This window comes from Oryza sativa, chromosome 3 (assembly GCF_034140825.1).
Source record: "Oryza sativa Japonica Group chromosome 3, ASM3414082v1".
Classification (NCBI taxonomy): domain Eukaryota; kingdom Viridiplantae; phylum Streptophyta; class Magnoliopsida; order Poales; family Poaceae; genus Oryza; species Oryza sativa.
Window position 1 is genome coordinate 27955175 of NC_089037.1, and position 63156 is coordinate 28018330.

Below are 63156 nucleotides of genomic sequence, written 5' to 3' on the forward strand. Positions count from 1 at the left end.
CGACAGAGTTGCCGCTCTCCCCGTCGTGCCGCTCTCCTCGAAGGCGGCCGCAGCGCCGCCGGAGTACGAGATGTCGTCGATGAAGGAGTGGCTCTTCTCCCGTGTGCTCGCGCTTGACTTCCTCCGACCCCGCCGGTGAGCTCGAGGCCGTCGAGCTCCCCTCCTCCCTCGAGGTGCTCCAGGAGCGGCTCGACTTCGTCCTCCTCCTCGGCCTCTCCACCAACGACCTCTCCTCCTACTGCTCCTCCTCGCCTGCTCCCTCCGCAAGAACGCCTCCGTCGCCGTCGACCTCGCCCCCATTGATTGATCTCCATGGAGGGCGAACGCGGTGGCGGCGGCTGCTGTTGGCGCTCCGTCGCTGCCCAACTCCAGCGGCACCCGCCCCCTACTCAGCTTCGCGCCGCCGCCCGTCTTAGGCCTGTCGCCTACCCGCTGAGAATGGAAAGAAAAAAGAGAAGAATAGGAGATGACGTGGATACTATGGCATGTGGGGCCCACGTGGGTCCCACGCTGACTCAGCCGCCACGTCGGATAAAACCAGGTCAAAACCACTAAAGGGTCTCAAGCGAACGGTTTTGTTATAGTTGAGGGACGCCCGGTATCTGGTTTTGCGGTTAGGGGATGATTTTGTAACTCGATGACAAGTTGAGGGACCTTCAGTGTACTTTTTCCGCAGTGGGTTGGTAGAGGAATAAGTTCATCTGAGGTCCCTTAATTTTACGCCGAATCCGATTTTCGTCCTCGAACCCAAAAACCAGATACAACCGGTCCCTGAATTGTTAAATACGGTGTAAATGAGGTCCCTCGGCGGTTTTAAAGGTGTTTTTAGCTGACGTGGCACCTACGTAGCTAGTTTGACTAGGTCTCCGTCATACGTGGCATTGACGCTTACGTGGCAATTATATCGCGAAAAAATAATAAAAACCATAGCCCCACATGTCAGCTGCACACAAAAAAATTAAAAATGGTGGGGCCCACGTGGCCCCACATGTCAGCCTCACTCCTCCCTTCTCTCTTCTTCATCCTCACTCTCTCTTCTTCCCTCTCCCCCCCCCCCCCCCCCCCCCCCGGATTCACCTTGGGTGACTTTGTGTTGGCATGTCACAACGTGACATTGTGAGGATCTCTACCATCAAAAACACATCCAACGGCTTGTTTGGTTGAGGCCGCCTGCAGGTCGGAAAATTCACCCCGCGTTGCTCCGTTACCTGCCCGAGCGTGCTGCTCGCGAATCCCCCAGAACCACCGCCGCCGCCGCTTGGGAGGGGGCCGGTGCCGCCGCTTGGAAGGGGGCCGGTGCCGTTGCTCAGAAGGGGGCTGTCGCCGCGGGACTCCGGTGGGGCTGCCGCCGTGGGCCGCCGCGCGCGTGCGTCGAGATGGCCGCAGTGGCCCTGCCGGCGCGAGCAGCGGTCGGCCACCAGGCCTGCCCTCATGCGGTGGCGGCACTGCCGCCGATCCATCCGTCCCGCGGGAGACGGCGCCCGCCGATCCAACCCATCCCGTTTCACCTTGCTCGGGTCCGGCCGTCGCCGTCGCCGCGAGTGGGGAGGGGACTGGGCAGCTGCTGCGCGAGGCCGGGGTCGGGGCCCTGCCCTTCCGCCACGACCGAGGAGAGACGCCAAGCCGCCGCGCGAGGCCAACTCCGCGCGATGGCTCTCCAATAGTTGCAAATGAATTGTGTGTCGTGAGATAGGCATACTTGTTGAATGGCAGCGAGTTGTTCTGAAGAACAAATCAAAAGCAAACCCCAGTCAGGATGCAGCAAACATAAGTTGTTTGATGTCCATAGGTCGATGCTTGTGCAGGTAGCCGGCAAGGGCAGCGTGGCCTCCAGGACGTCCCCTCCTCCACGCGCCGAGCTGCAGATCACAGAAGAAAAATGAGGCCGGTCCGGTACGGCTGCAGATCACCACGACTGCCTGGACTGGCTCGGCGGCCTCCACCGCAGCCGCCACCGCACGAGGGCAGGCCTAGTGGCCGGCCGCTGCTCGCCTCAGCTCGCGCCGGCATGGCCAATATGGCCATCTTGACGCGCGCGCGCGGCGGCCCACGGCGGCGGCCCCACCGGAGTCCCACGGCGACAGCCCCCTTCCGAGCGGCGGTATCGGCCCCCTTCCAAGCGGCGGCGGTGGTGGTTCTGGGGGATTCACGAGCAGCGCGCTCGGGCAGGAAACGGAGCAACGCGGGGTGAAATTTCTGACCTGCAGGCGGGCCCAACCAAACGAGCCGTTGGATGTGTTTTTGTTGGCAGAGATCCTCACAATGTCACATTGTGACATGCCAACACAAAGTCACCCAACCTGAATCCCCCTCTCTCTCTCTTCTCTTCTTCCTGAGCAGCGGACGAGCGGGTGGGCAGCAGAGCAGTCTGAGCTCTGGTGGCAGCGGCGGCTCGGCGTGCGCCGCGTCGGGGATGAGGGACTCGGGGACGGGGGAAGGAGGCAAGCCTCGACCGGGGAGAGGAGGCCTGCGGTGGGGTGGTGGGCGCGGCGGCGGGGGTGGTCGGCGTAGCGGCGGGTGCGGACGTCTTCTTGGAGGAGACTAGCGGCGTGGTGGGGGGGAGATTTCAGGCTCGCAGAAGCAGTCGCCTCGCTGCCGCCCGTCGACTGCGACCTTCCCGTCCGCACCCTCCGCGATGGCCGCCGCCTGAAAGCCCGACCCCGCGTCGCCGCCAGAGGCGCCGTCGGCGAAGAAGGGGGTTTTCATGCGCCGCATCTTCCCGTTCCTCCTCGCATGATTCGGCAAACACTCAATGTTCTCACTTTCGGAGCCTTTGCTTCCAAGCGAAATTGCCCGAAACAATGGCTACAAATACCCGGGCTATGCACGCATGCATTCTCCATTCAAGCTACAGATTAATCAAACATCAACAGTGTTTTCAGTTAAAGAAAAGGAAAGGAGGAAAATTTAGACTTGGAGACGAAGCTGGTCGTGGGAATCGTCCTACTGCTGTGCGGCGCCGCGTGACAGTGTTAGGCTTGTCGGGGTCGTCGTCGTCGAGCCGGAGCGAGATCACACGGCGGAGATGGTGTAGACGGCCGTGATGACGAGGCCGGCGAGGATCGATCCCCATCGTCGAGACACGGAGCGACCCCCGTGCCTGGATCGACCTTCCTACCTCCCGTGTGGTAGCCATGACAGGGTAGATGCGACACCATTGCCACTGCGGCGAAAGGTGAGGGTGCCGCTGCAGCGGGGCGGCGGGCGGCGGTACGGTGGTGGCTGCTCTCGCTCGCCGCGACGGGCGCCACCATCACCGCCCCGGGCACGCTGCTCGCCGTCGCCCTCCACGTCTCCTCCTCCTCCGCCTCCGGCCCCGCTTCCTCCTCCGGCGTGCCCTACCGCCACTCCAAGGTAATGTGTGCTGCATCAATGTGCCCTTCTCCGTGCCACGGCCGCTTAGATTGAACTCTCGGGGTGTGCTACTAACTGACGGGTTGCCTCCTCCTCGTCGCCGACGCCGCAGCAGCCGCGGAAGGCCGAGGAGCTGCGGTGGGAGCGCCGCCGCAACTCGCTTCGCCCCAGCCGGCTGCTGGAGGCGACCGCTGCAACATGGCCCCACCTTTTTTATTATTTTGTGTGTAATTGACACGTGGGTCCCACAGTTTTCTGTTATTTTTGGGATCAATTGCCACGTCAATGCCACGTAGGATAAGGACCTAGTCAAACCAACCACGTAGATGCCACGTCATTCAAAACCGGGTACAATACTGCCGAGGGATCTCGTCTGCACGGATTTGGTAAGTTGGGGGATGCGTTGTATCTGGTTTTGTGGACTGAGGACGAAAATCGGGCGACAAATTAAGGGACCTAAAGTGAACTTATTCCGTTGGTAGATGAAGAGAAAAAAAGGAGGATTATGTTGTTTGTGTATTTTATTTTTACTCCTTTTAGTTTTGAAAATAGTAATCGACCGATATGGTCAAACATATATTCGCATGAGTAGATCTACTTTTAACTCCAAAATACCTTTGTCAGATCATGATGGCTGCTTTAGTTCCTTATCAAATTAAATTAGAAACTTTGCTTATTATGCAGGCTAAATCATTTTTTACATTCAAGTTGTTGTTTCAGCCAATGATCAACCTCCAACTAATCACAAAATTAACCACTAACCAGAAAAAGAGTCGTGCCTCGGCTCATGCGGCAACTCCTGACGCTCTACCACCTCCAAGGCTTCGAGGGTCTTCACCGCCACCACCTTCTGTTCACTTCCAGCCCCATCTCGCATCGTTTATGCTTATCATTCAAAATTTAAATTTTCAACTTTAAATTTGAAGCTAATTTTAAGATTTTTTTTCATCGAAATTTATCTTTTCACTCTTTGCTTTTAAATCGTAAGAACACATATATAAAAATTTTATTCACAAATTAATTCTCGTTTACAAATATACCGTTTGGCTTATTCACGAATAAAATAATAGGGCCGTTCCTAATCTGCTCACCAATGGAAATGCTGGAGAGCAGAGGATAAAAAAACTTATCTCTTATTCTACTTAAGCATCTTTGGATTTTTTTTTCAATGAAATATCTAAAGAGGTTTAGATGACTATAGTGTGTTATATAGTGATTATGAAATTAGATTTGGCTAGAGCCTTTGTGCTTTTCAGTGGTTATTTCGTTTGCTAGACCCTCGATAAAGATTTAGGAAGGTTTGTTTGTCAAGTTGTCGACGAACCAATCGGCAATGCCGTCTTTAAGACCTATGTCTGTAGTTCACTAATGCTGGTTTGTTGTCCTATCAGAGGAATGAAGATGGTGACTGATGCTCTTTCATTTACTTTTGTGCATATGCAACAATATTACAACTATGTTTGTTTGTCCGCACCTTTTGCAGTATTGCAAGAGACGTGGAGTCTCTTTGCTGATAGATTTTTGTTTTTTTTATTATAACTATAAGGTTGTAATATCTTAATATAACCAGTCATATCACACAAAATTAATCATAAGAATACTATCAAGTTCATACATTCATAAATAACATTTTTTTTAAAAAGATCTACATCTCTAAAATTCAAAAATCAGATAGATAAACTAAACTAACAAAAATAAAAACACAAGAAACAAAAAGGGAGGCTTTGTCTAATCTACACAACAAACAAATCCAGGTTAAAAAATGATCGCTTGCTAACTTGTCTAATCTGCTGCAAAAACAAGTCCAGCTAAGAAATAGTTTTCTTTTGGTGTTGAAAAAAATAGTTATTTGGCAGCTAAGCTAAATTGGTTGAGACCCCAAGTACCTGACAAACTAAATTAGAGAAAAACAAAGTGAGGCCTTGCTTTAATGGGAAAAAAATGAGCGAAAGTTGCTCGTTTTGTAGAGCGAAACTCACAAACCTCAACAATCTGGGCTCAGTGGTGGCTCGAGAAAATTTTTGTTGGTGTGTCTATTTCAAAAAGAAGGTTTTTTTTAATACCTCTGACGAACCAAGCAGTCTGATCATCCTTGCCCGTCCCCCTCTTCTGTCAACCGTTGAAAGAGCATAGCCCAGGAATGAACCATATCGATCCAAGGTTGCAAGGAAAGAAGAAAGGTAAACCAGACCATAGGAATCTTCTGATGAAGTCAATCAGAGAGGACGGTTAGGTTCTTTGTTGCCTCATCTGCTTAGCTTATAGAATCACACTGAGAGATGAGCATTGCAACAACGCATACACGATGCACTCACGATAAACCTAGAGTTGGGCGTGGTGGAAAATAGAATAGGCGATTAGTGGGTTGAGCGTTTGGGATAAGTGAGATACGCCGAGCCAAAATTCAGGGCTGTCCAGGGACCGCTTGAACACCCACCTGGAGCCGTCCCTGACTGAACTCGAGTCAAAACTAGTTCAAAGTAGAATTTCAAATATGGTTTCGAAGAAGTTCAAATTTCAAACAGCAAGTTCGATTTGAGTTCTACCGAAATTTCTCGGTTCTCGACATCCAACGAGATTATCATCATAACATATTTCAAGAAATTTTCCCCCATGATTTCGTGTATACTCCTAGCTGACAAAAAGAAAAAGAAAAGAAAAAAAAAGGGGTCCACGCTGGCCGTCGGCTCGCTTTGGACCGTGCCTCCTCCTGGAAAGTCACGAGGCCGAAAAGCCCCCAAAAGGCCATCACGCTACTACTCCCTCCGTACGCACTACGCACGCAGCGCAGGCAGCAGCGGCGGCAGCGCAGGCGCTAGTACCCTACTCCTCCTCCCCTCCCTCTCTGACCACGGCGCATTCCCCAAGGCAGCTCCCCTCGTCTCGTCTCGTCTCCACGCGACTCCCCTCGAGCGATCGCGCTCCTCTCCTCCCATCCATGGCGCCGCCCCGGATCCGGGCGGCCTGACCGCGGATCCCGTCAAGGGCGGGGCGGGGAGGGGCGGGGGCGGGGATGGCGTCGTCGCCGGTCAAGTTCTTCTCGGTCTTCCTCGCTGTCTCCGTCGTCGGATGGGTCGTCTTCACGTAAGCCGCTTCTCTCACCGCTGGAACCCGCAACTCCGGTAGAGGTGGGGGTGTGGGGGGTGGGGGATCCCGCGGGCGCGGCTGCCGTTTCGGGGGTTGGGGAATTTTGTCGGGGGTGGGTGTATGGATCACGCATTTGGTTCGTGGTGGTTTGCTTGGGTAGTTCGATTTCGAGTTTCGTGTGGTGGTGAATTGAGCCTCTCCGGGCGTTGATTCTGCTGCTATTCCAGCAGAAGCAGAAGCAGCGGCAGCAGTAGAGAGTCTCTTAGGGGGTCGGGTTGGCTAGGAGATTCGTTGTTTGGGTTTTGAGGGGGGATTTTGTGGTGGTGAAGTCATCGAGTCTTGATGTTAGATGGCTTGTTTGGGATCATGGCCATCTTTGCCATTCGGGACGGAGCAGCAAATGCGCTGAGTAGTCCGGATCATAGTGAGCTTTGATCGGTAGGCTCGAAGCACTGGTGGGCTCTATGGTTGGTCTCATTTGGTTCAACTTTACTGCCTGCATTCTGGCCACATGAGTTTGCCTTAGGTGCTTTTGTCCTTTCCTGCATCGGAGATACTTCAACATGGAGTTATGTTTTCCAACTGAACAAAATTTGAGTTTCTATATGTTTCTGCCAGTTGGCTGTATATCAACAATCTGAGTTACTAGTAATAACTAATATGCCATGCCCATGCGATTTATTTCAATAAGGCTTGGTATCTTTGATCTAGTTGTTGTTCCATTTATGGTTCTCACTAGTACTGGCACGATGTTTTGGTATGCTTAGTTTTTCTTCCTACACAAAATTTAAGTCGTTTGGACTTGCGAACAAGAATTAAGAAAGTAGATAAAAGACCTTGCTGCCCTTCAATTTATACCTGCATTGTAAAAGACAAGTCATTTATGCATGAGGGCTGTAGCACTTACTTAACAACGCCAAAGGAGTTAGTAAAGAGCCAAAAGCGTGATGAAGTTCTAGGGTGACTTATATTTTGAGAAGAGCTGAGAAGGCTAAAACAACTTATATTTTGAGTCAGAGGGTGTAATATCTTTTGCTATGCAATGGATCGAATGATGATAAAATTTGGGCATTGTTGTTTGTGGCAATTTTGTTACAATCATAGTCATGGCGTTGGACTGCTGGCTGCTTTGCACCGCAATACCGTGCAACAAGCTTTCTCTCTTGCTTTCTGTACTGGTATCCTCAATAATGGATGCACTGTCAGCAGCTATTTACAGTCTACTCCCTCCGTCCCAAAAAAAGTCCAATTCATGTGTCCAGATTCATCCCTAGAATTGGGCTTCTTTTGGGATGGAGGGAGTAGATGACAGAAGCATTTATGAATTCTAGCTGATTCTTTTGGAGTGGCCAATGACTTAGTGGAAGTTCAGCATCTCATTCCAACATAACGACAAGATATAATTTTGGCACCAATCTCACACTAAGGAAGCAAGCATTTGGAAAGTAGAGAAATGTGATATTGAGGTGTCCTAGTTCCTAAGATCAAGCGATGCCAATCAAATTCAGATGTCCTATCACATTTATTTCATCTTATGCTGTTTTCTACCAAAAATATTCAGTGAAGTCTGCTCAAGATTGATCTGTGTTTGCATTCTTCACAGATTTGCATCGCGATTATTAGCTTGGTTCTTGAGCCGTGTACTACATGCCTCTGTTGGGTTCCGAGTTGCTGGGTTCAACTGCTTGCGTGATGTAACAATAAAATTCTCCAAGGTTTGTCTTTCATCTTATGCTACCATGTGACCTGGTTTTAGAAGTCCATGATTTTCTGCCCTTGGTTGTCAGTTCATTTTTAATTTGAATAATCTTCACTAGTTCATTTATATAATTTTTTTAATTATAGTATGGTGCTACTCCTTTTATTACTCTGTTGCGTCTTTGTCATTGCTTTCTTGCACTTTTGAAGCAGCTGTTACTATCTAGTGGTTTCCACCTTTGTGCTATGTACAGCTAATTGGACAATTCTTTGCTCGCATTGTGGCTCTGTTGCTTGATACCACTTGACTCCTTAAATTGCATTTGCCTTCTGATACAAAGGTTCTGATTAGCTCATTAGCTACTGCAAAATAATGTCAACAACGTCTTACTATATCCTAGGAACTCTTAAGCATGAAAATAAATAGCATGGATGTTAGGAAGGTGGATGCCTGTATTACCTTAAACTTGTAGTCCATTTATTTTTTATTCCTTTTTTAACTAAAACAGTATTGGAAGTTTGCAACAGAGGAGTTGTTTTGCATGTCAATTCTTTACCTAGGACCCCCAACTATTAAAAATGATAGCGAACTTGTCCATATCTGTTTTTATGGCTGTTTTTTTGGTGATGTGGATCCCGTATCATCAATTTTCCCATGTTAGCGGACATGTTTCATTCCAGACTTCCAGTCAATTTGTACCCCACGTGGAGACAAGAGTAAAAGAGAAGGGTCTGACATATGGAGTCAGGATGACAGCATGGAAAAGGTTGTGGCGAATAATTATGATGTGGCAGCCACGCCACCCAAAATCTTCCAATGCAGCCATTCTTGGACTTATTAGCATAGTTGGGGGACATAAAGTTTTGAGGGTGTTTGTTTGATCTATAAAGAGTTGAGAAACCAAAATCAGACCTCTGATTGTATATTTTCCTCTGAAATTTTATTCTTTTTGCTATTTTATATCTACACTTAACAATGTCCTAATTCTTCCTCTCAGGGTTCTCTTGAATCTATTTCAATTGGTGAAATAAAGCTAAGTTTCCGCAAGTCATTGGTCAAATTAAGTTTTGGTTTCATATCCAAAGACCCAAAGCTACAGTTACTAATAAATGATCTTGAAATTGTAACAAGATCTTCACAAGGAAAAAAATTAAGCAAGCCAGGAAAGTCGCGTTCCACAGGAAAAGGAAAATGGTTAGTAACTTCAAGCATGGCTAGACTTTTGTCAATATCTGTGACAGATCTGCTGATCAAGGTAACACCTTGTCTTGGTAATTTCTTATCTCCAAAATTTTGATCCACCTTGAGATGCAACTTCTCTCCCCCCTAAATGTTGCCATACCCATACTAACATGTTTAAAGTGTTTAAATTTTCTTGTGAAAGTAATGCTAGCAAGATTGGATGGTTAGATTACCTTTTTATTGCTTTACTCTGTTCAAAAATTCTGAAGTGGAATGATCTTAATTGTTGGTTGATTCTGAAGTTGGGTCCTTGTGGTCCTTGTGGTCCTTTATTAGAGGGAAATAAAGGGGAGCCACACTGGGATCTAGAGCACTGTTATCTACTGATTCTAGAGTGACATTGCTCATCGTCCCTGTAGGCAGATGTGAATTTTTAAGTCGTTGCTGCCTATTTTTTCTCCCATGTCAGTGAGCTTTTTAGTGGGAGGTGCACATGTAGAGGCCCTAAAGGATATGGTAGGGTGAGTGCTACAGGCCATTATAGGGCCTTGATGTATCAGGACTGTATCCCATGGTACTGTGGAAGATCACTCATTCTCTTCTTACTTCAAGTATAAGATAACCCAAATTTCTTTGATATATATAGCTGAATTAGAGGAGTATCAGTGCTTCATAGTTAGTGACCCCCTGGGGACCATATAGGATTTGCTTTGAATAACATTATCAGGCTAACAAGAATAGGCATATGTTTGTAGAGTCTGCTAGGAGGTATGCAGAGGGTCATGGGTTTAACTACTACTCCCTCTATCCCAAAATAAGTTCATTTCTACCCTCTACCATTTGTCTCAAAATAAGTTCACTTCTATCCCCTTACCTACCCTCGTTCTGCACATTGAGGAGTTTTTATCCCATCAATACCCCTTGCCTACCCACCGTATACTTTTCTATCACTTTGGTCTTTATCCCTCCATGCTAATTTGAATCCCAATGGCTAGAAATGTAGTTATTTTGGAACAGAGTTAGTAGGAGGCAAATAGCATGGGGCTGATAAACCTGGAAAAGGAAAAACTGCAAGCTTGCTTGATACATACAGATGTCTAGAGGCCCTTGGATAGGTGAAGTGCTCTGGCAAATTATCTGTCTGTCAGCGAGCAGCAGTGGTCTGAGTTTGGACTTTGGACCTTTTGACCTGATCCGTATTGTATCCTTATTGCATTGGACAACGAAGATTTGGATGTTTAACTTGATTGTCGTGGATGTCAAAGGTAGTAGTTGGGAGATGTCATGTCAGCAAGGATTGAGCTCAAAGGAAAGCATGAGTGACATGGAAGTGAGAATGTATTGGGCAGTTTTTTCAGGGTCTGAAAAGGTGGGGTCCAAGAGTTCTAATGGTAGTTGTATTCCTGTATTACTTTCAGGATTCTTTTCAGTGGCTCTTTAAACATGCTTCTATGTTCTTTTAGCACAAGATTGTTTAGCAAGAACATGGAGTTACCAAAAAAAAAAGAAGTAATGATCTAATAAGTTTTTTTGGAGCTTTGAGCTGCTAAACCCAGATTCATGTGCATGAGTCACCACAGTAGCTGTCTAATTAACAGTGTTTCTGGTGATCTGTCTTCTATATGTAAATCTTTTCCACAAAAGCATATCAGCAGCAGGCGCAATCCAACTATGTTGCTGGATATATTTTTGCCGCTCAAGCATTCTACATATGAAATGGTGCATTTTCTTACTGGTCCATTCTGCTACTTATGATTTCTCTTTGTTTGACCTCAATAATGTAGGTACCAAGTGGTGCTGTTGACATTAAAGAGTTAAAGGTGGACACATTTAAAATTGCTGGACCTAATCATATTCTTGGTGTTAAGTTACATCTTGTACCTTTGAATGTACACTATGGAGATTTGGGGTTGACTGCTGATCCGCTGGGCAACTGTAATCAGCTTGATGCTTTCCAGTCTGATCAAATATCTCTAGCTAATTCAGAGAAAGTTGTTGCTCCATTTGTTTGTGAAGATTTGTTCGTTACTTGTGACTTTGGCCATGAAAAGTAAGTCCCTTTTCTTTTGGTAGCTGATGTATTTTGGTTCAGCTTGTGCCTACAAATGAAACAACAGCAATGTTCTGGGTTTACTTATTTGTTCAAAGCACCAAGAAATTTCTGTCTGATCTACGTGTTGTACAACTACCATATTTAAAGCTTCACATTACTTAATTTTTATCCTTGTATTTAGTAATTACTAATTATTAGTGGCTGGCAGGGAGAGGGGTGTCAAAATAGTTAACCTCGAAGTGAAATGTGGGGTTATTACTGCCAACATTGATGAAAGACTCTTTCACAAGAAACACACAAAGCCAGAGGGTTTTAGTGGCTCTGAAAATGGTGGAGATGCTTCCCTGGATGCTTCAGCAATGAACCAAACATCAAAAAGCAAATCCATTCTACCATCATTGAAGAAACAGATCCTTGCATTTCCGGATAAGGTTTGCTATTACTGAGAATTTGAAGTGAATATTTGTTACTATCTGCGCGCGCGCGGGGGTGGGTTGGGGGGGGGGTGTTAATTCATTTGCTGCAGTAACTTCATTTTGTGCTTGCAACCTGTGCTTTTTGTTGGATGTCATTTGGAAGTTCACCTGTACTCTTAACTCATGTATTTGCTTTTCTTTCTAAAGCATTTCTAGCCTCATTACCATGCTAGTATTTGCGGTCTATTAAAGACTATTTCGTTGAAATCATTTCTTACTATTAGCAGTATATTTCATTATTTCCTCTTGGAAAATTTTAGGAAAGAAAGTAATAAGTCATCAGTGAAGAGAGGGCTTGGAAATATTGGCATGATTCCTGTAATCTTATAAATACCTAGGGCCTGTTTGGGTACGTTGTACTTCTAGAGTTTCTAGACAGTGCCATGGTTTCAAATTCTACATGGGTACTGTTGAATATAAAACTGACTTGTTTGGGTGCAACAAAAACAGCAGTTTTTGTTGTTTGCCAAACACTATTCTAGTTTTTTGAGTTTTGAAAAATCCACTTAAAGCCTTTTTTTAAAAAAGAAGTTAAACATGCTTGATATGGATGTCGTGCTGATGTTTTGGAGGAGTATGTGAAGACTAGGCAGGAGGTTCTTAAGTTCGTTAATCGCTGGCAAAAATGTGCTGGGTCTTGCTGGAATCATTGGTTTAGCTGATGAATTTGTTTTAAATTAGTTCGTTACTTTGTCTGATGTTCTCCAATATGTAAATCTAAACCACACAGTTCTTCTATTGACAGTTGAAATCATCGAATATACTAGCATTCTTTAAGCAGTTTGAATTATATTTCTGTAGCCCCTTTTGCTGTTGTCTAACTATGTCTTTCTCTGTGCCTGAAAAGTTTTGCTAAATATTTTATTTGTTATTTGGAAGATTAGCTTCAGTGTGCCGAAGCTTGATGTGAAGTTCACACACCTGGGTGAAGGACTTAGTGTTGATAACAATATAATGGGGATCCACTTTACTAGTGCAAAGACCGTGCCACAGGATGATCTAGAGGAAGCCACACCTCATTTTGATGTTCAAATTGATCTCAGTGAAATTCATGTACATCTCTTAGTGCTTTATCTAATTCCCATGTTATACTACCATTTTCTAATCTTTATTCGGAACTGTTTACTTTTCAGTTGGTGAGAGAAGGCTCTAGTTCTCTGTTGGAAGTGCTTAAAGTTGCAGCTGGAGCTTCTTTGGATATTCCTGTTGATGTAAGAATTCTATATTCTTGGGTTGATAATTTGGCAACTGTTTTTGTCTTTGATAGCTATAAAATATTATTTTCTTCCAGCCATTTCTTCCAATCAGAGCTGAGATCGATGCCAAGCTTGGTGGTACACAGTGCAATCTTATGTTAAGCAGATTGATGCCATGGATGCGTCTTCATTATCTGAAAAGCAAAGGAATGAAGATTTCAAAGGAGAACTCTCATCGAGGAATTTCTCAAACAAAAGAGATCAAGCTAATTATGTGGACCTGTACAGTTTCTGCTCCTGAAATGTCCGTAATGCTTTACAATCTTAATGGATTGGTTTTGTACCATGTAAGTTGTTTCCATTCAATACCAAGAGTAAGAACTATTCTCCGTAACAGTGATAGTGTACTAGAGTTGGCATACCCAACAGACAATTTTATGGAGGGATGAAAATTGTTTTTTACAAACACCATTTTGTTATCACTTCTTTATCTTTTACTTTCTGTTAATAGCTCTTATGTTACACAGTAGGTTATAAGATTCCTCTAAGCTTACTTGCTTAGATAAGTTACCATTTAATTTCCTAAGCTTATTGTTTACAATTATTTTAATTCTTTAACCAATGAGTATTATCTTCCTTTTGGTTTGATTCTTCTTTCATTTCCCAGATCTGTTCCCAATCATCTCATCTGTATGCAAATAACATTGCAAGCAAGGGTATTCAGATACACACAGAGCTTGGTGAATTGCAAGTGCATATGCAAGATGAATACAAAGAATTTTTAAAGGGGAACGTATTTGGTGTTGACACCTACTCTGGTTCCTTAATGCACATTGCTCGGGTAAGTCTTGATTGGGGATACAGGGGGCCTGAGATCGAAGATATGGTTGAAACTAGTAGACTTACTCTTGTATTTTCCATCGATATCAGTGGCATATGTGTAAAATTTGGCTTCAAGCATTTGGAATCTGTTGTGCTTAATTTGATGACCTTTAGGACTCTATTTAAGAGTCTTGCATCCTCTCGTGGAAGTTCAAAAGAGAAAAATTTGGAGCATAGAGAGAAAAGGAGAAAAAAAGGTGTGGAAATTTTGAAATTAAGCGTACAGAAATTGTCAATTACTTACTGTGGTGATGCAAATGTAGTAAATATGCCTGTCGCTGATCCAAAGCGTGTCAATTATGGATCTCAAGGTGGTCAAGTAGTTATTAGCGTGTCTGCTGATGGCACACCTCGTCTGGCAAGTATAACATCAGAACTACCAGGCAGGTCTCGTAACTTGATGTTCTCTGCATCTGTAGCTATTTCTCATCTCTCTGTGTGTATAAACAAGGAGAAAAGGTCAACAGAAGCTGAACTGGAACGGGTGAAGGCAATCTATGAGGAGGATCTTAGCTCTAGTGTCAAAGTGACACTGCTAGATATGCAGAATGCTAAAATTGTTCGCCGATCAGGTGGCCTTCCAGATGTTCCTGCTTGTTCCCTCTTTAGGGCAACAGACATTAATCTCAGATGGGAGCCTGATGCGCATTTAGCAATACTCGAGACCTTCATCCGCATCAAGTATTTCCTACATAATAACAAGCCAATCAATGCTGAAGTTGGCGATATCTGTGAGAATGGACCTGGTAGTATATCTACTGGTCCAGGAAAACCTCAGAAGTCTGACAAAAGAGGGTCGATTTTTGCTGTTGATGTGGAGGTGCTCAGAGTATCTGCTGAGCTTGCAGACGGTGTTGAAGCAAACATGCATATACAATCTATTTTTACTGAAAATATTATGATAGGTGTACTGTCTGAAGGCCTTTGTCTCAGTCTTAATGGTGCCAGAATAATGAAGAGCACGCGAATACAAATCTCATGTATTCCTTTTGGCACCAGTAGTTTGCTTGATGCAAAGGTTGAGTCATCATCCAAAAGAGATTGGGTTGTTCAAGGGTTAGATGTCCATATCTGCATGCCTTATAGGCTGCCATTGCGTGCTATAGAGGATGCTGTTGAAGATATGATTCGTGCCCTAAAGCTTATCTCTGCTGCCAAGAAAACTATGCTGTTTCCTGACGGCAAAGAAAACCCAAGAAAGGTTAAGTCTGGCACCACCAGCTTTGGATCTGTAAAGTTTGTGTTACGTAAACTGACAGCAGAAATAGAGGAGGAACCCATTCAAGGTTGGCTTGATGAACATTATCATTTGATGAGGAACAAAGTCTGTGAATTGGGAGTTAGGTTGAAATTTCTTGAAGAGGCTATATCAGGAAGTGTAGATCCTAATAATTGCAGTTCCAAGGAGAAACTTCTCTATGATGGCATTGAGGTTGACATGCATGACACTGCAGCTCTTCAAAAATTGCGGGACGAAATCCATAAGCAAGCTTTTCAATCTTATTATACGGCTTGTCAGAAAATGGTACATGCAGAAGGATCAGGAGCATGTGCAGAGGGTTTTCAAGCTGGATTCAAACCAAGTTCACGGAGAGCTTCACTTCTTTCACTTTCTGCTTCTGAACTGGATGTTACTTTGACCAGGATAGATGGTGGAGAGGTTGCAATGGTTGAATTCATAAAGGGGCTCGATCCTGTTTGTCAGGAGAAAGATATACCATTCTCCCGGCTATATGGGAGTGATATTGCTGTGCTTGCAGGTTCATTGGTCATACAACTGAGAGATTATACTTCTCCTCTCTTTTCTGCAACCAGTGGGCAATGCCAAGGTCGTGTTATTCTTGCTCAGCAGGTCAGGCCCATCAAATCCATTATTTTGTGTTGCACATGTGTATCACCATGTTGTGCATGCATGCTTATAGCTTTATATATCTCTTTCTTTTGATGCCATTTCATTTCCTTGGCGTGCCATGCTTGTACTTTGATAAGACCATGTGTGTGCATGCGACAGTGTAACACATACACAGGCATACCTAAGCATTGGAGCTAAGTTGGTATTTCTAATTCTTCTGTCCTATACTCCTATGGCAGCACAGCGAAGCTAAGATAAACCAAGTTAGCACTTTATCTGTCACAAAATAAAACCATCCCTTGCATCCTGAGGCACTTTTAGTAGGGAGGAAATATTACCAAGGTGCCCATTATTATTAGAAAAGTAGTATCGGTGGGTGGGCAGGTGTGGGGTGTTAAAGGGATAAAACTTCTTGATTTGTGGGCCTATGGTAGGTAAGAAAGTTGAAATCAACTTATTTTGGGACGGAGGAAGTAAAAGATACCCATCTATATTTCTTCACCTAAAATTCATATCTCCTTGTGGGAGTGATCTAGGCAACGTAGTCCAGTACTAACTGAAATTTAATTGCAACTTCCAATTGAAAAACCATTCCTTGTCTTGTCAAGGTTGGTTGCTGCCGTGCTGGTGGGAACAGAAACTGAAACTAAATTTAAAATTTTCAAGTTTGAAATGAAAAACGAATTGGCTTTTGAATATGGTGTCTCCTTGGGTTTCTTGTAATTTGCTGTTGATGGTTACAGTAGGGATTTTGAACTTTGATAATAATTTCATGGTACACAGATATGTTGTTCCTTTTGTTTCTACATTATGTTTTCAAGTCCTTTACTATGCATGTTGACCGCTAGCTCCTCAGCTGACTTCCGTTTTATGATCTAAATGCATCTGACAAAACATGGGGACAGTATCCATTGGATAACAGTAATTATGTTATTTACTGATGAAAACTAAGCTGAGTCAACAACTGAGGGACGGAGAAACAAACTTGTTCCTTTCATTATTACCTTTGTTTTTCTGTGTGCAATAGCCAGTGACTAAACTTTATGGCACAGATAATGTATCACATTAATTTATTTCCTTCTAAGGCAGTATTATAGATGGCATATTATTTATATGAAGACAAACCGAACCCATTGCTAGAAGTTTTATCTCTGCAAATACATGCTGAAATGGAATAGTTACTGGAAAAACTGCTACTTAGTTATACTTAATTGCTACATATTTGGATACGAGTTTCTTCAGTTATGAGTTTCTCATTGTGTCCACTTCCAGGCAACATGTTTTCAACCCCAAATACAGCAGAATGTATATGTTGGAAGATGGCACAAGGTCATGATGCTACGTTCTGCCAGTGGTACCACACCAGCAATTAAAATGTACTCAAATTTACCTATTTATTTCCAGAGGGGGGAGATTTCCTTTGGTGTTGGTTATGAACCATCTTTTGCTGACATAAGTTATGCATTTCAAATAGCCCTAAGGAGGGTTAATCTTAGCACCAGAGTAAAAGATTCTGGCCCAACAAACCAACCACCTAAAAAGGAGCGCAGCTTGCCATGGTGGGATGACATGAGATATTACATCCATGGAAAGATAGTTTTGTATTTCAATGAGACCACATGGAAGTTCCTGGCAACAACAAATCCTTATGAGAAGGTGGACAGGCTCCAAATTGTTTCCGAATACATGGAGATCCAGCAAACTGATGGGCATGTAGATGTTTCTGCAAAGGAATTCAAGATGTATATCAGTAGCTTAGCAAGTATGATGAAGAACTGCACATTAAAAGTTCCACCTGGTGTGCCCAGACCTTTTATCTATGCTCCTTTCTTCTCCCTTAATGTTGTTATTGATTGGCAGTGTGAATCTGGCAATCCATTGAATCATTATTTGCATGCGCTCCCCATTGAGGGTGAGCCAAGGAAGAAAGTTTATGATCCATTTCGATCCACTTATCTCTCGCTTAGGTGGAACTTCTCCCTCAAACCTTTGCAAGTACAATACGATAATGACGCATTATCTCCCAGTTATGGAAATAGTTCAATGCAATGTGGAGCCATCTCTGATAATCATTCCAAACTGGCTAATGTTGAATTCCCTACCATGAATCTGGGAGCCCATGACCTTGCTTGGGTTTTCAAGTGGTGGAGCTTAAATTATAGCCCTCCTCACAAACTGCGTTCGTTTTCGAGATGGCCTCGCTACAAAATTCCTCGAGCTGCTAGATCTGGTAACCTCTCACTGGATAAAGTTTTGGTCGAGTTCTTTTTCCGTGTTGATGCTACTCCCTGTTGCATAAGACATGCAACCTTAACTGAGGATGATGCAACCTTAACTGAGGATGATCCTGCTAATGGCTTGACCTTTAAAATGTCAAGGTTGAAGTATGAGTTATGTTACAGTCGGGGCAAACAGAAATACACATTTGATTGTAAGCGTGAATCTTTGGATCTTGTTTACCGTGGTCTTGACCTTTACAAGCCAGAAGTTTATATCATGCGAGACATAAACCTGTCTTCAGCTGAAACTGTATCCAACTTGAAAACAAATACACAACTAGGAAAGGTTATTCATAATAAAGGCAACATGGGCAATTTCCAGGATAAACATGAGGATGGCTTCCTCTTATCTTGTGATTATTTCACAATAAGAAGACAATCTCGTAAGGCAGATCCTGCAAGACTTATGGAATGGCAGGATGCTGGTAGGAATCTTGAGATAACATATGTTAGATCTGAGTTTGAGAATGGAAGTGAAAGTGACCACACTCTTTCTGAGCCTAGTGATGATGATGATGGCTTCAATGTGGTGCTAGCAGACAATTGTCAGCGCATTTTTGTCTATGGCCTTAGACTTTTATGGACTATTGAGAACCGAGACGCAGTTTGGTCATGGGTTGGAGGAATTTCCAAAGCATTTGAGCCTCCAAAACCCTCTCCGTCGCGGCAATATGTTCAAAGGAAGATGATTGAGCAAAGGCAAACTACTGAGGGTTCTAAACTAACTCAAGATGCTACCTCTTCTGTCCATGTTGGTTCTCCTTCAGGGCAACATGTTGAGGCTCTGGGTTCTACTTCCCCATTACATAGTAAAGCCAATTTATCCTATGATATTGCCGGTATGCTTCTTAGCTAGATATTTTCATGCTGTGACTGCAAGTTACAGGTTTAACTTATATTATTTGTGCACTTGAGCTATTTGAAAACTAAAATTGTTACATATTTCTGTCACCTTTGGATTCAATCCTAATATGTATGGTAATGTGGCAGGGAAGCATGGCCTTTTTGATGATTCAGATAAGGGAGGGAATCTCCAATTCATGGTTAATGTTATTAAACCCCAATTCAACCTACATTCTGAAGAAGCCAATGTAAGTGATTCTTAAGAAATGTGTTGCTTTTAATTTCTCATTTGATGATTTTCTATTGTAAATTATTCTGTCTGTGTAACTAATGATGAAGAATAATAATCATGTGTTTTGTTGCAAGTTTTTGTGTGCTGCAATTTTGGCTGATTCTAAGTGAATCTGCATTTGATCCTTTTATTTAATCCTCTGTATTTTAAGATACAATATTTCATCTCCAATCTTGTGCTGTATGTGCGTTTTTACATGTTAGTATTTCACATTAGAAAACGGGGTTTCCCAAGCATGATTAGCTATGCAAATGACTAAACCACACATCGGCTTGTGTCAAGCATTTTTTTTTCTCAAATAGGCGCTGTCAGGGCTGATTGTTTTCCCCCTCAAATAGGTTATATCTCTTTGAGCCTTTATTTAGCTTCTACTTTGGGCTCCCAGTTTCTATGCATGCATATATGCTCATTTATCCTTTATATTCCCTCCTTTTGTGTGGCTCTAGGGAAAAGACTTATGAAGTTGATCGTTATGTAAAAGGTTCATGTGGATTACGGTATTATTGCTACAAACAAACGATTATGTCTTTGGAAGTAAAACTATTTTCTGTATGCACCAGGGTAGGTTTCTACTTGCTGCAGCCAGTGGGCGTGTGCTGGCTCGTTCGTTTCATTCAGTTGTTCATGTTGGGAAAGAAATGCTAGAGCAAGCACTGGGGGCAAGCAGTATACAAATTCCTGAGCTACAACCTGAAATGACCTGGCAAAGGGCTGATTACTCAGTGCTTCTTGAAGATGTTCAAGCTCATGTTGCACCGACTGATGTGGACCCAGGTGCTGGCCTGCAATGGCTTCCGCGGATTCTTGGTAGTTCCGAGAAATTAAAGCGCACAGGTGCCTTGTTAGAGAGAGTATTTATGCCTTGCGAGATGTACTTCCGTTACACTAGGCACAAAGGAGGAACTGCAGATTTGAAGGTAAAGCTACCGAGACATGTTCAAGCTTATGAGCCAACCCCAAGAGCTATGAGTTTCAATTGGCTGCAGTCTATAAAAGTAAATGGCTAAATGCATCATGTGATTTTGTCTTACTGATTAATTAATGTCATATTATATGGCCCAGGTTAAGCCACTGAAGGAGCTAATTTTTAATTCTCCAAACATCACTGCAACAATGACTTCGCGCCAGTTTCAAGTTATGCTAGATGTGCTTACCAATCTCCTTTTTGCAAGACTCCCCAAGTGAGATTTCTTTTAGGCTCATGAATTTCTTCTTTTTATCCAATGCTGAAGCACTTAAGTTTGTTGCCTATGTTATTTTGTCATTAAATACCAACAACTTCCAAGGATTTATGAAATTTTACTCGGTTGGGAAGTCAATTTACCAGAACAGGGATAATATTCTAGAGTTAACACAAGCTCTCTACAGACATTATTTGGAATTTTGGTTGCTATTTTAACAACTGAAATTGTGTTGGCTTATTTTTTGGTTTCATGCCTGAGTTGATATTTTGTAAACTAGAAAAGGCGTGTTCCAACTTCCAAGTGAAACTGTAATTCACATATTGTTCGATTTCACATAGTTGCCAAACATTTGTAAATTGCTGACTGGAACTGAACTGGAATTGACTTGCATAAAAGATCGCACTTTGATGGAGTTTCTGTTTATTTCTAGATTGTTGCATTATGGAGTATGACTATGGTTTATTACATCAATTATTGGGTCTTTTCTCATAAAATAGTTAATTTGTTTTATGTATATTAACTTTTAATGGCTGTTCATGTTACAACTCCTAGGTGTATATTTTCAATTTTGATAAGAGAATTGCTTTGTGGTCACCAAACTTTTGGGGTGGTTCAGGTCCACGCAGCATATTTTGTGTAGAATCTAGAATGGCATCGGACATGCTTGACACAACAGCCCACTGAAATTGTCAGTGCGAATTTGTTAGCTGTGTATAATGATTTTCTTTTAGCTGAGAATGACTATTTACTTTTAGGTGTGAGTTGAATCTTGTCCGTTCCTTTGACTTGTTTCATATGAACTCTCTGGCCATTCTGTGTTGCTACAGATGAGGATGCAGTGGTGAAGCCACCGCCTGCCGGTAAAAACTCCATTAAATTTTAATATTGATGATAAAATTTCTATAGCAAATACTAGTTATTTGAAGTTTGCCTGGGCTCAAAAATATTTCTGGCTCCGCCACTGTGAGGATGGGAAGGGTAAGGGTAGGAGTGTAAGGCGGGATGGGAGTCGAGATCGTGATGATCCTGTTACATACAAGTATGAAACTGTTGGATCATATGTGAGTTATCATTGTTACCCATCCTCCTCCTTCAACACCCCACCCCTTAAATTAAAAGGGTTGGTTGGCAAATTCAGACCACCCTAACAACTTTGATAACCTGCAAGCAAATACTTATTTTGATAAATCGCTGTCTTTTGTTACACAGGGGGCAACCCTTAATCAAATAAATGTTGCCTTGTCTACAGAAGCATCTAACACTGTGTGTACGCGTAATTTAATTTTTTTTCTGCACATGGATCTGCGCATCGCTGGCAGTTGTCTTGTTTAGATCAAAATATGTTTTTGGTAATGTCCATTTATCTCTCTTGTGCCCTTACAACCTTCTTGTGAAATGTTCTCACATAACCATCTGTACTGGAACAACACATATTGAACTAGTTGTAATTCATCCTTAATCCTCATTAATCTTCCTGGATAGGCCTCGGAAAAACAGTCTACAATATTCATCAGATGATGAAGATGTTGAAGAAGAGGCTGATGAGGTGGTTCCTGATGGAGTAGAAGAGGTGGAGCTTGCGAAAATTAGCCTTGAGCAGAAGGAGAGGGAGAGGAAACTACTACTGGACGATATAAGGTCCCTCATGGGAACTGGTAACAATCATACTAGCAACTTCCTTTCAGTTGAAAGGGATGATTGTTTATGGATGATCAACAGTGGAAAATCTTTACTGGTAAACATTTCACTTTAGCCTGTAATGAAATTAATGTTTTTTATGAAATCATAATTTTCTGTAAACTACATTATGATTTTGTTTCCAAAACACTGTTAATAAGAGCTATCCCTTCTGTCCAAAATATAAAGCATTTCTAGGATCAAAATTAGTACCACAATATAAGCATTTCTCCACCTACTTCCTCATCTCAACCAATCACAATCATTTCTCACCTCAACCTTGATTTCTGCTAAAGCTCCCAGAAATGCTTATATTTTGGAAGGGAGGGAGTATTATAGCGATGACACAAGGGACTTCTGGAAACAAGTCTAAAATTATGCTCTCTTCAGTCACGAAAACATGTTTTGGATATCAGCAGAGTCTCCAAAATGCAATGTTGACCAGTAATTTCTATCATAATAATTATTATATTTGTAAAACCTGATAAACTTATAACATTGTGGAAATACTTTTTGATGAACCCACGTGTATAAACTTCATGGATCAAATCTAAATGCCTTAAATGATATTGATGCTCGAAGTTTTTGAACAATTGTCTCGATGTATGCCTAAAATACCAAAATAGCGTGTTTTTGTGACTGTTGGGAGTAATTTCCTTGTGACCAACATAGATACTGTGTATAATACTCCTCTGTCCCAAATTATGAGGCCTATATTTTTGTTACAGTCTTCAATGACATACTTTGACTATTAATTTATTCCATGTTATATTCTAAATTAATATGAAATTAGCATCACATGAAAGTATTTTCAAAATATGAATCTAGTAATATAACATGCATAATACTTAACATAGATATGGTTAGTATGATTATTAGTCAAAAGTTACTGAGTTTGATTTGCTTTAAAAAGAGGGTGCCCTATAATTTGGGACGGAGGGAGTATACAAGTCTCCATACACACATCAACTGATTAACACTCTTATTTTGGATAAAAAAAGAAGTAATTTACTGCTTATAAACAAGAAGAATAGAGAGTGTCTTTTATACATGTAGTCAGACTATGTATGTAAACATTTTCTTTTAGTAGTGTATATTATTGGAATCAATTATTTGTCCCTCTTAGTATGAAAACAGCAGGTCGAATATCCGTCATATTTTGCCATTCTTAATGAGTTTTCTTATAGTGTTTAATTGATATTAATCAGGTGGAAAGATTGAAGAGAGATCTTGAAAACCTTAAAAAGTCTCGAAAATCTGCATCTTCAACATTAAGGAAAGCATTGCAGAAAGCTGCACAGCTACGCTTGATGGAGAAAGAAAAGAACAAAACTCCTTCTTGTGCCAAACGAATTTCTATGAAAATTAGCAAGGTTGTATGGAGCATGATCGCTGATGGGAACACATTTGCTGAAGCTGAGATCAGCGAAATGGTATGTTCAACCTTTAGTAGAATAATTATCTTGCATTTTCCTGTCTTTTCATTTTTAATATTTCTGTTCTTTAGCATTTTAGTTTACCGTGAGTTTACCTTTTATTTTTGCTGTAATTGGTGTTTATAATTGTGGCTGTATGCTGTGGAAGGAACACATAACAACCATGTATTCAGTGACGTGTTCAGGGATTTGAGAAAGCTAGTGTCAGTTATCATGGATGATGCGGTAGTTTGGACACTAGCAGGAGTGCCATTGGCGGCCCATAGGTCGTAGGGATACTTGGTCGGTTGATCCTGGGGGAGAAGTCTCGTTTGTATCCTGGGGGCGAAAGCCCGGTTGTAACTGTTTTTCTCCTCTTAATGCAAAGACGTGCAGTTCTCCTGTGTATTCTCTAAAAAGAAATGTTTTATCATTACGCTTCTAGAACCACATTTCCACCTATAACTGCTGTTGTGGTTCAACCATGATCCTTTTTCCCTTTTCAGGTTTTTGATTTTGATCGGGATTACAAAGACATTGGTGTTGGTCGATTTACAACTAAATGCTTTGAAGTGAGGAATTGTATATCCAATGCCAAATGTGCTACATTGTTGTCTGCGTGGAACACTCCTCCTGAAAAGTAAGGACCAGTAAACGTCTCGCATTCTGTTCACTTGCTTCTTCTGGTTGTGAATGAATTCTTTCATGAAATGGGATTCCAGTGAAGACTATTAACTGAGTTCTACTTACAGAGGTGTCATGCTCCGTGTTGACTTGAGGCAAGGCGCTCCGAAGGATGGAAATTCTCCAGTTGATCTCTTTGAGCTCTTTCAGGTTGCCTTGACTTGAAACAAATGGCCAATTTGTGACTTTATGTATTTCATTCATTATTTTTGCCCCCTGGTAAAACCAATTAAAATTGGTGTGAAAAGTTATAGTACTTATCATGCTATTTCATTCATTATTCATTTCATTGACTATTTTTTTTCTTTCGATTGCTATGAAGAAGCGTTGTTTCTACATGCTATCACAAAATAACTGTTAGGCTCTTCCCAAATGCAACTTGTGATCACCAATTTTTCTTTTTGCAATGCGTACATATGGGTTTCAGTTCTCTGATGTTCATACTCAATATTAAAATGATTTGACTGCACGCATGCCACACTGACTCTTTTGTGTGTAATAGGAGTATTTAATGTTGGACTGTTGGTTGCAATAATTTTATTCTGGTTTTCAGTTATTACATGCAGTAATATTATGCTGGTTTTCAGTTATTACATAGCTATAAGATCTACAGCATTCCATTGTTCTGCTGGAAGCCAAGTCTTTGTTTGGAATGCAGGGAACTTAATTGTTTTCTGTGGAAATTGAACTGTTCTCTGTGAAATTCCTGTGTTCCTTATGGGGCCAGCAATGTAAAATGATCTGTGTACTGCTACTGACTAGTCATTTGTTCTATTTACTCTTGAACTTTGCAGGTGGAGATACATCCACTGAAAATTTATCTGTCCGAAACAATGTACAGAATGATGTGGGATTATTTCTTTCCTGAGGAAGATGATTCACAAAGGCGTCAGGTAAGCCAGAAATCATGCTCTCTCACATTCCCTACATCTTGTCTTCGTCCACTCATCATCTCTGATATACTTTTGTTGGGAGAAAGGAAGTTTGGAGGGTTTCAACATCAACGGGAGCCAGAAGAGCTAGAAGAATATCTACTGGTGCTGATGCTGTTGCTTCTACTAGCTATTCTGTGAGAGAGCATGAGCTTCCTGGAAGGTCAGGTATAAACGTATCCACTTCAACAAATGTCTCCAGTTGGCAAGGCAGCGACAATTCACAGGTGATTCACTTAAGAAAATATTATGATGCTCCCCTATGTGAGACTAATATGTGTTCACTGGGCCAATTGGACTATGGGGTTTTGATTGGAACTTGGGTTTCAGTTTCCGGGCAGACCAGTATTCTTCCCACTGCATACAGCCACAGGAATATGGAATTCTGGCCAAATATTTTATTTAAAATTTGTAACTGAATGCGAAAAGTGACTTGAGTAACCTGTAGTTTCAATTCAAATGTTATTTACAAACTCATCAATAGCTCCTTTTTTTTTCTCATATGGCCCAGACCATCATCAGCCTCGCACTCATCTGTCAAATATCGCTCGTGAGTCGTTGGATGATAACAATGTAAAATATAATTGTCCACACATCTAAAGTTGTTTACATGATGACATGACATCAATTTGCCTGCTCCCTACCCAAAAAACACTTACAGTCCACATATATAACCACAGAAAGTCCTACGGGGTTTGGGTGTAGAACTTACCATCACCCCTATTTTCTCCTTTTACAGGAAGTAATAATTAGATTGAAGCTAGGGAGTAGGGATTGGCACAGGTCACTATATGGGTACCCATTGTCCCATTCTAGTTTAGCTAAATGAACTACTACAGGGAGTAAATTCTATGGACCAGGAAAAGTGAGTTTTAGTTAATTTAGTTGAGCTAGAATGGGTCAATGGGTACCTATGAAGTGACCTCAGTACATCCCTAGTTAGAGCTGCATTACATGGATGATGGACCTTCACTGTGTTATAAACGCATGATGAAGACTAAATGTAACAACATGCAGTGCTTCAACGTTGTGCAGGTATCCAAATTGCAGTCTCTAAAGTCCAACGTGGTATGTGGTTCACATCCAGAGTTGCGACGGACATCTTCATTTGAAATGACTTTGGAGGAAAGTGCAGTTGATAGTATCACAAATAATAATGTGGTATCGCTGGTCAATTCGAATGTTTCCTCAAGAGACACCAACAACTTTATGGCAGATAACTCGGTTGCAGCTGCTGAGATGTTCAGGAGTAGAACTAAAGATTCAAAGCCCACCAAGTCTGTTCGTTTATCTCAAGATGAAAAGAAAGTTGGAAAATCTCATGATGAAAAAAGGACAAGAGCTCGGAAGTTGATTGAATTTCATGACATCAAGATTAGTCAGGTTAATATATTTCTGTATCATTGCATCTGGATATGTTGTTTAGCAACTACTACTGTATGACATTGCCTTCCGATTTGGTCGCATTGTAGGTTGAACTTATTGTAACATATGAGGGATCAAGGCTTGCAATTAGTGACCTAAGGCTGCTTATGGATACTTTCCACCGCGAAGACTTTACTGGTACATGGAGGAGACTATTCTCAAGAGTCAAAAAACATATCATCTGGAGTGTCTTGAAGTCGATGGCTGGAATGCAGGCAAGTATTCTGAGTGTTCCTTGTCTTTAAATTGGTATAAAAGCTATACTAGCATTGATCAGCTGCTACAGATTCTGCACTCACATATGCATCACTTTCATGTATGTTTTATTCTCAAAAGCAAGCTTTGCGTTCTAGATCTCTAGTTAGTGCTCCGAAATTGGATCTAAGTTTTGAATCTGTACTCTGATCAATAGTAAGCCCATGTTTTTATGCTTGCTATGTTTTAACATTTCTCATACGAATTTAGCTATGTCTGTTGCGATGGGTGCTGCATTTCAATACCTGTGACATACTAGGTATCGCATCGGCGTTTTCTGCCTAACACTAAATTGTGGCCTGTTAACATAACAAATTGCCCTTTTGTCCCTCAATGTGAAACGGTTGTGCTTTCGTGACATCTTTCATGAATATGCAAATCAAGGGAATTAATAGATACAATATTTCTGAATACTAGCTTTACTTGATCATTTTGCTAAACTAATTTAGGAATACAATCGGTGGTGTCGCATAGACCCATCCTTTCCTTAAATTCCCTGCAACATAACCACTTATCATGATTATATATTTAAATTATGCTTGAGTTTCCCATAGCTCAATTGACAAAGTTACTCTGGATAAGTGGATATCACAAGTACCTTCCAGTTTTTTAAAACGTTTCTCCATTTTTACTTTACTTCATGTCAACGGTTACTGATGTACTGTGTTTGGACTGGGTTCTAAGCAGGTTAAGAAGTTTAAGGCCCACAATCGGGAAACACATGATGGAGCTGTTCCTGATCATGATCTGAATTTAAGTGACAGTGACGGTGACCATCACGGAAAGCCCGATCAGTTTCCTGTGTCATGGCTGAAGAGGCCGGGTGAAGGCGCAGGGGATGGATTTGTCACATCAATTAGAGGGCTCTTTAATTCACAGCGCCGTAAAGCAAAGGCGTTTGTGCTACGGACTGTGCGTGGAGATGGAGACAATGAATGCCATGACGAATGGAGTGACAGCGATGGCGAATTCCCTTTTGCTAGACAGCTTACAATCACTAAGAAGCTCTTACGGAGACATACAAGAAAGCTCCGTCCCAGGGGGCAGAAGAACACAGGCCTGACATTGCAAGATTCACTGCCATCTAGTCCACGCGAAACAACGCCATATCAAAGCGACTCGGACTCATCATCAGAGTCACCTTACGAGGATTTCCATGAGTAGAGAAGCAATGAGAGTAGATCAGATTCTTGGTCATCAGGAGCTGCTAATTGCTGTCAACTTGTGTGTTTGGTGGATAAGATGTAACCATTCCACATGCACGGTGCTGGAGTGGAGGCTTTGTTAGTAGAGCTCATTGGCCAGTGAAGTGATAATATATCGGTCGTTCCGTTCCAACCCTGAAGGAGCTATTCAGGTGTTGTCTTGGATTCCTCGGCCTTGTATATGTATATATATAGTAGGGTGAGGAAGTTGTATCGAGCTGTAGCCAACAATCCAATGTAGCAGCTAGCATGCAGAGAAAAATGTGATGTATTGTTGTAGCTAGACATCTTCTCGTAACTAGTTGAATGGCCTTCGTATAAGTTAAATAAGAGGTCTCTTCATTTGAACATATGTATGGACTGTGTTGGAACTAAAATCATACCCCTAAGACAAAAATTCACTCTTAGGAGCACAAAAACTCACTTCCTTAGGTGCAAGAGACAATGATGTGATAGATCATGTGCAAATTTCCTCTGAAGAAATTTGAGAGATCTTGAAGTTTGACCGAGGCCTTATTTAGTTGAAGAAAATTTTTCGGTTTGGTTATCACATCGAATATACATACACATATTTGAAGTATTAAACTTAAGTCTAATAACAAAATAAATTGCAGTTTCCGCCAGAAAACTGCAAGACAAATTCATTAAGCCTAATTAATCTGTTATTAGCAAATATTTACTGTAGCACCACATTGTCAAATCATGATACAATTAGGCTTAAAAGATGTCTCGTAATTTACATGCAATATGTGTAGTTGGTTTTTTTCCTACATTTAATGTTGGCCTGAGCTGTGATGTTCAACTGTTGAAGAAAAAAAGAGGCAAAACAGTAAACAAACCAGATAATAGCTCCATCTACAGTAAAGAAAAGAAGAAAAAAAAACACAACTGGATTATAGCTCCAACTACAGTCAAGAAAAGAAAAAAAAAACAAAACAGGAAATAAAGCAGGATTACAGCTCCAACTGGAACAAACAATGTTATGTACCGACGTACCGTTGCGGGACATATCGGAAAACCCAGAAAACCAAAGTTTTGACTGCATTTGATGCCTCTATTTTGGGCAATAAGCAAGATACACATGTAATTATTCTATATATCCAAGGTATAGTAATTAATAAGTCTAGGATTCGATACAGGTTCACATTCATTTACAAACCACAAAGGCATGTTAATTTGCGGTCAAATAGATCGCTTAAAAATATGCCTAAATCATCTCCCATGGAGGACGCCATGTAAAGGTAGGGTGGCGGGTAAAAGGGTTGCTGAGGAGAAGCCAACCGGAAGTTGGAACCAATCACACTTTGTCATCATGAAACCACCACCTGGTCTCCTTCGGCGACCTCCCATTGCGGCAGTTCCTGACATAGCGATCATTGTCGGCAGGACGTTGCTGCACCAACATATAATAAACATATAATATGGTCAGATGCATGATCTCCATTTAAACAGGAGAGGACACAGTGAAGCTCTATAACCTTTGCTGGTGAGCTTGACAACATGGACAAGATACTGATACAAACAGAACTAACGGTCATCGCCGGTGACCACGAGTCATACAATATATCTGCAGACAAGTGAAACAACAGTAAACAATATATCTGCGGTCAAATTGACATGTTAATTGTTAAACAAAGATGGTAGGTGGACAAAAATTCCAGAACCCATCCAAGCAAAAATACAACCACTAAGGCAACCCAAGTAGTCCATTAGATTTCCATTTTCTCGCTGGTTAGGTTCAAAACTTCAAATTATAAAGGCAATCGTGAGTAGACTTTCCAAACAATGTGTACAAAGAAAAAAAATAAAAAGGGGGCAAAATTTAGCATTTTTAGGGTCCAGAATTACAAAAAAAAAAAAAGGCATGCAAGGTATTTTGTGTCACCAAATCGCAGGTTTCGGTCCTTTATTTTAGAAAGACATCTCTTGAATTCTTGATAACATAGGCCAGCAAAAAGCTCGGAAGCATATCCATCATATTCTCCAAGTAATAAATTTAGCCCTGCTTTGCCCTAAAAAATAACCTAGAAATTAACGTGGCAATTAACCAATATATAAACTTATTTAAAAGCCTCAAGTGGTGGTGGCAATGAATCTGCCACCCCGCTATTGCTTTAGCAGTTTTTACAAATTGTTCCATGATATTTTCTAATATTATGGAATAGTCCAATATTTGGTCCAATCAAGTAAATCTCCACTATTATAAAAATTGAAGATGTTTTTGCCGGTACTTTCGTACGTCATCCGTGTTTGAGTCGGTTTTTAAGTTTGTTTGCTTTTGGAAATACAGATCTGTGTTTGAGTTGGTTTTTTTAAGTTTATTCGCTTTTGGAAATACAGGAGTCATATAAGAAATCTCTTTAAAAAAAATTCGCATACTAACTTGAGACATGAGTCGTACTCCTAATTGCAGCTCATGATTTTCTAACATATATCCAAGCAAATTCCCGTAGTGAATTTCACCTTAGCTAAACCGTATAACAATAATAAAATTAAAATAGCCTTCACCGATTGCAACGCACGGGCATTTTTTCTAGTATCAGATAATAAAATAAGCAAACAAGTGATGCTAAGATATTTGATAAAATATGTTTTACTATGACATACAATAATATTTTGTTTCTTCTGCCAATAGCAAAGCATGGGTATGTCGCTAGTTGACAGGAAAAAACAAACAAGCCACACCATCAAACCGGGAAAAAAGGTTATCCAGCACACATAGTAAGGGAATTAAATGCATTGAGCCATGCTAGATTCATTTGTATGGTGTAATAGATACCTTTCACCTACAAAACACATGCTCTTTGCATAAAAGGAGGCATTCCTCTGGTCATGTATTGCATTAAAAGTCAAAACATGGTTATATTAATGTTAGAAAGTAAAGGGGAATGCAAATGCACAACTCAATTCACCAAATTTCATTTTGTACTGAACTAGACAGGTGGAGTGATAGACAAATAAAGTAGCAAAACAATCATTCCAAAAAGTGGCATCACTGCATTAGGAAAGGAACTGAATGTTTGCAAAGTTGAAAAGACAATAATTCAGTTAAAAAAGAGGAAGGTGCACCATCATACTTAACCAGCATCCCTTCCGGTTTGGTTTGTGTGAAGGATCGCTTCTGCTATTGGACAGGAGAGTAAACCAGGAAAACCAGATGGTTTTTCTAAGAACTGGTGAACCAATGGAAACGGATCATAAACCGCACGGCTCATCAGTGAATGGCAAGTTAGGCCCAGTTATGAGAAAAAAAAGGAGGCAGAGGATAGAACACTGGTGAGCAACCTGCAGCTGCTGCCCTTCAACCATCCAGGTAGCAAATCACTTGTGTTACATGGAGAATATACATCGGTATCGATTTTAGTGAGCCATGGTTCAGCAGTCCAACAGTGGGACCAGGCAGTGTGTGTGTGTGTGTGCTGGGGGGGAGGGGGGGTGGCAGTGGGGGTTGCTGTGAACCACGAGTTGTGCCGGCTTGCCGTCTGGTGGATTTTTATACTATGGGTAAGCCGTTAAATATGAGCAACTTGGGAGTCAAGATCAGTTTTCTAAAAGTTGGCTCTATGCACTAGGTAGCCGCCACGATTAAGTATTAGATGGTGCATTAGGCGGCTGAACTAACGTGGGTGGTGTTCTGTTGCTATTTTAGTGTTATGAAGTCCAAGTTTTATGCAATATGCTTGCTAATTTCTTGGATTTGACTATCTGGCCTGACCGAGGCGCCCCCCAGTCACCCAACTAGCGCCTTCTTGAACCATGGTCAGGATGCTCAAGATTTGAAAATTTTCTAGGGTGCATCTGCTGCATATACATCTGCAAAAAGGCATTGCTTTAACTAGAGAAGTAATACTGCAGAGGACTTGTGCTTGCCAATATTAATGTAAGCTGATAGTGGGAATGCTTATATCATGGGCAACCATTTTTCTTGAAAAGGATGACAAACTAGTTAGATTCTGTACACTTAGCAATCTACACTGGATTGAACATTTCACAGCAGGCAGGACAATATCCGATGACAATGTACAGTATTGTCCCATTAATACAAGAAAATTTTGGAATATCCCACCATTAGAATATATGCACAACAATAACATCTAATAACTTGAGGTATCTGGCAGGCATGTATTATGTGTTTCATAACATCTTGTAAAAATTGTTGAGTACAAGACATCTTATTGTACAGGTTTGCTACGTTGGGAGAATTTATTGAATGGTTCATCTCAACACCGCTCTATCATAAACTATTTTACCAATCCACCGGAAAGTTTGTAACCATCCATTTCAATGCATCAAGGAATTACATAAAGTACATAGTACACATCAATTAACTTGTGTGTTGTAACTTACAAGAGAACTTCCACTAAATAAGGGGTGCAGCCTCTTAAGGATAAATTTAACTAGATAACCACATAGGCTAGAATTTCAGCTTAACTACATCCAGAACCTCCATGAACAGACCAGACATCACAGCACAGCCAATAGTCAAATTGTTAAATGTCAATCAGGAACATAATAGCAGAATTGCCCAGATGTGTCAAAAAGTTGGGAGTTCTTGATCATGAACGACAAGAGGATATGCAAAGGTGCTAAAAACAACATGTGGTGGTGGAAGAGACAAGTGTTGATCTTGGTCAACATTATCTAACACAGGATTACCCTAGACAAATAGAAGTGGATAAGGTTAATCCACCTATATTCTAGTCACTTCCTCTATGCCCATACACCCATATCTAAGGACTTCAAGTGTTACTTTCTAAGTTTGTACACTTCCCAGCATATATAAAGTTAAAAGGTACAGCTGGGATAGCTAAATGTGTTTAAAACTTATCATACAGTTACTACCCTAGTTATTTACTACTTTAAACTCCTAAGTATTATGCTTGCCATTGAAGATGGCAGCTTTCATTAGCAAGACAGAAAGGCATATTTCGTGGACATGCTAAAACTGTAAAACAGGTCCAGTAAAAATGCTGTACACCCAAGAGAATTAATGGAGTGGGCAAAAGCATCAAGAACGAAAACAACAATTATTTATGCATCAATAGGAGCATACAATCATTTTACCTAAACAGATATGCCCATTGCTGTAAATGTGCGGATGCATTGGCGCTGGATGAAGAAATATGACCTACAGAAAAACAAGTCGATCAAACCCAAAGCGTTGGATTCCAGTGCATGCAGTATACCCAAACTAAACACAGTATAAATAAATAGTATAAAGAGAAGGCAAGAAATCCCACCTGGGGAGCCTCCATGGGGTAATGCTCAGGGAAGTCCACCTGCAATTGGTATGTCTCTCCGGCATAGAGCGTGCCCGCAGCCCCCGCGACCTCGATGACCCACCTTTTTTTATTTCGGAATAATCCATATCATGATATATTATTTTTCATGCTTTTCACATGGATAAAAAATCACAAGAAAGTATCAAAGTTGAAAATAAATAAATCATACAAGAACATGAACGACTGAATATTTCACGACTACGCGGCCAAAACCCTCATAGAAAAAAAGGAGATCCTGGGTCAATCAGGACGCCGAAAAGGGTTTGCGATTTCATCTGAATCGAAAGGGAAAGAGACGAAACGCGAAAGCGGCAAGGACAAAAACCGCGTGGGTTTGGAGTGGTCGCGGGGGAGGGGGGGGGTCACCTCTGGAGATTGTCGGTGACCTTGTGCTTGAAGCCGGAGGGAGGGTTGACCTGCCACTCCGCGAGCTCCTTCTGCAGCCGGTTGCACGCGATCTTGCTCAGCACCTGCACGAACACACATACACACACACAAACAGCTCAGAGAGAGAGAGAAAAAAACCCCCAAAACAAATTACGGCGAATCGGGGCGGAGGGGAGATGGGATCCGGAGGGGATGAGGGTAGAGAGGAGGGGGTTAGGGTTAGGGTTTGGTACCTTGCGGGAAGGGGAGGAGGAGCTCGTCATGGTGCGGGCGCGGGTGCGGGGCGGCTGCTAGGGATGGCGGAGGAGGGAGGGAGAGAGGGGGGGAAAGGTGTGCGTGCGTGGGACACGAGACGGAGAGGGGAAGAAGGCCTACGACCGCCTCACCGCGTTCAGCTCTTCAGCTTCAGCAAATCAGCAGTGCTCCCATCATCCATCCCAAAATAAATAGGGTTCCAAATAAATATCGTACTACTCCCGGCTTGTTTGGTAACTCGATGGAAGGGGATTGGGAGTTTATACGAGGGAATTGATGATGAGATTAATATAGGAATTTGATTTTTAATTCCAATATCTTGTTTGGTAGAGGTTATGGAAATTGATAGGGAGTTTAGTTGGAGATTAGGTCATTAATAAAAACGGATGGCTGAGATTTGCTTAGACAAAGTAAAGGAGGAATTCCCTCCCAATTACCTATCCCTACCTAGGTATTGAAAAGGAGGGAGTTCCTTCCTCAATTCTCCATCCCCATCCCACCAAAATTCCCATGTCTCCCAACCAAACAAAACACTTAATAGCCTCATCCCTCTAAACTCTCAATTCCTCTTAAAAACTCCCTCCAACCAAACGAACCGTCCGTCCATGATACAAGGGATTTTGAGTTTTTGCTTACACTGTTTGACCACTTTTCTTGTTTAAAAAAATTTGTGCAAATATAAAAACGAAAAGTTGTGCTTAAAGTACTTTGGATAATAAAATAAGTCAAAAATAATAATAATAATTTCAAAATTTTTTGAATAAGATGAGTGGTCAAACAGTGCAAGAAAAACTCAAAATCCCTTATATTATGGGACGGAGGGAGTATTTCACACTAGATTAGGGTTTTATTTTCATAGAATGTATAAATATTCTAACATCATAAAGTATTTTTTAAAAAATAGAAAGATCGCTTAAACCATCTAGCCGGGAAATCAGCTTACATCCAAGTTAAACTTCACTAGCCATATCATATCCCGACCAGACTAGATAGCGAGGACTAGACAAGTATCTTCAAGCCAGCCGTTTGTCAATTCTATGATTTGTCATTATTTTTATATCACTTAAGTTACCTGGATATAGCTTCCTGCCTTCCTATGGATACGGATATGTTCGGATACATATCCCGTACGTATCCAGCTATTTTTTTTATTTTAGAATAATTGAAACAATTCCTGATACGCGCCGCCTCCCCCAACTTTCTTCAGCTGCTCGCGGCCTCGCACTCTATGCTATCCGCCCTTGCAGCGCGTGCCCCCGGCTTCCGTCATCGCTGTGCAGAGCCGCCCTCCGCTGGGCCTCGCCGCCTCCCAGCCCGATGCATCTCGCACGCGTCCTAGTAAGGTCGTCCTCACACGCCGGGTGTAGGCGTGCAGTTGTGTCGCCGCCGCGCCCGGCGGCACATCGCCTCCTCTACGAGAAGCATGGCTCCATCGAATCCCCGCTGATGGGCGCACAGGAACAGCACCTCCGCTACCATTCTTAGAGGCAGGGGCTAGCCGCCCAGGCTGCCAGGGCTGTCGCTGCCCAAGGCAAGCACAACACCGGCAGCATCGAAGCACCGATGCTGTTTCTTCTTTTGTTTCCCTGAATACCTGAGGCAAATCCACTTCTCTAGTGTTCCATGCTTATCTCCAATGCCTCTATTATTTTAAGACAAGTAGTCAAGTACTATTGTTTTTTTAGATCCAAGTGCTACGGTGCAATCTGTACTAGTGCATCTAGCAATCGTAGGTGTAGTGCGGCTGCTAATCAGCTAATGTTGATGCACATTCATCAAGAGCAACTATGTATGATTGAACTATTAATTCGTTTTTTTTATGCTATTTGCAGTCTTGGGGGGCTTAATCGCTTCGTCAACTAGAATTGAAGAATTGGAGAAGATTGTTATGGACTAGAATGCACTAATACTAGTATTATATTGCTATTTTCTTACAAAAAAATTCTTATTTTTTCTGTATTTCTAATATATATAAAAAATATATAAGCGTGTCCCCGTATCCTTATTTTTTAAAAAATGTTGTATCCCCGTATCGATATATCTGTATCCGTATCCGTATATGTATCCCCGTATCTAGTTAACATAGCTTATCACCCTTATCCTATCTTACTATAAAGTTGCTATCCACTAAATCTAAAAACTTAACATGCAAGTGTATCGTATCATCAACCACTAGCAATTATTATCTAGACTATTTTAGATCAGAGTAAAGTGCACATACGGTCCTTAAACTTGTAGTGTTATATCATCTAGGTCACAAAACTCTCAAAATTCAGATCCAAGTCTCAGAACTAGGGGTGGGCAGAAAAGGACCAAACCGAAAAGACCGAAACTGAGACCGAAAAATTTGGTCATCAATTCAATCCTAGGCAGTGAAGGACCGAATTTTGTTCCGTCAATTCGGTTAGTCTCCTCAGTTAACCGAATAGACCGAAAAGATCAAATTAACAAAAAAAAGTCTAAATATAATGCAACCTACAATCCACTAAGTTCAGTAGGATTAGACTCTAATTTTCATATCTAGGCATGCAACTTAATAAGAGTCTTTACTCATACGTGCTTATGATATTTTTTGTGATTTCTGTGCTGAAAATTTCTATTATTTCTTTGCATATATGAAAATGTTGTTGAATTTCGGTTAGGACCGAGCTGAATTTGTCGGTCATGATATTTTTGTGTTAAAATTTGGTCTTCACTTTTCAAAGACCGAAATGACCGAAAGACCGAAGACCGAGACCGAAATTTACAGTCAGACCGAATGCCCACCCCTGCCTAGACCTTGTCAAAGTGTGTCATTTATGTCTTAAATCGCCACAGTCCCTCTAGAATCCTATATGGCGCTGATGTGACATACCACAATGGATATGATGTGACATCATCTTTATGGACAAAAAGGACCCACTTAAAAATTTGGGAATGTCTATAGATCATTTGACAGAAAACCCCTCAAAAATCTTGTAAATTTTGGACCACCCGATTATTTTAAGATTCGTGTAGGCAACCAAACCCTAAAAATCCTCTCTCCTCTCCCGATTCCTCACGCCGCCGCTGCCGCTCCTCAGCGCTTCCCCCCACCTCCGCCACCGCCGCTGCCACCCCAGCACACCGCCGCCTGGCCTCGCCGGCTGGCCGAAGGGTGTCAATGGCGCCGGCGAGGCCCACCCGGCCGGCCCCCCTCCCCTTCCCCCTTCCCCTCTCTCTCCTCTCCTTTGCCTCAAGCCGGCAGCGGCGAGCTGTCCATCGTCTTCCCCGTCGTTGGCGGCGAGGCGCCACCACCGGCCGCCTCCTCCTACCACTCTTTTCGCTTTGCCCCCGCCGCCTACACTGGCCCGCCGCCCGCCCGATCCGCCGCCCACCGCCGGGCTAGCGCCTCCCACGGCCATCCCTCTAAAGCCGGCGAACTCCCCCCCTCTTCCCCCTCCCCTTCCCCCCTCCCACCCCCACCCCACCCCACCCCGGGACCCTAATTCGTCAGCTCTCTACCGAAGTTTGGGTTCGCCGGCGCCGGAGAAGAAAAGGTGGTCGCCGGAGTTGGAGAAGAAGAGCACGAATCGTGAAGCACATCCAGTGATCCAAAAATTGCAAGATTTGAGATTGGATTTTCTGTCGACAGAGACTTAGCAATTCCGTAAAAAATTTCATTTTTCTTTTTTTTTCTCCTTTCCTTCTTCTCTCTCTCTCTTTTTTTTTAAAAAAATTCTTCTCCTTTCTCCGTGACCCGAGCACCCTGTGCGGCGGTGGCCTTGCAGTGACGGCGGCGCCTCCTCCTCGACTCCTCGTCACTTTGGCCTTGCGCACCGCCCCCGCCGATCCCCATCCATCCCGCGAGCGACCACGCCGCCGTCGTTCGTCCTGCCGCTTCCACCCTGGTGAGCGCATCCTCCGCCACCGCCGATCCCCCATCCATCCCTCGTCCTCCTGCTTCCGCCGCATCCGTCCCCTTTTTCTCGAATTTGCGTTAACCCTAGCTTCTGTTCTAGAAGTTTGCCCCATGTCCTATGATTAGATCCGCCACTGATTCATGTACGGTTGGCCTGTACATGTGAAGTTTGATCCAAGCTATGCGGTATACTGTAAGGACGGGAACATAGTCCATCCTCTTTTTTTTTTTTTTTTGGCATACTGTTGTTGCTTCAGCTACATTGTTTTTCATTTTGAGAGGGTTTTTGATGGAATCGCAGGAAGGAGGTTTAAAATGGCTCAACCTTCTGTTATCCTAGCAACTGCAAGTTATGATCACTCAATAAAATTTTGGGAAGCTAAGAGTGGTCGCTGTTACCGCACTCTTCAACATACGGAATCGGTCAGTATTGCCACATGATTCTCTTGATGTGCAGTTTATTCCATGGTTTGTTGTGGTATTAGCTACCTTTGTACTTCCCCTTTTATTTTATTTTTTTTAAACATTTCACTCATTAAGACCATGCAATGGGATGCCCATTCTTTGTCTACGTGAGGCTTGTTAACTTATTTCTCCTTGTATTGGAAGTCTGGAATTACTGAAACATAGTACAATGGTTCTTGAGATGAGATGGCATGATTGTTTTATTGTTTTTTCAGGGCCATGCTTCCTTCTCCTTATTTGTTTTTCTTGGATAAATGGACCTACTCATGCATCATTTTGCACTACTTAAGTAATGATGTTGTTATGCTCTCTCTATTTGTCTTCATGGTAATTGTATGGTGATGTTCCATATTTCCTTTTTTATGTTTAAAATTTAACCTGTTCTTTCCCATCGACGCGCTATGATACAACATCCAGGAAACTCCTAGACTAGATTTTAGACCAATGGTTGGTCTATTGGTTATTATCTTTTAGATTGTAGCAGCTATGTTACTAGCAATCTTGCGTATCTTATGTCTATTGATAACCCGATTCTTGCAGCATATTAACCGCCTTGAGATAACCCCAGACAAGCGTTTCTTAGCTGCTGCTGGCAATCCTCATATCCGTCTTTTTGACATTAACTCAAACAGTAACCATCCGGTACGTACATTTTTCTAAATGAACCAGTCTGGGCCAATATGCTCTTTTTACCTAGTTAATCACGATGTACAACACACTTATCAGGTAATTAGTTATGACTCACATACTAGTAATGTGATGGCTGTGGGATTCCATTGTGATGGCAACTGGATGTATTCAGGTTCTGAGGATGGTACTGTGAGAATCTGGGATTTGCGGTGAGGTTATCTGACTTATTATTGCCTATTGTTTCTTGAATTGCAGCTTTATTTTTTTTGGCCAGTGGACTCGTGGGAATTTTTTTTTCTCGCATACTCTGATTAGACTAGCCTGCAAACAATCTCTAGCTGCTCTCATGCAGGTCCACAATATAGTCCATCACCTTGATTTTCTCTTATTCTTGAATAATCGAAATGTCACCCATGTAAAAGGTTGCAAAATATCATTTATATATAAGTTTAAACCAGAACACCATTATATACTTGGCTTTTATGCTATAAGTACTAAAATTCTAGTCTGTGATGTGTGCTATGCCTTTTAATTGTTCTTCCTAATTACATGTATGTTTTCAGCACTGCCACTTGTCAACGAGAATATGAAAGTCGTGCTGCTGTGAACACTGTGGTTCTGCACCCAAATCAGGTTAGGATTTTCATTGTCTTAGATGATCGAAAAATCCATCATCCAATTTATGTTACACTTCACCATAAGATTGGCATTTAGCTGCTAATACAAAATTCATGCGCATCACTTTCTATTGTTTATATCAAATATGCTGGCACAGTTGTTACATCCATATTTATCGCTGTATATTAACATTCATGTGATATCCAAACTGAGCCATTACTGACTGCAGAGAAGGCCTGACATTGACTTTCTTTGTCAGCATTGGCAACAGTCAGAGAAATCACTACTGATTTTTTTCTTGCAATTTAAGTTTCTTGCTGTGTTAATATGTTAACTTTCTTGTTGGATGAAATGGATGGAATAATATAGAAGGGCCCTTTTTTTTGTCACATTCATTCTGCATCATTTTGGTCCGACATTCTCTTGACCTTTCAGAAAGAGCTAATATCTGGTGATCAGAACGGAAACATACGTGTGTGGGATTTGGCTGCTAACTCGTGCAGCTGTGAGCTGGTGAGTTGTAGTTCAGTTTTACGATATCACTCCATGGGAAATGAAGTGTTGATGTGTTGGTTCCATCTATCTAGGTGCCAGAGGTTGATACTGCTGTAAGATCCCTGACAGTCATGTGGGATGGGAGTATGGTGGTTGCTGCAAATAACCGTGGGACATGTTACGTCTGGCGCTTGCTTAAGGGTACTCAGGTCTGTCAGTCCTACTGAATTTCCTAAAATGAAAATAGGAGACAGCTTGTCCTGACTTTTCTGTTGTTGAACATAAGGTTGTGATTTCTTGATCTCCAAGCTGACGGAATTCCTTATGTAGACAATTACCTGCTTTGAACCCCTCCATAAATTGCAAGCACATGATGGTTACATTCTGAAGTGCCTGCTTTCCCCAGAGTTCTGTGACCCCAACAGGTATACATGTGCAAAATGACTACCTTTTCATGTTCATGTCGCTTCCAATGTACTGTTATTTATGAAGATTGCTGCCTAGGCATTCATTCCCAATATATAATCTGTGAACATAGAAGTATCAGTAATATCTCCACTTCTAAATATCCAAGAAATGCAAGACTGGCATTTTTTTTGGAAGTAGCAATACTAACTCCGAGTTACTTCATTTTGTTGGATTTCATTTGATGTGCTTTGGCTTGCTTTGTAGGTACCTTGCAACAGCCTCATCTGACCACACTGTGAAGATTTGGAATGTTGATGGCTTCAAATTGGAAAAAACTTTAGTAGGTGCGTTCCTGAGCAGTGCTTCACTTTTCCTATCGAAATGAAACCTGTGGAATTTCTAAGTGAGATCCTTACATAAAGAGCTAACCTCTCAGGTCACCAGCGTTGGGTTTGGGACTGCGTATTCTCAGTAGATGGTGCTTATTTGATAACTGGTACTCCTACAATCTAAACTAGCACTACGCTGTCCATGATTCCCCATCGCTGAATTTCATGAGTTACCAAACAAACCTGCCGTTGTCTTGCAGCTTCCTCTGACACTACGGCGAGATTGTGGACGATGTCAACCGGAGAGGCAATCAGGGTTTACACGTCGCATCACAAACCAGTTGTCTGCTGTGCTCTTCATGACGGAGCTGAATCAGCACCATCATAAGCAGCCCCGTGCCTCAGGCATTTTGTACATACTCCAGTTTGAAAACATGTGAAGCTCTGAAAAATTTCAGCACTCTTAGGACCTTGAGGCCAAAGCAGCTGGCTTCATGTTGCTGTAGCACCTGATTGACAAATAATGTGCATGCGCAAGGTGGACAATTGATATGATTTATTAAGCGTCTCGGTTTTTAACAAAGTGCTCTTCTATTCCTGATATGCAAGTTTTGGCAGTTTGGTATTATCACACATGAAAATAGTTCAGTTTCTTTTTTGGGGGCAGTTTGGTACGACCACATTTGAGAATAGCTAGCGGACGAGTGTTCGTAAAATGCGGTTCAAAATCGCATTGGAATTTTTCTTTTCAGCATTTCTTTTTCTCTGAACATCTGCCGCGTAATCGCGGAGCTGAACATCTGACGTACATCTGGGATGGACACGCAGTAGTCGTGTTGTTTTCGCAAGGAAATATGAGAGCGTCATCTCTACTTGGTTAGTTATGCCCGAATTTTGCAACGAAGTCGTACTGTAAAAGAAGAATTCCAGCGTCTTCAGACGAAGGCATGCTTGGTTGTAGATCGTAACAGTTTGTCACTGTCATGTGAATTCGGAGAAAAGAAAAGAAAATGGACGAAAAATAAAAAATAAAATTCAGAACGTCACTGACATGTGGGCCCCCACGGGCACGTCGACTTCGAGCGACAGAACTAGGACCGACCCAAGTTGTGGAAACCAAAATGCAAAAAGCAGCAGGTCAGCAACATTGGTAACACCAAGGGGCAGCAGCAGCTAAGCTACATGGGGAGGTTGACTGAAAAACGAGAAGAACAACATGACAATTCCTACAGGTGAGCCATTTTAGCACTCCAGTACAACCAAACACTAAATTAAAGCGCTCTTATCTCCATTGGTTATGTTACTTCCATACAACACGATGAATTAAAAATACTCCAAAAGAATAAAAAGAAAAGAAAAAGAAAGAGGAAGAGCTTACATCTAGCTCACTCGTTTTCTACTTGCATTTCCCCAAATTGTGGGTAGCGAACTAGGACAAATAATGAAGGATTAATACAAAGGGTTCGATTATTCATACGTAGATCAAAAAAAAAAAAAAAAGAGGGAGGAGGATTGAAGAAAAGAAGAGTTTCTCAGTACCGTAGCAGGACGTCAGTGGGCAAAGGGCATGTTAACTCTGGAAGAAATGGTCTTTTGCAAGCATCATCGTGTCTGAACTTTGAGAAACCATCAGTGGATCCAAGGAGCACTGACCTTGCAATCCCCATGCCATCAAAGATTGAGATGAGCACACCACAAGCAACATCGATACCAAGTCGACTGGTGCGCGCGAGTGCTTGTGAGATAAAGTGAGCACCAATCATCTGAGCAAGCATGATCTTTGAAGCGTCGCTTGCATATTTATGGATGCTGGTACAAATAAGATTTGCTTGGAATTACTAAAGCGAATGTCCGTAATCAATTGAAAGTTTGATACATCAAATGTGTTCCATCTTTTTGTGGACTGCCATGACCAAATTAAAACAAAAAGTCAGCAGCACAAAAAGTGGCAATGCATCTCATAGAAATGCTAAACAAAACAAATGGAAACAAGACGAAAATGGCATAACCAGGACAAATACAGTTTTTTTTTAACTTACATGGCTAAAAAAACAACTTAGGGACACAACCACTAACAAAGAAATGAAGTAAGAGGAATATATATTACCTAGTTGACCAAAACCATGTCATCTCCCGAAGCCTTGGCGGCAGCAGCTTCCAGTTGTCTCCATGCTGACAATCTTTGCTCCTCCATATCTTTTGCTCTTGCTTGCTTCTCTATGTACTGCTGCTGGCACTCCTCAAATAACTCACTGTCCATGTCCAAAAACATCTTGCGCACATTTGCAGTCAGACCATGAACAGCTTGATTCCAGTGGCTCGTTATGTTCCTCTCGAGTGCTTCAAATATGATTGGAAATATAACGCTACGGTTTTGGGCAATTAAGCTTACAATGTGATCATTGTTCCACAAGAACAAAGCCCGCTCAGCAACCTGCCAAGAAAACCAACGATCAAATGAAGAGGGTGTTCGAGAAAAGACACAGTCATGCATTACAAAAACAGGAAGGCCAGTAGTTAAAATACAGTGATTTTCAGAGCCAGCAAAAACAGGTTATGCAGATAGAACTTGTGATGCAAACAAAGACATAGTGTAATGATGTGAGTTAAGAAAAAATAAAAATATTAGCCAAACCATAATATGCAACAAACAGACAGCACAGTATAACAGACTTTCATGTGATACCAGGGTTTAACAGTTCATCCTATGATACCAGGGTTTACAGACGAGAGTGACTGACCAGTAACCAAACACAAAACAAATACCTTAATCCCAACAATGCTATTTAATCTAATTAATATATTTAGTTAACAAATGGCACCAGTAAACCAAGATATCATTAAATAAAAAAGCAGGTTGCTAATAAGCAATGACTGCAGTATCAAATAGGCAAAGTTACCAAGACCGCATCTAAACCATTGACTTGAATGAATGAAGGGCAATTATATTGGTGCATGTAATGTATAACAAGATGAGAATTGGGTTACACAACCTCAAAAGATGCACCATGATATCAGTAAGAGATCAACATAAAATTGGGATATTGCAATTAATTTTCTTTTAAAAAAATTCCATATCTGCAAACATCGAATGCAGGAATCCACTAACATGACCTATGAACAACACGACGAAACCAGAAAACAACAATATCTCAGCAACGAATAAACTCACTATCTCAGTGATTCAGTAACTCAAATGTTTAAGCATAAGCTTCTCTGTCTATTTAAATCTCCTCCAGCTAAAAGGAGTCTTATGGAAATGAATTCAGAGTACACCAAAACATAGAACCACATATTCACAACAATGATCAAAAGGGAAAGAGCAGCTATGTTCATAAACAAAGCCTTCGAAGGGAAGTTGGAGCCAAAGGAAGAAAAGGAGGCGAACAGAAGTGTTTTGGTAGTGAATGAGACATTTCAGACATGGTTGTAAACATCACAGAATGCAACAAAAGGCAATGAAAGTAGTTGGAGAAAGGGTGTCACTGCAACTGCTTCCATTTTGGCATCTAGCAAGGCTGCAAATGGGCCATCAACACACTTCACTTTACAGCGTCAAATATAGACTGGACTACAAGGTGCCCAGTAGGTTGCAACTGAGAGGTATAGAACTAAAATAATGAGGTGTGATTTCATTCAAATTTCAAAGTTGTGAAGTATAGCTTGACAGACTAATCTATATTAATTCAGCTACCTGATTGCCAGATCAAAGAAAACAACACTGGCATATTGCATTAGAAAATAAGTGGTATAAGAAAAGGCTCAAGTCCGATTTACCCCCCTCAACTATCACAGAAGTATGATTTAGCCCCCTCAACTCTAATGCCAGACAAATCACACCCCTTAAATGTTCAGTCCGGACACATAACCCCCTCATTCCCATTTATAGGCAGTTTTGGTCCAGAGTTATCTCACGTGGCACTCCAATAGATGACATGGCAAAAAAATAAAGAACTCCCTTCCCTCATCTCTCTCTCACTCAAATTCCCCATCCTCTAGAGGCCAAATCCCTAACACTAGAGGTGCAGGAGGCACTGGACGGCACGACTGCTTCTTTCCGGCGAGCATCCAGGCGAGCATGGCACTGTGCTTCCTTCCGGTGAGATGCTTCGCAGAGGATGCAAAAAAAAAAAAGAAGAAAGAGGTGTGGCCAACAGTTGGCTGCCATCTCCCCACGAACGTCGCATGCAGCCACTGCCTCTGGTTTGGATCTCTGTAATTAGCAGCTAATCTCTTGGACCATTTTGGGCCAATTACAGTAACATGGAAATTTGTCTCTACATGCAGTAGCTAACTCCATCGTGTGCTCCTCACGTGACTGGCTGGGCCCGTCTCCTCAGTCCTCATTAGGAGATTAATCTCTGTAATTAGCCCAAAACCGCCGGTAAAAGAGGAAGGAGGGTTCTGTATCCAGATCAAATAGTTGGGGGGGGGGGGGTATTTCTTACTTTCGTGATAGTTGAAGGGGGTAATTAGGACTTAACCCATAAGAAAATAATGGCCACACTCGCACAATCAACAAAACAAAAAAATACCGGTAAACTCCAATGAAGCAAGAATAAGACTACTATATAATATGCTCAAAGCAATAAGCTAATTCGAATGTCTAATCAACAGCAGAGGTAGCAATAGAAACAAAGAGTCCAACATTTACAAGGCCAATTAGCTAAAAGATATTTTATCTTATAGTAGTACTATTTAAAAGAGAGAGTTGAGGTGATGGTAGGTTCATTACCAATCCCCACTATAGATCATCTATGACTGCAAATATGAAGGCGTTTCTGTGACTGTGTTATGCATAAAATTTTTATTGAAAAATACCGTGTCTTTGCATATGAGTATGTGTAGGCAAGCTGGTCTCATATATCATATATGAGTTTTAATTTGAGGATAATTATTTATTTATTGCATTTTATATATTAGACTTATAATATATTTAGCTGTAATGTGTTGCAATGTACGCACATGGTACTAATATTCATTAAAAAAAGTTATAAAATAGTGGCCTCTTATGATGTAGAACACTAGAACATGGTTTGGAGTAAAAGAAAAAAATAATAATTTTAACATGTGTTCTTGCCAAGATGTAACTAGAGAGAGCACTTATGTCCCCATCTGTGGATAATCATGCATATTTAACTTTGACTCACGTAAATGGCACAAAGAGATGCCTAGCAATGGTAAAACAAAATGGCTAACCTTCCTAATCTTTGATTTCTTAAACCACAAAAGTTGAACAAACAATACAGCACAATTCCAATTGTAGGTAATAGTAAATTTTCTGAAAAACAAACATATCGATGGGCCCAAGCAAAAAGTAAAAAAAAAGAAAAAAAACTAGGCAGTAAAAGTGCATGTATAATCATAAAAATCTCAACAAGACCCCACATCTGTGCTTGAGATATAGTATGTCGGAAATATAATGATGATGAATAAGTTGCTAACACCAAAAGTAAAAGTAACATCAAAACCAAAGCAGGAAGAAAAAAATGAATAGCCTTCTGATGTATTCCTTTGAGACTCTTTGTAACAGATCTCGATTGTATATTGGCTTTTGTTTGTCACAACCAATATTTATCCACAAATTGTTACTTTGTTTTGAAATTAACTATTGCCCCATTTGCATTCCACTTAGCAGTAGAATGCATACCCTTCATTTTGTCCTAAACACACCACACTCTCAACAAAGAAAAGCTTGATTGTGTATATTTATGGATGAAGAACATGCATGTCACAAAAAAGGCAACTTTCCTATATCTAACCAGATGATACTCTCACATGAGTAGCTAGCAGCCTAGTAACAGAATCTAATTTTGAAGGAAGCACATGGCATGACCAACAAACTCTTTTTTCCTTTTCAACTATACTGTACACTCATAAGCCTGTAATCTATAGAGAACTATACAACGTGCCTATAATGAGAGATTTTTCACTCTCCACATAAGTTATGTTCTGGCGTGCTTATCCCAGATTCCAGTTATATGTGACACATTTCTTCAAAGAAGAATACTCCTTATATGAGCATATTCCTGGGAGCAGATATACTTAATGTTGTGCAAATGTAAAATTAACAAAAGGAAAACCATACCTGGAAATGGGAACTGTTAAGGCAGCGCCCAATCTGCTTAAATAGTGGCACCATGCACCGCTGGAACTCGGCAGGCTGAGTCGCCTCAAGTACTTCCTCAAGCTCCCCGAGAAACAGTACCTCCTTTTGGCAATTTATGACAGGCCAGTACTTGAGAAGTCCCCTGATTACGGTATCCGCAAGTTTGTAGTCCTTCTCGACGAACTGAACAATGCAATAGGAGAGCTGCTGGTGGTAGATTGCAACGGACTTGGGCTTGTGCAATGGGATGAGTGCACGGGAGAGGAACAGCTTGTGTTCCTCCTTCATTGGCAGCGCAAAGCCATTAATGATGCTTCCCAGAATCTCGAGGAGCTCGCCGATACCGTTGTGGCGCTCGGTCTCAAAGATGAACCGGTAGAACACATTATTGATAGCCTTTCGGATGAACGGGCGGTGGACCATGAATTTGCCATAGATGCGATGGAGCACCGTCTTGAGATATTCGCGCTCGCGTGGATCCTCGGAGTCAAAGAGGTCCAGGAGGCGGAGAACAAAGGCGTGGTCCACGTATCGCTTGGCGACCTTGGTGTCTGTGTCCGGCGAGACGACATACCGGAGCAGGAGCTCGTAGACAAGCTGGAGGTGAGGCCAGGCCGGGTCGAGGTAGGGCTCCTCCTCGTCGTCGGGGGCGGCGCCAGGATCGATCGCGGCGGCCGACTCGTGCAGCGCGGGGGGCAGCGGGCGGAAGACGTTGACGGAGATGGCGGCGACGAGGGCCTCCTGGACGTTCTCCGGGAGGCGGGCGGGCGCGTTGGCGTTGGCCGCGGGGGAGGGCGCCTGCACGTAGTCGACGAGCTCGAGCAGCGCCTGGCGCTTGGCCTCCTTCTCCCGCGGGTGCTTGAGGGAGTCGGTGAAGTCGAAGAGCGCGGCGACGAGGCGGAGCTTGCGGACGAGGAGCCCCGGGCGGTCCGCGGCCGCCACGTCGCGGAGGAGCGGGAGCGGCTCGAGGAGCGGCGGCTGCGGCGCCGCCGCGGGCTGCTGCTGCTGGTGGTGGTGGGACGACGCCTGGTTGCTCGCCGCCGCGCCGGCGGAGGGCGCCGAGGCCGCCGCGGCCGCGTGCGGCGAGGGGGGCGAGGAGGGCGCCGCGGCGCGGGAGGCGTGGTTGACGGTGACGGGGGGCTGCGCGCCGCCCGACGACGACGACGGCGCGGCCGCGGCGGGGCGGCCGTGCGCCGCGTCGCCCCCGTCGGCGGCGCGCTGGCCCTTGCGGCCGCCGCGCTTGATGATCTTGTTGAACATGGTCGGCGGCGAGATCGGCGGCGGCGGCGGATCGATCGATCGATCGATCGATCAAAGTGGGTTGGGCTCGGTGGGATTTGGGGATTTGGAGGAGGGGGAGATGGTGTGGGGCCCGCGTGGCAGGGAGAGGGGAGGAGGTGGCGGGGTCAGCCAGTCAGCGGCGGCGGAGGCGGCGAGCGGAGGAGGGGAGGAGGCGGCATGGTGAATAGCGGGCTGGTGATTTGGGGGGGGGGGGGGGGGGGGGGGGGGGGGGGGGAGGAGACGAGACGAGAAGGGAAGGGAGGGGGGGAGGTGGTGGCCTGGGGAAGAGGAAGGAAAGGGAGAGGAGCACGGGCGGATTTTCGGATTTATTTTCGGCATGTATTTTAGGCGGTATTTTCTTTTTTGTTTGCAAAGGAGTGTTTTTATGCCGTTTCTTTTGGGTGGTTATTTGATCATTTTTCTTTTAATTTCTGTTTAGAAACAGTAGTATCATATACTCCCTCACTACCGTAAAGGAAGTCGTTTAGGCCAGTGACACGGTCTTTAAAATATTACTTTGACTTCTTTCTATAAAAATATTTATTAAAAAGTTATATATGTATACTTTTATGAAAGTATTTTTCAAGACAAATCTATTCATATATTGTTTACATTTTCAAACTCAATCACTTGAGAGTTATTCATGATTTATATTTCCAAGATTTGACTTAAACATTGTCATAAACGACTTCGTTTACGAGTACGGAGAGAGTATGTGGCTGGGCCAGTGGAAAATTTATTATTTTGTTGTGCTGAATTGAGCAGCTTTTTGTGCTTTGATAGGAGATGTCTTCTATGATATTTTTTTTACAACAAAAAAAATGAGACTTTTTTTTATAACAAGGAGCAGTAATTTTTTTTATTATAATTTATTTGACAAATAAGTCAAGAAAATTTTTTTAAAAACATCCTCCAAGGGCTTCTTTGAAATGCAGGGTTGCAAACAAAAATACAATAATATGATAGAAATGCACATATCAGATGGAACGCAGGGTTGCAAAAACGCAATAATAGAAAATATACAAGAACGGGATAGAAATGCACATATCAAAAGGGATTGAAAAACCACAGGAAATTTGTCGGACTGATTGTTCGGACGGAGTATAACCGAATTATCATCTACCAGTGCTTAAATAATTGGAACTAAGCAATAACCATTCGTTAATATTGTCCCTCTCACATCCAGTGTGGGGTTAGTGGCTTGATCGTCTCAATCCTAAACGAAATGGAAATATGAGCTCCGACTGGATGGGAATTTTCATGTGTTTATTGCATTGCATTTGTAGGATATAAATTTTTCCTCTACTATTTCCATGACCAAAATTTCCAACCAAAGGATGATACAGTGACGCAGTTTACAGGATTTTGAATCGTATGTGTTTTTTCTTTACTTTATCTATCCAAAGGAGCTCTATATGCTCATCAAACTCATTATGTGCTAATTAGCTCATAGTTATTCTTTGGATCATCCTATCTCTATCATACTATTCATGTCCTATGCTTATTGCTCATGAAGCTTCTACCTTTATACTACTAATTTCTACTCTGGCTTGATCTCCTCTACTCCTTACAACTCACATGCCTAGCCACAATATGTATATATCAAGTTAATACAATTTAACATATTGGACGCTGCACACTTATCGCGATGAGGAAGGAGTAGGGAGGTAGATCAATGTTATCTACAAAATATATCTGTAGAAAGTATTTTTGTAAAATACTTATTGGGGATAATATCAATAAAAGAACCACTCATGCATGCACCATTGATTTTATGGCTATCGTCAGCAATGGTGGCCACACTCACTAGTCAATTGAGATTTGAGTGGGAGAGGAGGACATACTTTGCCCATCACTACTTATATTAAGTGCAAGTGTGTAACAAAGTTTAGATATTTTTATGTCTTCCTAATATCAAAGTGGAATTAAGAGAGTTAGTTATGGAAGGGACAAGACTGTAATATATAGTACTAGAATGATAAACCAATCAAATTAGAGTGCTCCCAATACAGTCGACATTGGTATATCTCGATTCTAAGAACGTAGATATTTTAGTGTTCAAATTTTATCCCATAATATAATTATTTATCCATTACCCTCTCATCTCAACCAATCACAACCACCCTCATATAATTTATTCACCTATTTTTCTCCTTTTTATTAATCGCAACATTTCCTATTTAATTCAACCTACTTAATACTTACGTCCAACTTTGAAAATACTTACATTTTACAGCAGAGAGAGTACACCACATAGACACAAACAACTCTGAGCATAGTCTCTCCTACTGTATGAAACAATTAAACAATTTATCGTTCTAACGGAATTTGGTGATTTAGTGCTAGTGTGCTACCAAAACTGTTTATATGCCCCGATGCAACATTTGATTATATTATTGATTGTTATGTGGTCAAAATTTCCTCCAAGCATATGCAAGTTGCATTGCTATTGCCCGATGAAAGTTTCATACAAAAGCCTGAATTATACTTTAGAGGACATCCATAACAACTAAGAAGAGATGATATACAACGAAGAAATTAAAGAATGTAAGGTTGTGTTTAGATCAAGGGGTAAAAAGTTTTGGCGCGTCACATCGGATATACAGACTCACATTTGAAGTATTAAATGTAGACTAATAACAAAACAAATTACAGACTCCGCATGTAAACTGCAAGACGAATTTATTAAGTCTAATTAATCCATCATTAGCAAATATTTATTGTAGCACCACCTTGTCAGATCATGGAACAATTATGCTTACAAGATTCGTCTTGTAATTTACACGTAATATGTATAATTATTTTTTTACCTATATTTAATCTTTTATACATGTATGCAAATATTCGATGTGACAGGGTGAAAAAATTTGCCAGTGGATCTAACCAAGCCCTAGCTCCTCTTGTGCATGTATTGGGGGTAGCTCCTCTTCATCTCAAAAGAAAAGGGAAAAAAAGCTTTATTGATTAAGTAAAATTGCCAAGGCGATGACAATGCTATCTAGCAAATTTTGCTTTGTTTGCGATGTCGTATTGTAGTAGCATAACAATGGATTGATTTGGGAGCATCAAATCCATGGCCAGCCTAGGATTTTAAACGGATTTCAACTTCCTAAATCCACCCTTAACCTGCCAAGTCCATGCATTTTCGTCCTTTGGTAGTATCTGCCATGTCAAAGCGTTGAGAACTTGCCTGATCATGAGCCACCATAGTACTGAGTATAGTTTATGAATATTTATACTAATATATAAATAAACAAAAATCACGGTACACATGTTACTTTAGGTGTGAAACAAAGATTTATTGCTTGCCGAGTCCAATTAGAGAGAAGAAAGGTGATAGAGGCGGGGAGCTTTTGGATAAGTGTCATGCAGAAACACTATAGATACGGAGATCGTGACAGGCATGTTGGCTCGGATTGGACCAACTGGAGGACGAGATATCTGACCTTTTTAAGAAATCTTTTCTCTAACGCCAGCATCATATATTTCATATAGAATTTATTAAAATATACTTCCTCCATTCCATTTTAGTGCAGTTGTGAGTTTCTGTGTTATTTAAAACTTTTCTACCATTAATATTTTTATTGTTATTAGATGATAAAACACAAATAGTATTTTATACGTCACTTATTTTTTTTAATCTTCTCATAAATTTTTCAAATAAATAATTTTTTCAAATAAGAAGTATGGTTAAAAGTTGAACACGAAAAGCCACAACTACACTTGAAATTGGACGTTGGGAGTAGATACGAAATGCTGCATATATTTCAAGCAAGGCAACGAGTAATGTCAGAATATTGAAGTTTTACTGATTCAGGGATCCAACTGATGATAATCTGTACCATCTTTTACAGAAGAAATGATAGGAAAAAAAAAGAACATGAAACGAGGATGCTGCTTCCACAATGCATGGATCGAACACATCAGCCACTGGTAACAAACAAATAAAACCACACATCAGCATGGTAATGGCTTTTCTGGCTACCGCTTTCTGGACGGAAGATAAAGCATACTAAGGTTTCTCACAAATGTGCTGGGCCGGCATAATTTAGCCACTGTTTCTGTAGTAATCCTTGCAGATTAGATTGATGATACCATGCAAGCCTTAATCACCATGTACAAACCACAGAAAGCATTCAGCAAATAGGGAATCAGGCAGACAACCACTCAGTGCAATGCGAGCCAATTCAGAATCCAAAACAGTCTGATAGATAAACTTTTTGCCAGAATCAAAACAGTGCTGGAGGTTCTAATACATAATAGATATAACTGTGCCAGAGCATTCACTAAACATTCAGCCATGCGAAACTGCAAGCGTTAAACCGCAAATACATAACTTGATTCTGCGAAAGGCTTCACTGGAAGCGATCATCAAAGCGTCCTCCTCTGCTAGGGCGGTCATACGGCCCAGATCTGTCCCTGTAGCTTCCTCCATCATAACGAGCAGGCCCTCCACCACCGTAACGGTCAACACCACCGCCACGTGGGCCATCCCTGTCATAGCCACCACTTATACCACCCCTTGGGCCATCCCTGTCATAGCTTCCACCACCCCTTGGGCCACTCCTATCATAGCCGCCATTGCCACGCACTCCATCCCTCTCGTAGCTTCTTTCTCGTTCCCGGCCATAACTACTAGGCTGATAGCGATCGGGACCTCCATATCTGTCTGGAACATAGCGGTCACCACCTGATGGGTATCGATCATTAGCATATCGGTCACGGCCTCCACCATACCTGTCTCTGACATCAACAGGTTCACGGTACCCACCATCATAACGATCATCCATGTAACGGTCTCCAAACCTATCTGATCCAGAAAAACGGTCTCCTCTGCCACCAGCGCTGAACTTAGAAGAAGAGTATCGCGCAGAACGACCACCACCAGGATTAGGGCAATCACGAGCCCAATGACCAGCACGGCCACACTCAAAGCAATTGCCTGGGGGTGGTCCATCACCTCTACCACCACGATACTCTCCTCGTCCACCACCACTTTCATACCTTGTGTCATCTGTATTCATCTTAGGCTCAGCCTTGTTCACTGATATAGTCCTGCCATCTAATTCTTGACAGTGCATTTCTTTAATAGCGCTATCAACTGCCTCTGGATCTGAAAATGTCACGAAGCCAAAACCACGATGGCGTTGGGTGTGTCTCTCCAGCATGATCTACAATAAGAAACGCTTATCAATATCGGAATGCACATAATGATGAGAAAAAATAAACCAAGTGAGGACTAAGCTCAAGTCAGCAGCGTAATATTAGCATAGCTCATATCCATACGATAAAACCCCAAAACATCCAACTTCAGCAAGGGACCAAGGGGCGAAAAAAAATTAATTTCAGCAAATAATTTGCTGAATTCAGTACCAAAAGGATGACATGACATTTCAATTCATATTTCAATTTTATCCAGAACTGAAGTATATCGTAACTCAATAAAAGGATTATCAGTTGTCACAGACAGCAACATAGAACAACATGTATTTTGACCATATGACCAGGTGAATATAGAACGCTATGAATAGCTAATGTCTACAAGCTAGATCAGCATTATAAAGACCATGCCTTCACTTTAGCTCAGAAAAGAAAATGCAACCACTAATAAACTCAAGAATTTAAGGCATTTATGTAATAAAGCTTGTCAGTGAAACAGATTACCCGAGCAATGAAAATCTTTCAGAGACAAATTTAGGATGGTTACAAGACAACAGAAATTCATTACCTTAGAACAGCGCTGAAATATTGTTATTCCAGATAACAATTATTCAACCGAACAAATAAAATTTCTGTAACACAGCTGCTTGTAGCTGTAACTACCATTGAGACTGAATATTCCCAAGACAGTAAACCTCATTATCACTGACAAGCAGCACAGCAATAAAAAAATCTGTCCATTCTCGGTCCTAGAAAAGTAACACATTGTAGCCAAGCTGTTGTTTTTTGCTGTTACCCCCTTTTTCAACAAAACTTTCAGTTAAACTTACTCATTGGACTTCTCTGAATAGCCCAAACATCACCTGTTGTCTGGATTCCTACTGTACATCCCATTTCAACTAAACCAATTGAAACAAACTAAAAGTCAAGATGCCAAAACCTCCTGGCCATCAAAATATCAAATCAACCAGCTGAGCAGATGAAACCATCTACTAACTTGAGCAAATTCCCACAACAAAGGATGATCATCATGGAAAGTGTCTGATGTGTTCACAGCAAAACAATAGTACTCCCAGGTTCATCATGGGAAGTGTCTGATGTGTTGCCAAGCTTGTCTGGCACATATGTTCACAAGGCAATCTTATGACACCACAAGCGGAGCAGACGAAGGCAGCACAAAGCAATATCTGATAAACACAGTGAATCAAAGGTGTGGCTTGGTTGAGCTGAGGGCTAACATCAGCTTCAGTGGTTATCCTTCAAAATGTCCACTAGAACTACACAATGTCCACTAGAACTACAGAGTGTCCAATGCACCAAAGAACAGATCTGGGATTTCAGCTCCACCTCATCTCGTCAAATATATTACTAAATATAACAAACAATTTATAGGCTACAATGATAGCCCTTAAAACAGATGGTGACTAAGATTGAATAATGCAGAAAACTGTTTTCGCAGTCAACAGCAGAAACATAACTTGAGTAAAACAGAAACAAATAAAACAAATTGATTTCATCATTAACAATTGCACAGAAACAAATAAAACAAATTGATTTCATCATTAACAATTGCACTATTAGTGTTGAACTTTTCATCCAATAGATGATGCAAAACAGAAGGTTCGTACTGTTTTCACAAAAGAGCAATAGAAAACCAAAGAAGTTGTGACAAAAGAACCAAAAAGACAATGTTACATGACATAACACACCTGTCAAAGGAAAAAATAACAATGCGAATGGAAATTACTAATAGCACGTAGACATGGTTCCCTATAAAAGAAATTGTGATAACTAAATAATGCACACAACACCCTTCTAATCTTTTCAACAAACGTATCAGGGTAATATGAACAGTGCACTGCAAAAGGTCAACTGATTTTCATGTCCATAAACTTGGTGAGAAGCCACTGAAGTAATCCCATCAGCAGACTCTGGTGTTGCATAGCAGAATACCAGTATCACCTGGTTCACAAAAGAGCCACAAAAGCTACCGAACCACTGCAGGTATTCAGTGTGAAGTAACACTGCAAAGTGCAAACCTTGTTTCTTCTATCATACCAGAAAGCTGAACGAAAAATGCCAGAGCACAACCAACGGTTGGATCAACTGAATGTTAACTGTTTATGGATGAAGTCCATGGGACACAGCACCCAGCCACGTACTTCAGGCATCTAATCGTACGAGCACCATCACATGTCTCCTCAGGAAAGCAACTTCCACCTCAAGCTAATTCTCAAAGTGCACTCGGGAAAAAAAAAGTTCTCTGTTCCTTTAACAATCAAAAGAACGATGCGCATTCCAAATCCGCTAATTTTCCAGCTCATCAAGCAACGAGTAGCTGAGAAAGATCACAATTAGATCTCGACTAAAAAGAGAGAAAACAAGAGCAATGAGTAATCCTGAGGTGGCCACGAACAAAATCAAAATCATTACAGAGTACTTCCTACAAAAACGAGTATAATTTCACTTCCTTCAAGACAATAAAATCAACTAAATTTACAGCCTTTTTCTATTATCATCAGGAGCTAACAAGTTTTATCCTGTTTGAAGAATAAAACGGAAATAATATTTGGAATAAAACGGAATTAATATATGGCTTATGATGAAGAAGTGAATTACTTCTGCTACCTTCAAAGGCAGCGAATTTTTGAACTTTTTGGTATTTACGGTGTGTAACACAGATTTTAGACCCAGAAAGGCGTACCAAAGTGAAGAGATGAATGAATGAATATAATCTCAAACATATTCATAAACAGCAGCACATCCACCTCCTTACCTCCACCACGCGGCAACCCACCATCCTTCCTTCAAACCGCATCCACAGACCCCCAAAAAAATCCACAAAATTCCTAGATCTAGTAGCGGCAGCATCCAAAAAAATTGAAAAAAAAAGAGCATACGTAACACGGAGCTGCGGCTCGAGCGATCGATGCGGTAGGGTACCTGGGCGTCGACGACCTTGCCGAAGCGGCGGAACGCGTCGGCCAGCTTGCGCTCGTCGGTGTGGAACGACAGGCCGCCCACGAAGATCCGGCCCTCCTCCTTCCCCGCCATTGCGCCCTCCTCCTCGCCTCCGCCTCGGTGGCTTCCGCTCTCGCGGATTCGGATGGCTAGGGTTTGGATCGGGGGAAGAGAAGAGGTGAGATAGAGGAGAAGAAGCCGCGGGGATGGAAAATGCTGAAGAAATCGTTTGTTAGTCGGTTCGCATCGCTCGCGTGCGGCGTGGCGGCTCGTGGGCCGGCCCTGTTGGTTGGTTGGTTCGGCCCTTGGGGTAGGTCGGTGGGTGTCAAGGCCCAGATTAGTTTCGTGAGAATTGGGCCGACCTAATGGGCCATAACTCTTCGGGATCACCTATACATTTGGGGAAAAAGGTACACCGAAGGTCCCTCAACTTGTCATCTAGTTATAAAATTGTCCCTCATCTGCAAAACTGGATACAACGCATCCCCCAATTTAAAAAATCAGTGCAATCTAGGTCCCTCGGCGGTTTTGACTCCAGTTTTGTTTGACGTGGCAGCTGACTCAGCGTGGGCCCCATACGTTAGGTTGCCATGTCATCATCATCTCTTTCCCCTCCTCTCCCTTCCTCCTCTCTCTTTATCAATTTTCTTCTCATACGGGCCGGAAGATGGGAAAGGGCGGCCGACGACGGGCGATGCGGTGGCGCGGTGACGAGAGAAGGGGCGACGCGGCGGAGGCGGGCCGAGAGCAGGTGTGCGACACGGGAGAAGGGGCGACGCGGCGGCAGCGGCCCGGGAGCAGGCGGGCGCCATTTGCAAATCCGTGGCCTCGTCGGAGTCGTTCTCCGGCAGCGGCTGCGCATGGTCCGCGCCCGTTCCGCCGTGTCCTTCCACTCCCTCACCATCCCGCGCACCCTCTCGCGCATCGCCTACGGCACCGTAGGGCACCTCACCGCCTGCTTGTCAACCATGGTGAACCTCGCCGGATTGACGCAGTGCTTGAGCGCGTCGGGGAGCTCGGCGCGGAGCGCGTCCACCTCCTTGCGCCTCGCTACCATGAAGGTGAAGAACACGGCCAAGTCCATGCTAGCGCAGAGCGACTTGAGTCCCTCGGCGATTCTAGCGGTGTCGGCGGAGCCGGTCGTCCCCGCCTTGCTCTTGGCAAGGGAATCGAACTAGGAGAGCCCGAGCAAGGAGCTGTCGATGGAGACCTCCCGGCAGCGGAGTGCCTTGAGCCTGCGGGAGGTACGCACGTCGAGGAAGTGGCACTTGGTGCGGAGAATCTCGGAGCGCGCGGCGAGGCGGCGCTCCAGCGAGCCAACGTGAGCTGCTGGTACAGGCGCGTGCAGGTCGCCAGCAGCTGTTGCTGCCGCTCCAGCTCCGCGAAGCCATTCCTCACCGCCACGCTCGTCGCCAACTCCACCCCCACCGCCGCCTCTGCCGCCGGAGCGGCCATCGCGCAGGTGAGAAGGAGCTCGCCACCGCCGCGTCGCCATGCCACCCCGCCGCTCGTCGCCGGCCGCCCTTTTCTGCCTCGCTACGCCAGCCGGGTGTAGGTGGCATGGGGAAGGGATGGCGCAGGCGGAGGACCGACGGGAGACCAGCGGCAGGCGGTCGTGGATGCGGCGCTGCCCTGGTGACCTCCTCCCCACCTGCCCCGGCTTGCCCGAGAGGAGAGAAGAGAGAGAGAAGGGAGAGGAAAGGGAAAGAGAGAGTGGCTGACCTGGATAGGCTGACACATGGGTCCCACGCTAACTCAGCTGCCATGTAGATCAAAACCAGGACCAAAACCGCCGAATGACCTCGGGTGCCGGTTTTATATAGTTAAGGGACCCCGCATATCTGGTTTTGCGGTTTGAGGATGTTTTTTATCTCGCTGACAAGTTGAGAGACCTTCGCTGCACTTTTTCCTACATTTGGGGTGTGGTTAATGGGCTGGTGATCGATGTGGGCAATCACCCCCCATCCCCCCTTAACACGCTCCTCTTCCCCTTCCTCCTCCCCTTTTCTCTTCCTACTACACCATAAATTTTTAAAAAAAAGTTAGAAAAATTTATATATATATATATATATATATATATATATATATATATATATATATATATATATATATATATATATATATATATATATATATAATATTTGAATTCAAATTCAAATTTGAATCGGGTATATAAACTTTGGGTCTATAGACTTTAGATGTATAGAAAATATTATATATAAAAAATATTTGAATTCAAATTCAAATTTGAATTGAATATATAAACTTTTGACTTATAAACTTTGGGTCTCTAAACTTTAGGTGTATAGAAATACTATATATAAAAAAATTTGAATTCAAATTCAAATTTGAATCGAGTATATAAACTTTTGACTTATAAACTTTGTGTCTATAAACTTTAGATGTATAGAAAATGCTATATATAAAAAATATTTGAATTCAAATTCAAATTTGAATTGGATATATAAACTTTAGGTCTCTAAACTTTAGGTGTATAAACTTTATATGTGTAAATTTGAGGTGTTCAAACTTTAGGTGCATAAATTTACTAAAATAGGAAAGTAATGCGGTGCCAAAAAAGGAAACCACGTGAAGGAGGAGGGGGTGATCGCTAGAGGCGATCGATCGCCCATTAGACTTTTCGATACATTTGTCGACAAATTCTCTTCTAAAAATTTAACAAATAAAATTATAGTACAAATCGTGATGTAATTTCACTAGCTTGTATGTAACTTTAAAAAATCTCTTTGTAACATGCTATTTCGGTGAAACGGAGGTCATGGGAATGAATCCTCACATGTGTGTGTTGTGACTTTTTTCTTCCACACTTGCACAAATCTTGAAACAAATCTATCAGTCCAAAATTATGTGAAAGTTATGCATAAGTTGCACTGTTATTACATGCAAGTTACTGTATAATTACACTACGATTATACTATAATTACATCTGTCAAATTTTGGGAAATGTGTTGCCAAATGTATATCAAAATTGAAAGCTTCTATAGATTGTAGATTGTGGAACAATACGGCTCTCTGGTCCATGGGTTCTTTCACGACTTATTTTTTATTATTTTATTTTTTATTAAAAATTACAAAAAATAAATTCCCAATTCAAAATTTTACAAAAATGTAATCCTCCCCATTCTCCCGTAGGGAGATTTGTTTATATGTTTCAAAAAATAGGGTACGAGTCAAATACTTTTGATTGAAGATCGATACTGTGAGGATTTATTATTATCATTTTCAATGCATTGTTGATTTTGCGTCTTTGCTACAATTTTTTATGGATAAAAATGGCTAAATCCCTCGTAAGGCACCATCGGTTGACATCATACAAAGAGCAATCGAACGTCGCTACATGCCTGAATGCTAGTTGGATGAAGAGCGTAAGAGGATGGAGGAGAAAGAATGCAAGAAGAAGGAATATATTGCAACAGGAGGAGAAAGCAACTTTATTAATGGAAAAAGAAATTGAACCATTAGTTTTCGATTTGTGGCACATACACCAACATAAGAAAGTTAAGAAGTCGCATATATGAACTATATAAATTGTCTCTTGAGCTTGTCTACCAACCCTTCTACATCGTTCGATGTGTATTACAATTTTGTGCTCCTTCATTCACATGTATTCTATTTGTGTTTCAGCTTCAGCTACTCTACCGCTATCATACGTCGGATTGACCATGTTGATCCACAAAGTGAATTTGTACCTCCTTGAATTGGCCTGAGAAATAAAAATAGTTAGTCAATGAGGATATGTATTATGAAAACGCTAACGGAAATGGAAAATGTAAGGTTGTGACATACAACTTCTATGTTGGGATAAACAAAATATCTCCTTCCAAATATCTCTTCAGCAACGGAGGTAGCTACCTGGTAACGATCTCTACAACCGCATTTTGGACGCTCAGACCATTCAGGTAGATTTAATGAATTGTCTCTCTAGTGTAAGCTAGCAGACTACACCCATCACTCATACTCAATCCACATTCGAATGAATTGGGTGGTCGTTTCAGGTTGTGTTATCCTTGCACCGATGAAAGTTACTCTCACCATATCGATCCACTTCAAAGTCACATTCCCTTATGTCTTCCTGCTTGCACAAATTCATTAGGACCGATAACATAGAAGCCGTATTTCCATACGTCCTCCTGCTTGCACAAATTCATTAGGACCAGCGGAAGTTACTCTCACCATATTGATCCACTTTACGAAGCCGGACGCCACTAGACTACAAGGGTTGCAAACGCGCTGTCGAGCACCAGCTCCAAAACAAAAGATCATCAACAATCTCCTGGCCATCCTCACAGAGAAGGGTTGGAAAGGGAGAGGGCGATAGAGAAGAAGATCCGCTCAACCCTCATCCAACCTGGTGAGAGAAGCTTGAGAGACAAAAACGCCGACAACCAAGCCGACAACCAAGTTGAGAGAAGCTTGTGACGGCGGGAAAACAAGAACTCACAGACAATGCCCCAAGGAGATCACGACGCCAAAGACGTCACCATCATCCATCCAAAGACTAGGCTTTCATCCGGAGAATCTCGTTAGGGCGGAGAAGACAAAAGCTTGACAGCGTTCCGCAGGAGGGGGGGGGGGAGGCTGCCAAGCCGAAGAACTCTGAGCGAACCCTTTGTTGTCGGCGCAAGACGTTCCCTCTCCCTAACTTGTTGCGTCTCCACTCTCCACCACCCAATCAGGCTCCGTCAACATGCAGTCCCTCCGGCCAGCCACCTTCAGCGCTACAGGGTCAGCATACCATTCATTCCAGCAGCATTACGTGTGATGCCATCGTAGATTTCACTTGAATGAAGCGATTGTGTCACTAGGCTATATAGTCGATATCACTACTTCGAACAATGTTCACACAAACACGACCATGGACACCGTGGTCTAGAGCTGTAAACTTTTCAGCACTGATATATTTCAGAAAAATTAAAACAGTGAGCAATCTATTTTTTAAAATTTTTTTTCTAAAGGTCTTTTCCAACGCAGTGAACAAATTTCGATTAGATCTGACCGTCCAGAAATCGAAAATCTTTTTTAAGAAAAGTAAAAGAACTGGCTAGCAATTCTGGTTAATTAACAGGGCCAGCAAGATGTGATCATGTGACCGACTGACCGGGCGTGTACTGTTGCGTCGCACGTAACCACACGTACGGTAACGGTACAATCAATCCGTGCCCGTTTGACCACGACTCACACCTGTACGTTCACGTTTGCTTCTCCTTCCTACCTCTTGCTACACGCTGCACACCTACCACTCAAACCTTGGTGGTGCCATTGCCGCCGCCGCCGCTACTCCCGCTGGCCTCGTCGTCGACCTTGACCTGCCGTGCTCCTCCTTCCTCCCCTCCCGCCATGGCGACCTCCCTGAACTTGCCGTACAGGTCGCCGCGGTAGAACTTCCTCGTCCGCCACGCCAGCAGCAGCGACACGGCGGCGCCGAGCAGCGTCACGGCGGCGATGATGAGGAACGACACCCTGAAGCACCTCACCCCGGCGCACGTCAGGTCCCTGCTTCCCCTCCTCGCCGCGGCGCCGCCGCCGGCGGCGGCCAGCTGGCGCTCCGCCTCCCGGTCGTAGAGGTGGCCGGTGACGCGGACGTTGAGGATGTAGGAGCCGACGGGGCTCGCCACGGCGCCGAAGTTGTAGAGCGTGGAGTAGTACTTGAGGCCGAACACCTCGGAGATGATGGCGAACAGCAGCGGCCACTGCGCGCCGAAGCAGAAGCCGAGGATCACCGACGCCGCGTAGAGGCCGTTGCCGACGCCGAGCGCGATGAGGAGGTGGCCGGCGGTGGCGAGGAGGAGCACCGCCGTGAGCGCCAGCGGCCGCGGCAGCTTGTACGCGGCGAGCACGTACTCCGAGCCGAACCCGGCGGCGACGCGGCCGGCGTAGTTCCAGATGCTGACGAGGGAGACGAAGGTGGAGATGCTCCGCTGCGGGTAGCCCAGCGACTGCCCGATCTGCCCCATGTTGTCGATCGCCGTCAGCGTGCCGCCGATGCCGCAGATGGTGGCCACGAACAGCACCGCCATGTCCACGCTGAACAGCGCCTGCAGTATCGTGTAGTCCTCCCCCCTCGCCGGCGGCCTGAACACGTCCTGCATGCACGCCACCGGCTTGTCGTCCTCGCCGCCGCCGCCGTCGTGCTCCTTCTTCTCGTCGACGGTGGAGCTCGTCGTCGTCGGCGGCGGCGGAGGCTGGAGGTAGGTGTTGAGTTCTTGCTTGACGACGATGACGAGGGGGAAGAAGATGAGGAGGAGGAGGACGGTGGCGGTGACGTAGTACGCCGGCTTGGGGAAGCCGACCACCTCGAGCTCGACGACGTTCATGACGAGGAGGTAGACGGCGAGGACGATGGAGGCGTAGAGGAAGTAGAAGAACGCCTTGCGCTCCCGCCGCCTCCGCGCGTCCGCGCCCGCGGCGGCGGCGTCGCGCGGCATGATGCGGATGGTGGGGATGAAGAGCAGCGAGATGGCGGCGGGGAGCCACGCCATGAGCAGCACGAGCGACGCGCCGTCGTCGTCGGCGCCGTAGATGGCGCGGTAGAGCTGCGTGAAGATGGCGCCGCTGAGGCCGACGAAGCCCTTGAGCAGCCCCAGCACGACGCCGCGGTCCTCCGGGAAGTTCTTGACGGCGGTGACGAGCGCGCCGGTGTTGGCGAACGACTGGGAGTTGGCGCCGACGGCGATGTAGAGGCACATGAGCCACACGGGGGGCCGCGGCGTGCGCCCCGACACGGCGAGGTAGATCATGAGGTAGCCGGCGAGGTTCATGGCGGCGCCGGCGGCGAGCACGACGGACGGCGGCGTGACCTCGTTGATGAGGCCCGGGAGGACGCCGACGTTGGCGCCGACGTCCTTGAAGAAGCTGAGCGTGTTGAGCGTCTGCTGGTCGTAGCCCAGCGAGGTCTTGATCGCC

At 43.0% G+C, this 63156-nt stretch overlaps 6 protein-coding genes across 12 annotated transcripts in view; 2 read left to right on the forward strand and 4 right to left on the reverse strand.

Annotated features, from left to right (window-relative positions):
* Positions 1-6201: 6201 nt before the first annotated feature.
* On the forward strand, positions 6202-28322 carry LOC4333727 (protein SABRE). Of its 3 annotated transcripts, XM_015775147.3 has the most exons (22): positions 6202-6438; positions 8045-8156; positions 9138-9395; positions 11107-11372; positions 11584-11806; positions 12731-12904; positions 12985-13062; positions 13143-13394; positions 13715-15781; positions 17054-18899; positions 19051-19151; positions 19756-20112; positions 20258-20376; positions 21862-22114; positions 23265-23489; positions 23978-24111; positions 24224-24305; positions 24950-25048; positions 25135-25314; positions 26123-26470; positions 26560-26727; positions 27455-28322. In XM_015775147.3, exons 1-22 carry the CDS (start codon positions 6368-6370, stop codon positions 27929-27931), a joined length of 7890 nt encoding a protein of 2629 aa, XP_015630633.1. In that variant the 5' UTR covers positions 6202-6367; the 3' UTR covers positions 27932-28322. The 3 variants fall into 3 exon arrangements, with proteins under 3 accessions (XP_015630633.1, XP_015630636.2, XP_015630637.1); XM_015775150.3 differs by lacking the exons at positions 6202-6438; positions 8045-8156; positions 9138-9395 and adding an exon at positions 10400-10691; XM_015775151.2 differs by lacking the exons at positions 6202-6438; positions 8045-8156; positions 9138-9395; positions 11107-11372 and having other exon boundaries at positions 11658-11806; positions 12736-12904.
* A 665-nt stretch (positions 28323-28987) lies between these two features.
* Positions 28988-34059, reverse strand: LOC4333728 (probable ubiquitin-conjugating enzyme E2 18). Its single transcript, XM_015777713.3, has 6 exons — positions 33875-34059; positions 33621-33724; positions 33213-33315; positions 33037-33100; positions 29451-29539; positions 28988-29365 (listed from the first exon to the last, which is right to left on the reverse strand). The coding sequence occupies exons 1-6, from the start codon at positions 33902-33904 to the stop codon at positions 29270-29272; spliced, it is 486 nt and encodes a 161-aa protein (XP_015633199.1). The 5' UTR covers positions 33905-34059; the 3' UTR covers positions 28988-29269.
* A 3509-nt stretch (positions 34060-37568) lies between these two features.
* LOC4333729 (protein LST8 homolog) lies at positions 37569-41353 on the forward strand. 3 transcript variants are annotated; one of them, XM_015772906.3, is made up of 12 exons: positions 37617-37765; positions 37877-37969; positions 38078-38199; positions 38782-38883; positions 38968-39080; positions 39435-39504; positions 39925-40002; positions 40077-40193; positions 40315-40409; positions 40657-40736; positions 40829-40888; positions 40982-41304. In XM_015772906.3, the coding sequence occupies exons 3-12, from the start codon at positions 38092-38094 to the stop codon at positions 41107-41109; spliced, it is 951 nt and encodes a 316-aa protein (XP_015628392.1). In that variant the 5' UTR covers positions 37617-37765; positions 37877-37969; positions 38078-38091; the 3' UTR covers positions 41110-41304. The 3 variants fall into 3 exon arrangements, with proteins under 3 accessions (NP_001405334.1, XP_015628392.1, XP_025879754.1); XM_026023969.2 differs by having other exon boundaries at positions 37880-37969; NM_001418405.1 differs by lacking the exon at positions 37877-37969 and having other exon boundaries at positions 37569-37765; positions 40982-41353.
* Positions 41354-41988: 635 nt separating this feature from the next.
* Positions 41989-48313, reverse strand: LOC4333730 (serine/threonine protein phosphatase 2A 57 kDa regulatory subunit B' beta isoform). 2 transcript variants are annotated; one of them, XM_015777131.3, is made up of 3 exons: positions 46810-48313; positions 42829-43155; positions 41989-42530 (listed from the first exon to the last, which is right to left on the reverse strand). In XM_015777131.3, exons 1-2 carry the CDS (start codon positions 48088-48090, stop codon positions 42829-42831), a joined length of 1608 nt encoding a protein of 535 aa, XP_015632617.1. In that variant the 5' UTR covers positions 48091-48313; the 3' UTR covers positions 41989-42530. The 2 variants fall into 2 exon arrangements, with proteins under 2 accessions (XP_015632617.1, XP_015632616.1); XM_015777130.3 differs by having other exon boundaries at positions 41989-42624.
* A 3988-nt stretch (positions 48314-52301) lies between these two features.
* Positions 52302-56434, reverse strand: LOC4333731 (glycine-rich RNA-binding protein RZ1C). 2 transcript variants are annotated; one of them, XM_015777035.3, is made up of 3 exons: positions 56215-56434; positions 53840-55609; positions 52302-53282 (listed from the first exon to the last, which is right to left on the reverse strand). In XM_015777035.3, the coding sequence occupies exon 3, from the start codon at positions 53277-53279 to the stop codon at positions 52467-52469; it is 813 nt and encodes a 270-aa protein (XP_015632521.1). In that variant the 5' UTR covers positions 53280-53282; positions 53840-55609; positions 56215-56434; the 3' UTR covers positions 52302-52466. The 2 variants fall into 2 exon arrangements, with proteins under 2 accessions (XP_015632521.1, XP_015632520.1); XM_015777034.3 differs by lacking the exon at positions 53840-55609.
* A 4811-nt stretch (positions 56435-61245) lies between these two features.
* LOC107276699 (protein NUCLEAR FUSION DEFECTIVE 4) overlaps positions 61246-63156 on the reverse strand; it is a 2131-nt gene continuing 220 nt past the window's right edge. The window contains exon 1 of the mRNA XM_015773209.3: positions 61246-63156. This exon is cut by the window's right edge and continues 220 nt beyond it. Coding sequence (XP_015628695.1) covers positions 61494-63156 — 1663 coding nt within the window. The 3' untranslated portion in view covers positions 61246-61493.

What these genes read in the sequence shown, in the direction of transcription:
- LOC4333731 (XM_015777034.3), bottom strand. Translation starts at nt 56,325, where the DNA reads ATGGCGGGGAAGGAGGAGGGCCGGATCTTCGTGGGCGGCCTGTCGTTC. An exon ending in GCAAGGTCGTCGACGCCCAG is followed by an intron (nt 53,283 to 56,214) that starts GTACCCTACCGC and finishes TTCTTATTGTAG; the next exon opens with ATCATGCTGGAGAGACACAC.
- LOC4333729 (NM_001418405.1), top strand. Translation starts at nt 38,092, where the DNA reads ATGGCTCAACCTTCTGTTATCCTAGCAACTGCAAGTTATGATCACTCA. An exon ending in GTGAGAATCTGGGATTTGCG is followed by an intron (nt 39,081 to 39,434) that starts GTGAGGTTATCT and finishes GTATGTTTTCAG; the next exon opens with CACTGCCACTTGTCAACGAG. An exon ending in GAGTTCTGTGACCCCAACAG is followed by an intron (nt 40,410 to 40,656) that starts GTATACATGTGC and finishes CTTGCTTTGTAG; the next exon opens with GTACCTTGCAACAGCCTCAT.
- LOC4333730 (XM_015777131.3), bottom strand. Translation starts at nt 48,090, where the DNA reads ATGTTCAACAAGATCATCAAGCGCGGCGGCCGCAAGGGCCAGCGCGCC. An exon ending in TTAACAGTTCCCATTTCCAG is followed by an intron (nt 43,156 to 46,809) that starts GTATGGTTTTCC and finishes TTTTCTTGGCAG; the next exon opens with GTTGCTGAGCGGGCTTTGTT.
- LOC4333728 (XM_015777713.3), bottom strand. Translation starts at nt 33,904, where the DNA reads ATGACGAGCTCCTCCTCCCCTTCCCGCAAG. An exon ending in CAATGGGCATATCTGTTTAG is followed by an intron (nt 29,540 to 33,036) that starts GTAAAATGATTG and finishes ACTTGTCTGCAG; the next exon opens with ATATATTGTATGACTCGTGG. An exon ending in TGTCAAGCTCACCAGCAAAG is followed by an intron (nt 29,366 to 29,450) that starts GTTATAGAGCTT and finishes ATGTTGGTGCAG; the next exon opens with CAACGTCCTGCCGACAATGA.
- LOC4333727 (XM_015775147.3), top strand. Translation starts at nt 6,368, where the DNA reads ATGGCGTCGTCGCCGGTCAAGTTCTTCTCGGTCTTCCTCGCTGTCTCC. An exon ending in CTTTGGATATTCCTGTTGAT is followed by an intron (nt 13,063 to 13,142) that starts GTAAGAATTCTA and finishes ATTTTCTTCCAG; the next exon opens with CCATTTCTTCCAATCAGAGC. An exon ending in ACAGTGGAAAATCTTTACTG is followed by an intron (nt 22,115 to 23,264) that starts GTAAACATTTCA and finishes GATATTAATCAG; the next exon opens with GTGGAAAGATTGAAGAGAGA.